At 41.5% G+C, this 72,089-nt stretch overlaps 2 pseudogenes; both read left to right on the forward strand.

The window, feature by feature from the left end:
* Positions 1–38,083: 38,083 nt before the first annotated feature.
* LOC147459146 (uncharacterized) lies at positions 38,084–39,008 on the forward strand (annotated as a pseudogene).
* Positions 39,009–39,411: 403 nt separating this feature from the next.
* LOC147459147 (mitochondrial adenine nucleotide transporter ADNT1-like) lies at positions 39,412–40,751 on the forward strand (annotated as a pseudogene).
* Positions 40,752–72,089: the final 31,338 nt, after the last annotated feature.

A 72,089-nucleotide genomic window follows, 5' to 3' on the forward strand; every position in this document is an offset into this window, starting at 1 on the left:
CCAACGACCCAAGACATCAAGAGCTCCAATCTGGAAGGAGACTCCTTATTGGATGAGATTCTTTTGGGAAGCCAACGACCCAGCAATTCAAGAGCTCCAATTTGGAATGAGAGTAGATTGTCCCTCAAAATGTCCCTCAAAAAAAAAAATTTGAGCTAACTTGAGTTGTTTTGCAGATATGTTGTAATTGCAGACGATTGCTTTCTTTCAAGAAGGAGGGATGTCACAAGCAGTTAACGATTCAAGCCACTGAAGAATGGAGTAGATCCCAGCGGAGGGGCCTAAACCATAAGAAGCAGCAACAAAAGAGCAACATCAGAAGAAGTCTTACCAGCTTATGGGACCCTGTTTGATGGGGGCCAAGTGACATAAAGATAATAAATAAAGCAAAAAAATACTCAAAGGAATGCGCAAAAGCTGATGACATGGCAACAATACAAAATTCTCAAAATTTATGTTAAATTGCTGACATAATAACTTGTACAAAACTTTCAAATTTTTCGTTGGCATGCTGACATGGCACTTTACCAACGTCCGCGTTTTGCGATGTAGGCTACTAACGTGGCAGAGGTGTACAAATCTCTGCTTTTGCGCTAGCAGCATTTTGGGTATCTGCTTTTGGGCCAGATGCTTTGAAGTTTAAAAGATTTTCATGTAACCGATTTTCATGGCCAACGGCCTTTAAATCTGAGTCAAGGACTCATTCTCTGGTATGCTTCGCATGTGCTACAGAGGATGTAGTATTGGTGTTGTACAGAGCTCAAGTAATATAAAGAAATACCAAAAGGGACGCCAAGGTTTGGGGCGAGTGTTCACTTGGGACGGAACTCCACCACTCCCCGTCTCCTGTCGTGCATCTCTTTCAATTCAGTTGTTATTTGAAATGCTTAAAGTTGTTCAATTTGTTCTTTTCCGTTGGCACGTGGTGCCCGTCTCCCGTGATAGCAGGAGAAGAGTTTCCACCAACTTATGGGGCCTAGGGGACCTACAAATAAAATAAAGCAGGATCCACTCTCTCTCTCTCTCTCTCTCTCTCTCTCACACACACACACACACGCACAAGATTTTCATGTAGGACTGGTGATGTGGCAACAGCTTTATGGACAACCCGCAATTTGCGTTGGACTACTACCGTGGCAAATGTACGGGATTCTTCTTTCTACGCTGAAGTGGCACCTGTACGGATTTCCAAATTTGATGTTGGCAGATTTTGGGGAGTCTGGACGCTTTTAGGACTTGAAGCTTTTCATGTATCTGCTTTTCATGGCCAAGGGCCTTTAAATATATGCCATAAGCTCAGTATCTGGCATGTCTCCGCTTGGGAGTGCACTAGACAGAGTACTGGCTTGTACTGAGTTGAAGCAATATTAAGAAATACCAAAAGGGGCGCCAAGGTTTGGGGCTAGTGCTCTCTTGAGGTGAAATTCTACCACTCTCCATCTCATGCATTGTGCATCTCTTTCAGTTCAATGTTATTTGAAGTGCTTAAAGTTGTTCAATTGGTTCTTTTTCGCTGGCACATGATGCCCGTCCCCATTACAGAGACTGCCTAGGTATGTAATTTTAGTGCATCAATATATCTGTTACAGATTGGTGCAGTCAGAGAGGGATGTCACAAACTGCTCACGTGTAAGCTATTGAAGACTCAGTAGGTTAGGGCTCCATGAGCCTAATCCTAGCTAGCTTGCAAATCCCGACCGAGGGGCCTAAACCCTAGCAGAAGCAAAAGAAGAAGAAGTTCTCACCAACTTACACTTCCTCATCGAGTGGCCTTATTATTAAAGAAGGGTTAGGGTTAAAATCTTGACCCCCAACTACTTATGGTACCTCCATCCGATAGAGCTTAATGATAAGCGCGTGCGCATGCACGCACACACACAAAAGACTTGCGGAAAAAGATGCCGACATGGTGTTGTACGAATGACTAGCAAATTGCACTGGCAAACTGATGACGTGGAAATTGTACGGACGTCCACGTTCTATGCTGCTGACATGGCAAGTTGTATAGATTTTAAGATTTCAAGCTCGCAACTTTTGGACCAAATGATTTTGGATGTGATGATTTTCAAGTTAACTACTTTTAGATGCCCTGAGGATGTCACAAATTAATGATGCGGCACGTCTGCCCAAAATCTGATAAGATAGGATTATAAGTTGTTCCAACTTATAGGTTCCTTTTCATGGGGCCCTGGGGGACACAAGAATAACTTTTTAAAAAGGATAGCATGAAGGTTGCTGGCGTGGCAAGCTGTACAGACAGCCTTATGTTTTGCGTTGACATGCTAACGTGGCAGGTTGTATGGATTTCCCTGGCATCTTTTGGTGCCAAATTTTTGACCAAATGCTTTTGGGATTGATTGCTTTTGAACTAATTGCTTTTGGGGCATCCCTTGTAAGAATAAAAGAGCCCTTAGGGCCTCGTGGTGTAGAGCATCTGGACACAGAGTCTGAAAGTAGAGGTCCCTTGGGAGTTGTACTTTGCAATGATTAATGATAAAGAAATACCGAAAGGGGTGCCAGATTTGGGGCTAATACCCCGGACTTATTAGCCACCCCCAACCTTTGTACATTGCGCATTGGGGCACGCTCCTATCTTCCTCGCTCTGTCTTACACTGTATAAACCATAAAGAACCCCAGATTATACATTGGTTCTCGCGGAGAATTTGACAGAGATAACACTTGTCGGTGGGTAGGTAAAGAAAAGTTGAAATTTAGCGCGGGAACTGAAGAAAAGAATGAAGATTTGGACAAATTCTTCATAGAAAAGTTTGCCAAAATGGGTACAAGTGTCAGATGCACGTTGACATATGTGTGAAAAGATTGATCAAGTACTCCAAAGATGTGGGATTAGTGAAACACATAAAGAATTACCCGATTGATGAGATTTACTTGAGATGGCATGAGGCCATTGATCCTCCTAAAGGTCATTAGGAAACCTGAGAAGACAGACAAGTACAGACAAGCGAAACCTGTACTTGTAGAAAGACATGGATAGAACTCTTGAAAAGAAGATGAACCAAAGGACCACCAAAAGATAAGCCAGAGAGTTACAGAGCAGCAACCGAGCGCAGAAGAAAAGGAAAGATGAAAGCAAGACTGGTACCAGATTTTGTGGGGACCGCCAACCTTGATCAGATGAACGTACCGAACTTTGAATAGCATGGGGCAAAGTGTGAGACCAAGAAACCCTTATCTTTTTTGATGGAGAAGCCAAAGCCAATTTCAATTGAATTGGCCGCTTGATTTGGAAGTATGCCCAAGGAAATGGGGCCACATGCCATGGCTGTTCTAGAGGCACCTGGACGGGATGTTGCCATTATACCTATCATTGACAAACTACGTTTGCATTGTCAAGGGTATTTAGGGCACAGAGACTTTTTCATCATGCCTTTGGAAGGGTGTAGCATCCTCCGAGGAATCCCTTGGTTCTCCAAGAACAGCGTGGTGGGTCGATTTCAGGGCTGGGAAAGCTAGAATGAGAAGGGAAAAGATATTGACTTAAAACTGAAAGGAAAGTCCATCCCACTTGATGAAATCCAAATTCTTTTGTTTACCCGATTTTCTTGAAAGACCTATATGATGATTGAAGGTCAAATATGTCAGACCTTGAAAAAGAACGACAAAATTTTTTGCGAGCTCAGGCCGACTATTTCTCTGAGGGCTTACCAGACGAGTTGCCTCCTTCACGTCTTGAAGATCACACGATTGATTTGATTCTCGATAGAACACCACCAAACATCCACCTTACCAAGTTAGCTGAGCCCAAAATGAAGAAATAATGAACCAAGTAAAAGAACTTCTTGAAAAAGGTCTCATCCAACCTTAAAAAGAACTTCACTGTTCTATTCACCGATGTTGCTAGTACTAAAGAAAGTTGGATCTTGGAGAATGTGTATAGATTCTAGAGCTCTCAATAAAATCACCATTAAGAACAAAATCCCTATCCCAAGGGTTGATGATACAGTCAACAGTCTTCAGGCGTCCACTTGTTTTAACCAAATTGACCTAAAGATTGGATATCATTAGATCCAAATTGCTCTTGGAAACTTCTACAAGATAGCTTTTAGGACGACTTTTGGTTTGTACAAATATTTAGTAATGTCATTTGGCCTTACAAATACACCGGTTACATTCAACCGTATGATGGACATAATTTTTAGAGAGTACCGATCATTTGTAGACACTTCTTTGACGACATCATTGTCTTCTCCAAGAATGAAGTAGACCATAGACTACTGGACTCGTCTTGGCCTTAGAAGACTTGCAAAAGCCATTTGAACTTTACTATGAGGTGCAGTTTGAGAGCAGTCTTGATGCAAAGAAGGCCATGTGATTGCTTATGAAAGCAGGATGTTTTTACGTGCTGAAATGGTTGCACAAATTTATGAGAAAGAGCTTTTGGAAATTATCCATGCTGTTACGCAACCGCGACACTATCTTCTCAAAGCTAACCTTACAAGCTTTATAGATCACCAGAGTTTACGTTACTACTTGTCACAGAAGCAGCTTTCAAAAAACCAGATGCGATGGGCCAACATCTTGTCACAGTTCCACTTTCAGATAGTTCATGTTCAGGGACAGAAAAACTTAGTGGCAGATGCAATTTCTCACAATCCCTTGATTTTCGATATTTCCACGATACATCATTGAAGCTTCGAGGATATGGTAGATCAATAATACACTATAGATCCTGATTTTGTAGATATCTTTCACCAAATAGAGAGTGGAGAGACAGTTGCAAGCTATTCCATATGGGATGGCTATTTGATACAGAAAACGATGTTGTGTGTTACAGAGCCTTTGAGGCCAAATTTATTCCGATAAAGAGGACAATTAAGCCCAATCATTTGGCACAACTGTTTGTCTTACAGATTTTTTGATTCCATGGCATGCCTAAGTCCATTCTTTTTTACAAAGATTCTCCAATTCAACTAGTTAGTTTATAGGAAAATCTAAGAGAACATTTCCACGTGGTTGCAGTTCTCATCCTCGTTCCACCCACAAACAAACGGGAAATTTGAGATAGCCAATTCAATGGTTTTGGATTTGTTGCCCGTGGTGGAGTTTGCCTACAACATCACAATTCATTCTTTAACGGGGAAGGTGTCAATTGAGGTAGTGGAGGGTGCTAAGAAGGTCCCATCATTTCTGAGCACCAAAGATAAGATTTTTGTAGCCAAGAAAAAGTAAGAAAAGCAGATTTTTGGGAAAGTCTAGAAGGCATGGAAGGCATCTAGAAGTTCAGAGGAAGGAAGCTCGTTCTTTTCTTACAGTGACCAGATGGGCAAGAAGACCAAGGAGTTCAAGAGAGGGGGTCAGATCGTCAGGTTCAAGACATTTTTAGGCTACCAGGACACCCATCAAGCCCTTGAAATTCTACAACAGATTGACGTTGCCTTCTCTAGATATCGTTCACAAAACACTCCATGGTGTGAAGGGAGGCATCTTACTTGAAAGGAATTGTACAAACATGGTGGTCTACTGTTGCTACACAGAGAAACACCTGCGACGTGATTAAAATTCAAGACAATTTTCATGTCAACTTCAATATCACATGAATAAGCAAGAGATGTCATGAAGACTTGGCATCACTTGAAAATGACTGAGAAAAGATACATTAAATGATTATTGCCAAAGGTTTTGGGATACTTATTTCCCAATGTCTTTGTTTCGGAAGATTACATTGAAAGACTAGATTGAGCGGTTGTGTTGTGGTTTGCTAAAAGAGATTCGAGACTATTGTCTAAACCAAAAGTCTTACTTTATTCAAAGACTTATGCAATATGCTAAGGCACAATTTGGAACGCATGCTGGCTCATTCACTTATCCTATGGACAGAGAAGTATCTACCTCAATAGGGCAAGAGTTTGCTAGTAAAGAGAATCAATCAGGGGAGCCGGATGACAACTCATCGCAGGATTTTGGAGAATCAGATGGTAGCACATCCAAAGGTTTCGACCAAAAAAGGGAATCAGATGCAAGCTCATTAGAGGATTCCGGAGAAAGGGGATCAGATGATAGTGCGTCTCAGGGTTCGATGATTGAGACTGATGTACCAATGGATAGGGGAATCTAAAGAAGCTACCCACAAGTCCCATGGCACAAGAAAATAAAGGAAAAAGGAAATCAGCTCATAGATCAAAGAATTCCCTAGACCCAAGATAAGATTTTAAAGAAGATCAATACAATCTAGATCTGGATACTACTTTTGCTAAGGTGCACGAGGCTCTTGAGAACTCTCAAGCACGGCATAAGAAGGGAGCCGCAAGATTCGATGTGACTTGCAGCTTAAGGAAGAAGATCGGGTGGTTTGAGAAGGCACGCCTAAGAAAACGAAAGAGAAAGGAGAGGCTTTTTCCAAAGCTAAGAAGTCCTTTCCAGATTCAAGAGAAGATAAATGATATATCCTTTGCCAGATACTTGGAAGATTCACAATGCTTCTCATGTGCGTCTATTGAAACCTTTCAAGGGTGAGGTGCCAATAGACAGGGAGCCTGAGGAGCAACCTGAAGTGGAAGAGAGCGAGGAGATACTCATTTCAGAACAGATACTGGCTTACAAGGAAAGGAAATCAAAAAGGTAAAGTGAACGGGCATTCTTAGTCAAGAACTCTCTCCAGCATTGGATGCGAAGTGGATGGAGGAGGAGGACCTAGAAAATTCCTCAGATTGGAACTTTACCTTGAGATTTTGGTCTAGCTTTGACTATTCTGACAGATCATGGAGATCAGCAGGGTTGAATCTGGTGCAAACGGGACTACACAAGAGGGGAGTCACTCCGCTCCTATGTCATAGATTACCCACATGGAATAAAGTCATTGATTGTCCTTTGAGCTTCAGGGATACTAATGTGCTGACAGTATTTTGTTGGATGACTTTATAACAGAACTACTTCAAAATGGGAATTCCCAAAAATGAAACTGATTTTGGTATTCTCACTCATGTGATTGTGTTCGAGTGGAAGGTTGAAAGACAAAATGACTGCAGCATTTCAATCTTGAGATTCTATGGACATGATCGCAACAAGAATTAGTTAATCCAACATCAGTGAGGTTCGGTGAGGATCTAGATGCGATTGCTAAACACATTGCTAGGAATCATGGTCCTAGATCTCGACGGATTCTATTTGAATGTGATTTGATGTTCACTGACTGTCGTCTTTGTGCAAGTGTTGGATTTGTGTCATCTAGTGCGTCTGTACTTAAGAGTCAGTGTCTATTGAACTAGTTCAAGGCTTATGTCTATTTTTTGCAAGCGTAATCGAGGGCAATTACAATTATTTCAAGAGGGGGGTATGTCACAAAATAAAAACGTGGCATGTCCGCCCAAAATCTAATAAGATAAGATTATAAGTTGTTCCAACTTATAGGGTCCCATCCGATGGAGCCATGGGGCACACAAATAATTTATAAAAAAAAGATCACGTGAAGTAGGCTACTCACATGGTAAGCCGTACAGAGACAGCCCCGTGTTGTGTGTAGATGTAGAGAAGAGCCACAAAGTTGTACACTATTCAAGCAATATAAATAAATACCAAAGGGCTCCATCGTTTAGGGCCAATGCTCTCTTGGGGTGAAACTACGCCACTATGTGTCTCGTGTGTCATGCATCTCTTTCCATTCACTTTGTTTTGAAGCGTCTAACATTTGGGTTGTCTGTTCTTTTCCATTGGCACGTGGTGCCCTTGCATTACAATGTGATTGCTAAATGGTTACAATGATCATAATTTGTATTTGAGACCTTGACGAGAATGTGATAAATCAGTGATTGATGTCTTCCTAGAAGTACCGATTGGCGTCTGGTGCATGGGTACATAGAGTTAGTGTCTATTGAAGAAAGTTTTTGTCCTTTGTTGTTTTGGAGAGTAATAGTTATAGGATTGGACATTCCAAGCGAGAAATCAATACCAACACAAGAACAAAAACTGCAAAATCACTGAACTTAAAGAGAGAGAGAGAGAGAGAGAGAGAGAGAGAGAGAGAGAGAGGAGAGTCGACACAGCATGGCAGAGTTCCGAGCCAAGACGTACCAGCCCCAAAGTCTAGTGACCCTTTTGTTATTATGGTCGCAAAAGTACAACTCCCTGAGGGTTCAACTTGTAGACATGTAGTAGTGTTAGTGTGTATACGCGCTTCACCAGGGGCACTTTTCTCCCACTGAGTTTTTCCCCTTGGACATCTGGTGTGAAAGGACACCTTATCTCTTAGGGTTTCATATAAGCTTTGTAGCTTTGAGTTTGTATATACATTATTATTCCAATACAGAGAGATAGACTACAGAGATCTCGTACACAAGCTCTGTGTCTTCTCCTTCTCCATCTTCTTCCTACTCTGAGTTGCTGTCTTCCTTCTGTTTCCTGTTTCATCATCTTCAACAATTGGTATCAGAGCGAGGTGATTTCCAGAGCCTCTACTTGCGTTTTCGCGTCCGCGCGCGCAATCGCAGTTTTCAGGCAGTTTTCGGAAAATTTGTTCGTGGGAGCATCCTCGACGTTCCGGGAGTATTCTGATCAGGCGACCTGCGGTTTTACCCCCCTTTCGAAGCCGTTCGAGCCCTCAGAATTTTGTTCTGAGCAGCGTAGCAGAAGTTACTTTTCGGAGGCGTTTAGATCAAGAGGGTGTGCTTTTTGACATATTTTCTTCCGGTAAACAGTTCTTTTGGGAAGCAGCTTGTCTTAGCTTTGTGCTGAGATTTTGTGTAGAGTTTTGCTTGGATTGGAGAGGAGATTTGTGAATCTCTTGGAGGTTCTTTTGCTCTCTTGTGTGCATCTACAGTATGGCTCAATCTACGGAGAAAGAGATTTTTGGTGCGTTTACATCCGAAGACAAATTGGATGGTACCAACTATTCTCTTTGGTCTTTTATGGCCAAAAATGTTTTGGTTGATAAAGGATTGTGGGATTATGTATCTGGAGATGAAGTTCGTCCAGGTAGCATTGCACCTGCCACGCCTGGTCGTGGTGCAGCTGTTGGTGCAGGACCCTCACAAGTCACTCCAGAGCAAAAGAGATGGGATACTAAAGATGCACAGGCTATGGCTGTGATTGCCTTAACCATAAAGAGGACAATCACACCACATATCAGATCTTGCAGAACTTCTGAGGATGCTTGGAACACTCTGCAAGCTATGTTTGGAGGAAGAAATGATGCCAGAATAGAGTTTTTGAAGAAACAACTTGACAAAATACAGATGGACGAAAGTGACGATATTCTCGAGCATCTTACAAAAATCAGGGATCTTAAAGAGCAATTGCTTAGCATTGATGAAGTGATTCCAGAGAAGGACTTGGTTTCCAAAACACTCAATTCACTACCACCATCTTATTTGACTTTTCAGACTTCTTTGACTCTGTCTTTGCGAGCTAATCCTGACCCTCTTTATTTTGAAGAGTTAGTGGCTTTGCTATTGCAGGAGGATCAATCACGTAAGAACAATTCTTTACAGGTGGATGGTATGGATCATGCTCTTGTTGTACAGAACAAAAACAGGGGTAAAGAGAGTGCTCATCACTCCAAGTCTAGTGCAGGACAGTCTTCAGAGAAGTCTAAAGGTGATTCCGACAAGTCCAAGAAGAAAGGTAAATGTCACTACTGCAAGAAACCTGGTCACTACATTAGTGAGTGTAAAAAGCGAATTGCTAAAGAAAAGAAGAAAGATTCAAGTTTGGTTGTTTCAGCTTCTAGTGATTCTTCTACAGCTAAAGAAGAGTCTGCAAACTTTGTGCAGGATTCTTATGCTTTTGTAGTATGTTCAAATTTTTCTGCTTAGAGTGTTGACAAGACACAAATGATTTGGTACTTTGATAGTGGTGCATCCAGGCATATTACTTCAAGGAAGGATTTGTTTTGTTCATTGGATGCAGCTCCAGTAGGAAAGAAGGTGACATGTGCAAATAATGCTTCTTATCCAATCAAAGGCGTTGGTAAGATTTTGATTACCATTTCAGATGGTTCAGATTTATGCTTGCCAGATGTCTTATATGTTCCAGGGATCAAGAAGAATTTGTTGTCTGTATCCTCTCTTGCAAAAAATGGTCTTCGGGTCATTTTTGAGGATGACAGATGTGTTGTACGAGATCGAGAGAATGGTTATTCTCTTATCACTACAGGTACGCTGGAAAATGGACTATTTGTGCTAGATCGTTATGAAAAGCAGATTCAGGTATGTATTGCAGAAACACAAACTCAGGCCATGCAGGATGCTGAGTTGTGGCATGCTAGATTTGGGCATGTTGGTTATGGCAGTTTGATGACTTTACAACGTCATAATATGGTGCATGATTTGTCTTTATTGGAGATGCCACCAAGACATGTATGTGAAGGTTGCGTTCTTGGAAAGATGCACAAATTTGCATTTTCGCAGGATGGTTCAGTTAGAGCGACACGAAAGTTGCAACTTGTACACAGTGATGTATGTGGTCCTATGAGGACGCCATCTATAGGAAACAGCCTTTATTTTGTGACCTTCATTGATGACTTTTCCAGGTTTTGTTGGGTGTATCCACTCAAAGCAAAGTCAGATGTGTTTGCAGTTTTTCAACATTATGTCTCCATGGTTGAAAATGAAACAGGTTGCAAAGTACAGACTCTTCGTACCGATCGAGGAGGTGAATACATGTCAGGTGCATTTAAGGATTTTTTGGGAAAGAAAGGCATTAAACACCAATGCACTATGCCATACACACCACAACAGAATGGTGTTGCAGAAAGGAAGAACAGGTCTTTAATGGAGACAGCTAGATGTATGCTCAAGGCTAAGAGTTTGCCTCATAAGCTATGGATAGAGGCAGTTGCTTGTGCAGCACATGTTTTGAACAGGTGTCCTACTCGTGCCTTGAAGACCATTACTGCATATGAAGCTTGGTATGACAAAAAACCTTCAGTCAGTTATCTTCGTGTTTTTCGTTGTCTTGCTTATGCTCACATCCCTCAGCAGTTACGTGGGAAGCTTGATGATAAGGCAATCAAATGTATATTTGTGGGGTACAGTAGTGGAAGTAAAGGTTATAGACTTTACAATCTTGCTACAAACAAGATTTTTGAAAGTCGTGATGTAATTTTTGCAGAAACTACTGCTCAACCTATGGTTGCTTTTGATGTACCTCATATGCAGACACATGATGTATTTGAAGGTTTGCTTCCTTCTTTTGTGGAGAATCAAGAATCACAACAGGTTGATAATCTTGATCAATCTTTTGATCAGCATGTGACACCTCATGATGTAGAGGAAATTGTGCGTGAAGAGCAAGAAGTTCTCAGGGAAGAAAGAACCTTGCCTAAATGGGTTCAGAAAACTTTGCAGGATAGCAAGTTGGATGCACCGTTGCCACGAAAAACACGTGCTGGTACTACTTTTGGCAGAGAGCAAGTAGATTTGGCTTGCTTTAGCACTCTTTGTGATGCAGATGAGCCTGATTCATTTGATCAAGCTTTAGAGTGTGTTCAGTGGAAAGATGCTATGCAGCAAGAAATTGACTCTATTCATAAGAATCATACATGGGATCTAGTGGACTTGCCTACAAGTAAAAAGCCTATTGGTACAAAGTGGTTTTTTAAGGTAAAAAGGAAACAAGATGGTACTGTTGACAAGTACAAAGCAAGGCTTGTGGCAAAAGACTATGCGCAACAGAAAGGCATAGATTATGATGAAACCTTTGCTCCTACTTCTCGTGCGTCCACAGTTAGATCACTAGTTGCAATTGCTGCTCATCATGGTTGGAAAGTGCATCAGTTGGATATCAAAACTGCTTTTTTGAATGGTGATTTGCAGGAAGAAGTTTATGTAAGTCAACCAAGTGGTTTTGTTGTAAAAGGTCAAGAGCAAAAGGTATGTAGATTGCGTAAAGCTTTGTATGGTCTCAAACAGGCTCCAAGAGCATGGTATGAGAAGATACATACTTATTTGTTTGGCAAGGGATTTCAGAATAGTCCAACAGAAAGTACTTTGTATGTCAAAAAGAGAGATGGAGTTCTCATTATGCTAACACTTTATGTGGATGATATGCTTCTTACAGGCAATAGTGCAGATGAAATTGAAGCGTTTAAAGATGCTTTGAGAAAAACCTTTGAGATGTCTGATCTTGGTTTGCTACATTATTACTTGGGTATTCAGTTTGTGCAATCAGAGGATGGCATATACATGCTGCAGGCAAAATATTTGCATAAAATTTTGGACAAGTTTGGTATGCATTGTAAACCAATCTCTACACCCATAGAAACTGGATCAAAGTTGAGCATGCACGATGCTGGAGAACCTTTTGATGTACATACTTATGCAGCAGCGGTTGGTTGCTTGATATATTTGGCAGGCAACACTCGTCCAGACATTCAATTTGGGGTTTCACAAGCAAGCAGATTTATGCACAGCCCAGGTATGCATCATTGGCAGGCTGTGAAGCGCATACTTCGTTACCTTTTAGGTACCCCTAATCTTGCCATGTTCTTTCCAAGGGGGGATATGTATGGAAAGCACAGTTCTATGCAGCTTCTTGGTTACAACGATTCAGATTGGGCTGGTGATTTTGACACACGACATTCCACAAGTGGCAATTGTTTTTTCTTGGGAAATGCATGTATATCTTGGCTAAGCAAGAAGCAAACCACAGTGGCTACATCAACTTGTGAAGCTGAGTACAGGGCAGCTTTCACGGCAACAGTTGATTGTGTATGGATACGCAGGTTATTGGCAGATCTTTGTGAGTGTCAACAGGCACCCACTACCATTTTCACTGACAGTCAGAGTGCTATGGCAGTTGCAAGGAATCCAGTATTTCATGCAAGAACAAAGCACATAGAGGTTCACTACCACTATGTCAGGGAAAGGCTACATGCAGGGGAGATCACACTAACTTACTGTCCTACACAGGATAACATTGCAGATCTATTTACGAAGGCGTTATCACGAGAAAAGTTTGAAGCTTTCCGAAAATCTTTGGGCTTACTCTCATACACATGATGATCTGCTACCTTGTACGGATTCACACTATCACTACAGGGGGGATTTGTAGACATGTAGTAGTGTTAGTGTGTATACGCGCTTCACCAGGGGCACTTTTCTCCCACTGGGTTTTTCCCCCTGGACATCTGGTGTGAAAGGACACCTTATCTCTTAGGGTTTCATATAAGCTTTGTAGCTCTGAGTTTGTATATACATTATTATTCCAATACAGAGAGATAGACTACAGAGATCTCGTACACAAGCTCTGTGTCTTCTCCTTCTCCATCTTCTTCCTACTCTGAGTTGTTGTCTTCCTTCTGTTTCCTGTTTCATCATCTTCAACACAACTCTCTCCGAGACTCTGCGTCTAGATGCTCTCAAAGATTTGGTCCTAGAGGCACTTATAAACAATACAAGAGATGCCCAAAATCAATTAGTCCAAAAGTACAAATTCCCAAAAGCATCTGCTTTAAAAAGAATCTCAGACAGTGGCCCTAGAGGCACTTATAAACAATACAAGAGATGCCCAAAATCAATTAGTCCAAAAGTACAAATTCCCAAAAGCATCTACTTTAAAAAGCATCTCAGAGAGTGGCCCTAGAGGCACTTATAAATAGTACAAGGGATGCCCAAAAGCAGAGCTAAAAAGCACTTAGTCCAAAAGCACAAATACCCAAAAGCATCTGTCATAACAAGCTCACGCAAAACTTCCAAATTCAAGCAACGTAAAAAGAAAAAAATCCGTACAACCTGCCACGTAGCATTGTTTATGCAAAAATTGGAATTTTTGTACAGTCTACCACGACAGCATTCTGTACGACTCTGTCATGTCATCACTCAACACATTTTACGAAAATCTCTCTCAAATATCAAGCTTTTGACTTTTAGGATTTTAGGTCTCTCCACCAGTGCTCCATAAGTTGGATGGGACTTGGATTTTGAAAATCCCTCATTCTTTTCAATTTAGGCCCCTCGCCCATACTTTCTAGATTCAGAGCTTCTTTTGTTCTTCGGGTTCAATTTCTCTGGTACCCTTGGCCATTTCTTTCCAGTTGGGCATGCCACATCATCACTTTGTTGCATTCTCCACTTGTCAAAATAATTGTAATCGCCCTCGATTACGCCTGCCAAATAGCCATAGGATAGAAACTTTTTTCAATAGACAACGACTCTGTGTACCCATGCACCATACTCCACAAATCCAACACTTCTATAAAGACATCAATCATTGATCAATCACATTTATATTGAGGGTCTTAGATACAAATCATGATTATTATAACCAATTAGCAGTCACATCTAGACCGCGATGATCTTTTCATGCATGTCTTGATCTACTAAATCTTGTTACCATCAGACTTATATCCTTTTTTTCACATTTCAATCAAGCAAACCATGCCTATGACCATCCCCACAAGATAATACATCCACATAGCATGCAGATCACAAATCACATATTTAGTTCATGCTAAACACCATGTTTCAGTCATTCAATCTAGCCATCTCATTCCATCCAAAATTCTGGATGCAACCTAGATCGCTTTGCAATCATCTTATCCTTTGGAACTCTTGATGCACTCAACAGTATCCAATCATCTCGTCCAAATAGACACCTTCATGCACTAGAATCTCATTCAGTCACATTCAAATTTCATTCACTTAGCCATCACATCCAGTTCTGGTTGATATCTCTAAGAGATGTCTAGATACACTAAGTTCAAATCATTCATCAGACAAAATGCTACAGAGAAGACAGCCATAGGGACGTTGGACTAATGGTTATCTAAACCTAACCTAAGGATTGGCACTGGAAGAAGTAGATTGACAATGGGCTAGGACCGTATGCTTGGTCATTGGGAAAGGTGCAGGATAGAATGCCTGACCCGACATGAAATTGCACTCCTCTGAGTAGACACAGACTTGAAGTAATTGTATCTGTGCCACATTGCATTTTTAGATACGGTCACAATGTTGAAAGATGGTCAAAAGACCAGAGGGAATGCAATGGAATTGATCTCTAAAATTTAGGGAGTTACTATTTTTGGACTTTGAGATATGTTCGCATCATAAGCTCCGAAATGACAAGAGAAACATTTTATTACTCTGTCGCTAAGTCAATTGAGAACCTGATGTACAATGTGGTTTCAATGCTAAAACGCCAAGGCAAGAGCCTCATTGATCAGGAACAGGAGTAGCTAACTGCTACTCCAAAGCAAGAACGCGAGAGGGTAATAACCTCTCTGATTAGGCACTAATTTTTGTGAGAGTGGGCAATGGAAAGTGTGTGAGCCACGCATCCGAAAATGCTGGAGAGAGAGAGAGAGAGAGAGAGAGAGAGAGAGAGAGAGAGAGAGAGAGAGAGAGAGAGAGAGAGAGAGAGAGAGAGAGAGAGAGAGAGAGAGAGAGAGAGAGAGAGAGAGAGAAAGAGAGAGAGAGAGAGAGAGAGAAAACACAAGTGCTCTGCAAATGATGCTCTCAATACACATTGTTAATTTGAATGACTACAAGTACCTAAGCATTCTATTTATAGAATCTTAGGTTCAGGTAGGGCAAAAATGTGTAGCTGGTGCAAAAAGCGTAAAAGCCCAAAATGGCTAAAAATATGTGCACCTAGGCAGGCTCAAAAAATGACCAGCCAGACTCGTGTTAAACGTGTCTGCCCATGCAATCTACATGATGTGTGATGGGTGGCCAACCCAGAACAATCACTAGCCGTACAAAATTGTGAAGCAACGGTGGTGTAACTCTAACACCCCCTCTCAGCACCGGATGCTGAGACAACACAGAGGAGTCGAAGGTGAGAAGCCAAAATCTGCTGAGGTACAGCCTTCGTGAAGATTTTTGCTGCATTGTCCGCTATAAAAACATACTCCAAATGAAGATCTCCAGCCAAAACACGCTCCCAAACATACTGGTATTGCACCTCAATGTGCTTTTTTCGAGCATGAAAGATAGGGTTCTTGGCAATAGCAATGCAACTCTGATTGTCACATAAAAGATAGGTCATAGCAATCTGGGGAAAACACAACTCTCCTAGTAATCTCCGTAGCCATATGGCCTCACAAGCAGCATAGCAAGCTGCTCTATATTCCACCTCTGTAAAAGATAGAGCAGCGGTGTGTTGCCGCTTATTGCTCTATGTTATGGGTCTCGAGCCGAGTGTGAAACGTACTCCTGTAGTAGAGTGCCGAGTATCTGGATTTCTTGCCCAATCTGAATCACACTAAGTAAGGTGCAACCCTTGGAGCGACCATAGAACACACCATGGTCCAAGGAGTCGCTGATGTACCACAAAGTATGTTGGGCACACTGTCAATGTTGCTGACGAGGTCGGGTGTTGAAGGATGTATGGTCGGGAATAAGTCAGCCATACAGGGTAGCCAACAACATTCATGTACTGCTCCAAGTCAATCCGTGGGGAACGATCGTGAAGCGATACGTTCTCTCCCGACTCAAGAGGAGTGTCAATCGAATTGCAGCCTATCTAGAATCTCTCCAAGATAGCATTCGCATAGTTACGCTTAGAAAAGAAGATGCCATCTGGTGTCTCAAAAATCTGGAATCCAAGAAAATAATGAAGAAGCCCAAGATCAGTCATCTCGAAATGCGTCTCCATAGCTTTCATGATTGACTTGATCTTGTTGGTCCATGAGCCTGTGAAAATGAGATTGTCCACATAGACAATCACTATCACAACCAAAGAGCCATCAAAGACAACATAACAATTGGAATCTGATGAGGTACGTCGTAACCCCAGCTTCACAAGAAACTGGTCAAGTGTGAGGTACCATTGTTGTTCATCCTACTTTAGTCCATACAATGCTTTCCACAATTGATAGACCCAATCCTCCTTGCCTGGTATGCAAAAACAAGGAGGTTGCTCCACATAAACTTCTTCATCCAATCTCCATTCAGAAATGCACTTTTGACATCCATTTGTAAGATAGACCAACCAAAGTTGGCTACGAGAGCAAACACTCTGCGTATGGTAGTCATGTGAGTGGTGGGAGCAAAGGTCTTGTCAAAGTCTACGCCTACTCGTTGTGTGAAACGTCGAGCAACAAGTCTCGCCTTGTGTTTGTTAAGGGAGCCACTGGCCTTGTACTTTGTCTTGAAAATCCATTTCGTAGAAACCACCTTCCACTTGTTGGGCCTAGGAACCAAAGTCCAAGTTTTATTTCGCTCGATAGCATCCATCTGTGTCTGCATGGCACGCTTCCAGCAATCATGATGAAGTGCTTCCTCCACCGAGGAAGACTCAACTAGTGAACCTAAATGTAAGACATGAGGGCAAAGTTCCCAAACTCTATGCCATCATAAACTTGCATTTCCTTGAGGCGTGCAGAATGTCGAGGTTGTCCAGGGTCTGGCGGGTCTGGTAACTTTGTGACTCCAGAGGAAGACACCGTAGAGTAGAGCTCACCAGGTACTAACTTCTCCTTGCAAGGTGGGACCGCCTCCACCCAAGGAGAACCATCATCCACATCATAATCGAAATCTGACATGGCATGATCAGGTGAAGTAACTGGCTGCTGTGTAGAGGGAACATGAATAGGAACAAGGATAGGATCAAGTGCAGGAGGTGGACGAGGAGGAGGTAGGGAAGGTATAGGCTTGGATGCTGCCCCTTTTGCAGGTGTGCTGAAAAGCTCCATGAAAGTCACATCACGGCTAACTGTGGTTGCCTTGGCGTAAGGATCATAAAGCAGGTATCCATCAGACTCTCGTGAATAGCCCAGAAAGATGAGCTTCTTCGCCTTGAATTATAACTTCTGTCGCTTCTTCCTTGGCACATGGACAAAAGCCGGACACCCAAAAACTCAAAAGTGTGAGATCGAGGGCTTGCGCCCGTAGTAAGCCTGATAAGGAGTCATGTCTTGCAAAGAAGAATGGTTCTAGATGTAGACCGCCATGTTGCACACCTCTGCCCAGTAAACCCGGGGCAAAGAAGCATGTGCAAGCATCGCACAAGCCATCTCCATGATAGTCTGATTCTTCAGCTTAACAACTCCGTTCTGGGAAGGAGTGTAAGGAGTAGTCAATTGGTGTTGGATGCCCTCTGACTTGCACCACTGTGCAAAAGTCCTTTGAGATGAACTCCCTCCTTAGTCTGAGCAAATACATTTGACGTGCAATTCCTTCTCCTTTTCAACCATCATCTTCCAATTTCGAACGAAACTGAAAGCCTCCGACTTGAGCTTTGGGAACCAAGCCCAAGTGTACCTACTGAAATCATCCACAAGCACAAGCAAAAGCTGTGAGCCAGAAAATGAAGGAGTGCTCATTGGGCCACATAGATCAATGTGAATCATTGCAAGTGGTGTAGAAGCTCTGTTGGATGCCTGCTTTGGAAAGGCAACCCTGTGTTGCTTACCCATCTGGCAAGCCTCGCATACGCGTGATGAGGAGTGTATCGCTCGTAAACCCTACCATAGAGATCCTAGGAGCCTGCTAAAGCTGATGATCACCTAAATGTCCAAATCGTGCATGCCATAGAGAAGAAGACTCCATGGTCCTAGACAGAAGAGCGGTGAGGCGGTATAGGGAACCATCGTACTCACCGCATGCAAGGATAGTACCTATCGTAGAATAAAAAATGGTGACTGTGCTACTCCCAAAGTGTATGTCAGCTCTGTGAGAGTTCAAACTCGACACAGAGAGAAGGTTGAAGGCCATGTCTGAAACGTAAAGCGCCTCCACTGAGCTGAACTTTGGGTCTGAGGTAGAACAAAAAAAGGTTATCTGGCTTGTGCCAGACACTGGAATCTCATGGTTGTCACCCATAGTGACGGTCTACCCGTGAGTCTCCCTAAGAGAGCTAAACCATGACTGTTGGGGAGTCATGTGAGTGGTGGCTCCAATGTCAACAACCCAAGTACCTGACTACAATGTAGCAAGAGCGGTCCCTACCATCTTGCGAGAGGCTACAATTGCAGTCATGGCTGTCTATTTCTCCTTGTTGGCCTCGTCTCGCTTCTTCTTTTTGCATTCTGATTCTCTGTGCCCTTTCTTGTGGAAATGGTAACATTTGATGTCCTTGTTCTTCTTCTTCTTCTTCTTACCTTTACCTTTCTTGTTACCTCCTTGAGCTATCAAAGCTCCTTCTGCATCAACAGCACCTCCGGCTCAAAATGCGGAGTGCCCCTCAATATGTCTAAGGGAAGGGAGAATCTTGTCCCAAGTGGGGAAAGAGATATGTCCAGATGTGAGAAAACTTTGAAAGTAGGGATCAAAGCATGGGGAATCTTGAATAGTAAGAGGCCATCCATGCGTGCCAAGGTGATGTCACCTCTGGTAGAGACAAGGTCATCCCAGAGTTCCCACATGCGGCGGGTCAACCCATCAAGTGAGTTGAAATCCTTGAACTAGAGGTCGTACAACTCCCCTTCAAGTGTGATCTGTCTGGCAAATGAGGTCTCCTTAAACTGGTCAAGAATCTGTCTCCACAAATGGATGTGCATGCTCCTCTATGGAAACTTCCTTCGTGATGCAGTCTGAGAGGTTCATCATATGAAAGGTGAAGACTTGTATGTCCCGATCCATCCACTCATCGATATGGGCCTGAGTGGCAGTGGGAAGGGAAGATTTGGTAGCGGAATGGGTGAAATCATTCTACCATTTCTAGAGCCGATGGTAGGCAATAATTGTGCGGACTCATGTCCTCCACACAGAATAATTGTGTAAATCAACCTTCTTCTCCTTAGCAAACTGGGTGAGGCCATAATTGTGGGATGTAGCGTTGGCAGATGCAGACGTAGTCATAGAAGCCGAAGTGGTCGTAGTTGCAGAAGACATAGGTAGGGCAAATTGCTAAGAAATTAACAACATTTTTTATTTATTTGTTAATAAGTGAATTTTTTTGGAAAAGTAGGTAGAGAAAATTGCTAGAAAACTATAAAAGAATCCCATTGGGCACTTGGTAGAAGCAAAGGAGGTAGCAGAAGGTGGTGCACCAAGTGTTGCACCTGACAGGTCATCAATCATCAAGACCCCAAATTCAACTAACTTTTTTGGTTTTGAGCCATCAACAGTTTGTAGATTCAGCCTTTAGTTGCAACGATACCGTTCCATAGTAGCAGATTGCCAGCGTTTACAGTTTTCAGTCCAGGTCTGCCAGTGTTCGGTTTTTCAGCCATTAGCCTCGCCAATCCCGCACCCCTTTGGTTAGAGATCCTCACCGTTTCTTCCCAGTTTCCAGCAGTTGCATCAACACTCGGTTCTCAACCAAAAACAGCCAGCGTTTTACATTTTCAGCATCAGACAGCCAGTGTTTTTGCATTCCCAACCTTGCACGCATTGCTGGTTGCAAATCAGCCTTGGCTCGCGGCCTAGCGGTTGCAGACCAACTGTAGATAAACCTAGCGTTTTTAGAATTCAGGCCTAGTCTCCCATTGTCGTTGTCATGGCGACATCGTCATGTTCGTGACGGTCGTCATTGTTGTTGACATAGTACCTCTAGTACCTAGCATCAGTAGCATTAGTACACAATAGCATCAGCATCATTGTAGTAGAATTTGTGCAAGAATAAAGAAAGTACTTGCTTTGGCAACAGAGCAAGGGGGACCTTGAGGGTTGGGACCCGACATCCCTATGTCGTCTCTTTTCTCTCTCTTGTGTCTCTCTTTCTTTCAATTCATTTCAGTTCTTTCAAGTGAACTAAAGTGTCCCTTGTGTTTGTGTGCGGAGTACCTTATTCTATTCCATTGCACCTGACATTGGTATCAGAGGTCTGTGCATACTTAGGCTTTGCAAACTCAAGCGAAGAACCAAAGAACCCAAAGAACCTCTCTCAGGTTTTTTTTTCTTGAAGAATCTTTGATTCCTGACCATGGACTTACTAGATCTTATCTTCATTGCCATGTCTGTGAGGGAAGATAGACATCGGATACAGGAAAAATCTCGATCTTGAGTACCAAGATCTCCTAGCTTTGTATGCGGATATGGAAGGAGTTGGAGACAGGATCCCTAACCTCTTTTGCATTCCCATTCGCATTCGCATTTGCATGTAGTGTGCATCCATGTCCCTTGTCATTGAACCTTTGAAAAGGATTTCGGAACCAAACCTCAGTCCATCAGCAACCGAAAATGTTTTCACCGCACTCAGTGTTCAGGGAACAACTCTTGCTACAGTAGACAAAGTTAGCACTATTTGGTATAGAGCCCAGGCTGATATTTGGCAATCGTAGTAAGGCTGGACAGTGACCTTACACGTTGTTTGCATCGCATGAACTATCCACAACACCCGTAGTGCCATCAGTCCCTGGTTTCGGAGGAATCTGCATTGGTTTGTGCATCCACAACATCAGAAGCATTCATCAGTCAGCATCACAAGTAGAGATAAAATTTTGGTAGTTGTGCCTCACTTTTAAAAGCCAACGTTGTCACATGCGCACTTCACTTGCGCCACCTGGACATGCTTCTGTCATAGTCTAGGACCCAGTCATAGCCTAGCTTAGGATTGAGCCTGGCACTTTGTGGGCCTCTAGCAGGACGTGCATAACCAAGCCTATCATAGTTGCATACCCTCTCTTGCACAAAACAATTATCCCATCATGAGAATTTTCCAGAGCATAGAACCCTGTTTTCCAAAGTACACCTTTTTCACTTATTTATTAATAACTGACTTTTGTTGGAAAAGTAGTGAGGAAAGCTTTTCCATGCATGGGAACCCCCCCATATATTTTTGCCCTTTTATCAAAATATTTGCCATTATATAAGTTACTTTTGATTTTTTTCTTCCTTTTTCACAAGCGTTTTAGTCTTTATTAAATAAATAATACTTATGCTAATCAATCACGATGTAGCATAATAAGTAAGCTTTCTTTGTTGATCTCTCTTTTGACCTTAAATATTAAATATATATATATTCTATTATTTTCTAATATATTTTTAACATGTATATATATTATTCCACTCTACCAAATATTTTATTCACTAGTTTTCATTTTCAAACCTCAGCCCCACTTTCAAATTTCAATAATACCTCCATCTAGATGATTGCCAATCTTTTCAACACGTACTCTAGGTCATGTTTTCATACACATGAAGGAGCTTACACTTGAAGGCAAGAGAGAAGTCCACTCAAAGGGGACCACCAAAAGACTTTTGCAGCCACAAATAATACATTATTTGGCTGAATTTTTTAAGTAAAGAAGAACCCCGAATCTGAAGGAGCGTTCAACATGAAAGATGTAGCTTGTGATCTCAACTTTTAGCTCAATTTTTTTCAGAATTTTTGGAGTTATGAACACGGAGATATGATTTTTGTAGTGGACCCCAGTTTTCTCGTGTAATGGTGACACAGGCCATCCCCACTTTTCTTCCTTCTAGAATGGCTATGGTTCTACAAGTCTTCAAGAATGATTACAAGAGACAAGGCTCTTTTAATGAGGTCTTGGCTAGTCTAGAGTAATTCTATCACCATTTTTGGAGGATCCATCCTTATCAACAAATATCCACCTTCGACAACCTCTCTTATAATTTTCTTACCTCTCTCTTCTCTCCCTAATAATCTTATGTCTATCCAAAGCTAGACTATTGTAAATATTTCCTATCCTCTACATCCTACCCACATTCTCTCTTCTTGTCTCTCTATTGACTCTGGTATTTTAAATAATGAGGAGACAAGATGGGAGCCACATTCACATGCACCCCATTTTCCTAGTCACCAAAGTGGGACACTCACCTCAAATAGAAATATTGCTAAATCCTTCCCTATATAAGGAGGCCATGAGAGCTCACTAGAGGAGTGAACACACACACACACACCTATCCATACACACTCTTGTGCTACATGCTTGTAGCATGAACCCTAATCACATAATCACAATACCATCACCATGCACAAAAGATGAGCACCACACCTCCACACCACTTGTAATTAAGGGTTGAAGGCACAATTTCAAGAAGAAGAAGGGTGGACACACTCATGATATTCCTCGCCATCAACTCCCATCTCTCCATTATGCCTCCTACGATCTTGTTCCCTTCTCATTTTCCTGCCATACGCTACCTATTGTATTCATCTTTTGCAAGCAATCAACACACTCCATCTTGGTGCCATACTTTGTGTCGCTTTGGATACATCTCATTGTGAGTATGGTATATGCTTGTTCCTTGCCATTTTTTTTCTGCTTATGTTAAGGTGTTCGGATTCGCCACCACACACACACACACTCTCTCCCTCTCATATTCCTATCATCTTGCTACTTCCATCTTAAGGTGTGCGGATTCGCGACCTTTTGTATGAGAAGTGAGCATACTTGCATGTATCCCTGACCTCGTTATCTTCCTTACTACATGCACGCGTAGCGAGCCCATTCTCACTCACTCACCACTCCTCTCACCTTATTCTCCGACCATCCCATTCCACATTTGGGCATGGATCTTGAAATTGTTTTCCATGCATGCTTCATTGTGTATATGTATGCGTCCTAGCCGCATATCTTGCTAGGTGGTGCCCCTATTGTGTATTCCCCATGATGAGGCCATTGTGCATAGTCTTGGTGTAGAGGCCACCGGGTCTATTTTTTCACTTCCGCCTCTCATTTGGTGCCCCCACTGAGGAGGGCTCTTGAAACCCTTCAGTTTACAAGACTGAAAACCCTTAACTATTGTGAATGGATGAATGAGTATGAAGGATTTTCTAACTGGACGACAGAAGAAGAAGAGCTCCAAGCACAACTAGACGAACTCCATATCTCCATCGAAGCTCGAGTGCCAGGCGTAACGGTAATCGATTTGAAGTGGGAGAGTCAACCAACGCGCCGAACCCAGTGGATATACATAGGCCAAGTGCCAAGAAGAAGAAGGAGAAGGTGGAAACCATGTCCGCAACCTACAACCAACCAACAACAACATAATGGAAGGAGCTCTGCACAATAGAGAATCAACACTATTCTACTTTGAGAATCGGGTAACTCAAGTCACCGAGGTAATTATCATAGTCAGTTTTCAAGTCGCACCTGATGCTGCAGCACAGATAACAGAAGCATTGGCTCACACTCTCACTAGAGAAACTAGGGATCTACTGAGTTTGTTTCAGGAAAGAACACCATCCTCTCCTACAAGCTTGGACAGTGACTAAGCACCTCTAAGCTTCACATGAATCAGTACAACCTACCTCAAGACAGATCACACATACCAACACGTGTACGCTCAATCAAGGTAATATTCGACTTGAAGATTCACTACCAGCACGTCATTGACACCATGCCGGGTGGGGAGCGGTTTTTTGAGGTTCTGGCATCAGAACAGCCATTTGTTTTACCTTTGGTACAAGGCAATGTACCGTTTGAAGTTTTAATCTATGTCCTAGTATAATAGGGTATACACGCCTCCTTGTAAAGAAGAAAAATTTTGCAAGTTAAGAAGTGTGTCTTTCTAGCTCTCTCTCAGTAATCATGGCAAGTGTAGCATTTCCAACCTTTACTAGTAAGGTGGGCGAGGATGCTGCAGACTTTCTAGACAACTTGGAAATAGCATGTGTCATCTCTGCGAGAGATGATGATGCTTCGCGCTTGCGCATCTTCCCACTTCTAATGAAGGTGGAGGCAAGATCATGGTACAATGCCTTGGCATAAGAAACCAAGGAACGGTGGGACTTATTAAGGGCAGCCTTTGTCAAGCGTTTTGGAGAGGGCACAACATCAGAGAAGCTATGGCAATTGTTGACAGAGTTGAAGCAGGGCAGTATGCTGGAATACGCATCATATGAGTCAAAGTTTGTAGATTTATGGGGGCGATGGGTTGCATCGCTAAGAGAGGATGAGGGGGCACCTGATTTCCTAAAGAAGGATCGGTTTGTGATTGGGTTATGGCCAACTCTTAAAGAGAAGGTGAAGGGAAGGTTTCCTGCTACGTATGAGCTAGCAGTTGAAGTGGCCCGCCTTAAAGACAAGAAGTTGCGCCTACAAGCCAGGAATATCGATGGAGAGGAAGCCGTTAGGACCCCACCACCTCTAGCACCACCTACAACAGTCGCCCAGAGGATTCAACCACAAGAACCAATTGAAGATCAGCAAGACCTGCTCAACCGAATCACCAATCAACTTGAGAATCTCTCAGTCCATTTGATACAACAAGGGCATGCACACAATCGCAACCAAGAGCAAGGGAGAGGACAACGAAGGCAAAACCAAGAATACCACTGCTACAATTGTGGGGAGGATGGTCATGGCATGTACTACTGTCCACAACCAAGGAGGCAGAATTTCAACAGAGGAGCCAGACAAAAGCAGGTTTCACCACCAAGAGCAAGACCACCACCACCGAGGGCACCACGACAAGCACCACCCGTGCAAATCTTACAACCACCGATTCAACCACAACCACCACCACAACCTCTCATTCCACCCTTACCCCCACCACCAGTTGGCAATCAAACAGTAAGCGTCATCAGTCTTGAAGCTAAGGGAAAGGAGAAAGTGGAGGAGGATAAGACCAAGGTTAAAGGAGTAGATGCCATTGGGGTAAAACGCGCTAGGCATGGTGAATCTTCCCAAAAGGAAGAAAAGATGAAGACTAAAGGGGAATCTAGCAAAAAGACGTCCAAGTCACGACGTAAAATTGACATTGTAGATTTCTCTTTGGGTGAATGTTCTAAACCATATGATTTGGTTCAAGATGTTTCTGTGCAAGGCCCAAAAATCACCTGGCCCCAGTTACTCCACCTAGCACCTAGGGTGAGGAGACAATGGAAAAAGATGGTTAACACGAGGCGACCAAAGCCAAAGATAGCTGGGGCTATCTCCGGGAGGAATCTAGACGACATACTACCAGTGATGGATGCTTACATCAAAGGGCAACACATCTCCAATATCTACATCGATGGTGGCACACAAATATGCGTCATGAGTGAAAAAATGATGCACCGTTTGGGTTTAGAGGTGAGTCGTCCGGCACCATGCTGAGCCAAAATGGCAAATAATTTAAAAGTTCAATGTGTTGGTGTCATAAATGCAGTTAGGATAAAGGCATTCAACACCGAGGTAGATGTGGACATCTTTGTCATGCCACACAAAGGGGAGGGCTATCCTATCATTCTAGGGAGGCCTTGGCTTATGGCTATGAGAGCTAAGCAGGACTGGGACACTGGCATAATCCAGATGAAGGATGCAAAAGGGAGGCCAATACTTTACGACATGAAGATAGGTCAACAACGCGACATGGATCTAGAAACCTCCGAGGATGAGTTTTCTAGTGGTGAATCTTCAACCGCTTCAGAGGAGGAGTCAACAGTGAGTGAAGAAAGTGACGGTAGCATTGAGGTGATGGGGATCATTCTCAAGGACCCTAAGAAGATGGAGCAAACTGATGCCTCATCATCAAGCCAAGGGGAGACACCAGGTATACAACCTCTGGTAGAAGCAAGTAAGCTACATCAAATGCTCTCTAGTGAGTTGTGTGGGAAGGAGCGTGAAGATTATATTTTGATGCTAAGTAATTTTACCACATTGTTCATTGATGAATATGATAAAATCACTGGCATCACAGTAGTTCAACACATCACATTAAGCTCAAGGAGGGAAGTAAACCTGTAGTGCAGAAGCTCAGGCGGCTAGGAGTAATTCAACAAGATGCCCTACTCAAAGAGGTGAGGAAATTGCTAGAAGCCGGTTTTATCTATCCTGTTGAAGACTCAGAGTGGGTTTCTCCAGTGGTAGTCACACCAAAGAAGAATGGTAAGTGGAGGGTTTGTGTTGATTACAAGCCTCTTAATGCAGCCACAAAGAGGGACCATTTTCCTCTTCCTTTTCAAGACGAAATACTCAATGAGGTAGCAGGAAATGAGCGCTACACAGTATGTGATGGCTACTCAGGCTACTTCCAAATTAGCATCGCTGAAGAAGATCAAAAGAAGACAACCTTCATCACACCATGGGGATGTTTTGCTTACAGAGTTATGCCTTTTGGTCTCACTAATGCTCCAGCCACTTTTCAGCGATATGTGACATTTGTTTTTCAGCCATTCTTTGGAAAATCAATCCGTGTTTTTATTGATGATTTTTGTATCTATAGCTCTCGCTCTCTTCATTTGGAGAAAGTTTATGAAGGTCTAGCTAGGCTACAAGCTTTGGGTGGCCAACTCAATGTGGAGAAATGCCACATTGGTGAAAGCAAGGTTACTCTTCTTGGCCATGTGATCTCGGCCAATGGCATTGAAGCTGACCCAAGCAAGATTCAAGCCTTGGTGGCTTTGACCTCTCCCACCCAACAAAGCAATTGGTCTCTTTTCTTCAAAAGGTGAGGTATTTGAGTAGGTTCATTCACTTGCTCTCCCAAGTGGTTCTCCGTTTACAACAAGTTACCCATCAAGAGATCTTCACTTGGAGTGAAGAAAATGAACAACAATTCAATGAGGTAAAACAAATTCTAGATTCACTTCCCACCATAGCACCTCCAAAGTGGGACGAGCCATTTTATGTAAACCCTAGTGTGGGCAATGACACACTTGGGACTGTATTGATGCAAAAGGATCCTCAAACTTCTTTCATGCGTCCTATCTACTTCTCTAGTCGAATGATGACTCCATCAGAAAAGGGGTACACGGCAGTGGAGCACATGGTGCTTGCATTAATGTTTGCTACCACCAAATTTCACTCTTATTTATTGTCTAGAACATTCATAATCTTAACAATGGAATAAGTATTTCCTTATGTAATGCAGCACATGGATGTTTCTTCTAGGATTTCCAAATGGCTCACAAGGCTACAAGAGTTTGACTACACAATGCAAGTGGAGAACTCCACAAGGGCCAGTCTAGGAGGTATTCTCACTCATCGCCACTATGAAAAGAAGCTAAAGATAAAGCCAAATGATCAAGATATTACACCTGTGCTGGAAGTCCCTAAGGTAGAGGAGGCTCACTCTCTTTTCTTTGATGGAGCCTACAAGAGGAAAGTGGACAAAGCTGCAGCAGGCATTGTCATCTTCAACGAGTAAGGGGACAAGGTTTTCTCCATTGGGAATCTCTTGGATTCTCACTCTAACAATGAGGCAGAATATGCAGCTTTAACTCTTGGGTTAGAGTGGTGTGTGACATAGGGCATTCAACGGTTAAATGTATTTGGTGATGCCATGCTTTTAATAAAACAAATACAAGGAACTTGGGCTTGTAAAAATCATATCTTGCTAGGCCATTTGCGCAAAGTCAAGGAACTTTTAGGGAAATTTCAAGTTGTACAATTACATCATGTCCCTCGAGCAGAAAATCAAGAAGCAGATGCTCTAGCTAGAGAGAAGTTGCAAGATGTTTCAGTGGTGGGTGCTATCAAGTTGAAGCTGCCTCTCTTCCAAGGTAGCGATGCTATGCCTGACATCATGAGTTTCTTGGACACAGGAGAGTGTCCTAAGGATCTTACTAAGGGCCAAAAGCAGTGGCTTGTGCGCAAGGCAACAAAATACCGCCTTATCAATGACGACCTCTACTGCAAGGGTAAGGATCAAATTCTTAGGCGTGTACCTCTCTCTAGAGAGATCACTGAAATCATTTCAAGTTGCCATGATGGTGTTTGCGGAGGACACTTTGCACTTGACATCACTAGTAGAAAGATTCTACAAGCCGGGTTTGTATGGCCTAGTCTACATAGGGATGTGCATCATTGGTGTAAAACATGCAAGGAATGTCAAAAGGCAGGGGATAGGAGGCTCACATATGAGCCACAGACTCCTATAATCTCATATGGACCATTTGAGAAATGGGGAATTGATGTTATTGGGCCTTTGCCAAGGAGCCAATCAAGTAAATTTTATATCATCATGGGTGTGGACTACATGACCAGGTGGGCTGAAGCAGTTGCCACCACCCGGATTACAGCTAAGGAAGTGGCTAAGTTCGTATTTGAAAACATTTGTTGCCGTTTTGGCACTCCTCTTGAAATAATTTCTGACAGGGGACCAGGTTTTAGAGGAGACCTTGTAGGAGAGCTAATGGAAAAGTTAGGTATCTCACGACGACACTCAACTCCCTACTACCCACAATGCAATGGTTTGGTGGAAAAGGTAAATGGTATGATCTGCAAGATCATCACTAAGCATGTAAACAATCACAAAAGTGATTGGGACAAGCATCTTATGGCTGCACTTTGGGCTTATCGCACTTCATTTCGCACATCCCTTGGGTTCACACCATATCACTTGGTGTTTGGTAAGGAAGCCATTTTACCCATTGAAGTACAATTGGCTAGTCTCAGGGTGCTAGCTGGGCAGGTGGAACGTCCTAATGCTCATCTCCACAACCACATTCTTGATCTAGAGAGGCTTCAACTAGACAGAGAAGATGCGATCAACTATTATGCAGCACAGACAGAGCAACGTCGACTTACCTTCAACAAGGGACTTAGGGCAAAAGGTCTCAAGAAAGGTATGCTGGTCCTACGGTATGATAACAGGTTTGACACTAGGAAGGATAAAAAGTTTTCACCCAGATGGGAAGGGCCATTTGTCATTAGAAAGCGCTACGCCAATGGCAGTTACCGATTGATGGATGCAGATGGTAGGCTCCACAAAACACGTGTCAATGGATGGAGGTTGAAGCATTACTTTTTGAGATTTGATCAAACACCTATGATGGAAATCCCCAAGGAGGGAGACTCCTCCACCTAAATTGAAGAAGAATCAGGTACAACGCTAGAGGCATGAATACCTCTAGCCTTAGGGGGAGGGCTAATGAGGAAAGCTTTTCCATGCATGGGAACCCCCCCATATATTTTTGCCCTTTTATCAAAATATTTTCCATTATATAAGTTACTTTTGATTTTTTTCTTCCTTTTTCACAAACGTTTTAGCCTTTATTAAATAAATAATACTTATGATAATCAATCACGATGTAGCATAATAAGTAAGCTTTCTTTGTTGATCTCTCTTTTGACCTTAAATATTAAATATATATATATTCTAGTATTTTCTAATATATTTTTTTCATGTATATATATTATTCCACTCTACCAAATATTTTATTCACTAGTTTTCATTTTCAAACCTCAACCCCACTTTCAAATTTCAATAATACCTCCATCTAGATGATTGCCAATCTTTTCAACACGTACTCTAGGTCATGTTTTCATACACATGAAGGAGCTTACACTTGAAGGCAAGAGAGAAGTCCACTCAAAGGGGACCACCAAAAGACTTTTGCAGCCACAAATAATACATTATTTGGCTGAATTTTTTAAGTAAAGAAGAACCCCGAATCTGAAGGAGCGTTCAACATGAAAGATGTAGCTTGTGATCTCAACTTTTAGCTCAATTTTTTTCAGAATTTTTGGAGTTATGAACACGGAGATATGATTTTTGTAGTGGACCCTAGTTTTCTCGTGTAATGGTGACACAGGCCATCCCCACTTTTCTTCCTTCTAGAAATGCTATGGTTCTACAAGTCTTCAAGAATGATTACAAGAGGCAAGGCTCTTTTAATGAGGTCTTGGCTAGTCTAGAGTAATTCTATCACCATTTTTGGAGGATCCATCCTTATCAACAAATATCCACCTTCGACAACCTCTCTTATAATTTTCTTACCTCTCTCTTCTCTCCCTAATAAGCTTATGTCTATCCAAAGCTAGACTATTGTAAATATTTCCTATCCTCTACATCCTACCCACATTCTTTCTTCTTCTCTCTCTATTGACTCTGGTATTTTAAATAATGAGGAGACAGGATGGGAGCCACATTCACATGCACCCCATTTTCCTAGTCACCAAAGTGGGACACTCACCTCAAATAGAAATATTGCTAAATCCTTCCCTATATAAGGAGGCCATGAGAGCTCACTAGAGGAGTGAACACACACACACACACCTATCCATACACACTCTTGTGCTACATGCTTGTAGCATGAACCCTAATCACATAATCACAATACCATCATCATCACCATCACCATGCACAAAAGATGAGCACCACACCTCCACACCACTTGTAATTAAGGGTTGAAGGCACAATTTCAAGAAGAAGAAGGGTGGACACACTCATGATATTCCTCGCCATCAACTCCCATCTCTCCATTATGCCTCCTACGATCTTGTTCCCTTCTCATTTTCCTGCCATACGCTACCTATTGTATTCATCTTTTGCAAGCAATCAACACACTCCATCTTGGTGCCATACTTTGTGTCGCTTTGGATACATCTCATTGTGAGTATGGTATATGCTTGTTCCTTGCCATTTTTTTTCTGCTTATGTTAAGGTGTGCAGATTCGCCACCACACACACACACACTCTCTCCCTCTCATATTCCTATCATCTTGCTACTTCCATCTTAAGGTGTGCGGATTCGCGACCTTTTGTATGAGAAGTGAGCATACTTGCATGTATCCCTGACCTCGTTATCTTCCTTACTACATGCACGCGTAGCGAGCCCATTCTCGCTCACTCACCACTCCTCTCACCTTATTCTCCGACCACCCCATTCCACATTTGGGCGTGGATCTTGAAATTGTTTTCCATGCATGCTTCATTGTGTATATGTATGTGTCCTAGCCGCATATCTTGCTAGGTGGTGCCCCTATTGTGTATTCCCCATGATGAGGCCATTGTGCATAGTCTTGGTGTAGAGGCCACCGGGTCTATTTTTTCACTTCCGCCTCTCATTAGATAGGACAAATTGCTAAGAAACTATAAAAGAAACCCATTGGGCACTCAGTAGAAGTAGAGCAGGAGAAGGTGGTGCACCAAGTGTTGCACCCAGCAGGTGGTCTCTCTCTCTCTCGGCAGTACCCTCAACACTAGCAACATCACCTTAGCGTTTTTTATCATTAGCCATTCAAGACACCAAACTCAGCCAGCGTTTTTGGTTTCTAGCCATCAACAGGTTGCAGATTCAGCCTTTAGCTTCAACGATCCCATTTCATAGTAGCAGATTGCTAGCATCTGTAGTTTTCAGGCCAGATCTATTATCGCTCACTTTTTCAGCCATTAGCCTCACCAATCCTACGCCCCTTTGGTTACAGATCCTTGCCGTTTATTTCCACTTTTCAGCAGTTGCATCAACACTCAGTCCTCAGCCAGAAATAGCCATCGTTTTGCATTGTCGGTCTCAGACAGCCAGCCTTTTTGCATTCCCAGTCTTGCCCGCATCGGTGGTCACAGATCAGCCCCGTCGTGGCCTAGCCGTTGTAGAGCAACATCAGTTAAACCTAGCGTTTTTAGATTTCAGCCCTAGTCTCGCATTGTCATCGTCACGGCAAGATTGTCGTGTCCGTGACAATTGTCGTCGTCATCGACATAGTACCTTCAATCCCGAGCATCAGTAGCATCAGCATCATTGTAGTAGCATTTGTGCAAGAATAAAGAAAGTACTTGCTCTAGCAACAAAGCAAGGGGCCCCTTGAGGGTTGCGACCCGACATCCCTGTGTCGTCTCTTTTCTCTCTCTTGTCTCTCTCTTTCTTTTAGTTCAGTTCAGTTCTTTCAAGTGAAGTGTTTGTGTGCGTAGTACTAGATCTAAGAAAATCCTTATTCTCTTCTGTTGCACCTAACATTGGTATAAGATCTTTGTGCGTACTTCGGCTTTGTGAACTCAAGGGAAGAACCAAAAAACCCAAAGAACCTCTCTCAGTTTTTTTTTCTTGAAGAATCTTTGATTCCCAACCATGGACTTTCTACTCCCTTCTCGATTGTCACATTGCAGTGTCGTCAGTTGCGTAGCAAGCGTAGGTTACGACCAGTCATAGCCTAGCTTAGAGACTGAGCCTGGCACTTTGGGAGCCTCTAGTAGGACGTGCATGCCCACGCCGGTCATAGTTTCATACCCTCTCTTGCACATAACAATTATCCCATCATGAGCATTTTCCAGAGCATAGAACCCTGTTTTCAAAAGAGCACATTTTTCACTTATTTATTAATAATTGACTTTTGTTGGAAAAGTAGGTAGGGCAAATTGCTAAGAAACTATAAAAGAATCCCATTGGGCACTCGGTAGAAGCAGCAGAGGTAGCAGAAGGTGGTGCACCAAGTGCTGCACGCGGCAGGGGGTCTCTCTCTGTCGGCAGTACCCTTAGGACCAGCAACATCACCTAGCAATTTTTATCATCAGCCATCACGACCGCAAATTCAGCCATCGTTTTTGGTTTCCAGCCATCAACCGTTTGCAGATTCACCCTTTAGCTTCAACGGTCCCATTCCATAGTGTAGCAGATAGCCAACATTTGCATCTTTCAATCGAGATCTACCAGCGTTTGGTTTTTTAGGCCGTAGCCTCGCCGATCTCGCACCCCTTTGGTTACAGATCCTTGCCGTTTGTTCCCAATTTCTAGCAGTTGCATCAGCACTTGGTTATTAGCCAGAAACAGCCAGCGTTTTGCATTGTCAGCCTCAGACATCCAGCATTTTTGCATTCCTAGCCTTGTCCATGTCGGTGGTTGCAAGCGTGTGTCCTAGTGATTGCAGACCAACAGCAGTTAAATCTAGTGTTTTCAGGATCAGCCCTAGCCTCACGTCGTCGTTGTCACGGCAACATTGTCATGTTCGTGACGGTTGTCGTCGTTGTCGACATAGTACCTCCAATCCCCAGCATCAGATACATCAGTACCATTAGCATCAACATCATGCATTGTACTAGTATTTGTGCAAGAATAAAGAAAGTACTTGCTCTAGCAATAGAGCAAGGGGGCCCTTGAGGGTTGGGACCCGATATCCCTCTGTCGTCTCTTTTCTCTCTCTCGTCTCTCTCTTTCTTTCAGTTCTATTCAGTTCTTTCAAGTGAAGTAAAGTGTTCCTTGTGTTTGTGTGCGGAGTACTAGATCCGAGCAAATCCTTATTCTCTTCCGCTACACCTGGCATTGGTATCAGAGCTCTGTGCGTACTTTGCCTTCCTGAACTCAAGGGAAGAACCAAAGAACCCCGAGAACCCAAAGAACCTCTCTTTGGGTTTTTTTTTCCTGAAGAATCTTTGATTCCCGACCATGGACTTACTAGATCTCATCTTCATTGCCATGTTTGTGAAGGAAGATTGACATCTGATACATGAAAAACCCAGATCTTGAGTACCAAGATCTCTTAGCTTTGTATGCGTATATGGAAGGAGTTGGAGAGAGGATCCCTACCCTCTTCTGCATTCGCATACGTATTCTCATGTAGCGTGCATCCATGTCCCTCATCATTCACCCTTTAGCAAGGATTCCGAAACCAAACCCCAATCCATCAGCACCCGAAATGTTTTTACAGCAGTCAGTATTTAGGGAACAGCTCTTGCTATAGCAAAGAGGGTCAACACTATCTGGTATAGAGCCCAAGCTGATATTTGGAAATTATAGTAAGACTGGACAGTGACCCTTACATGGTGTTTGGATCGCTAGAGGTACCCACAACACCCGCAGTACCATCAATCCCTGGTTTTGGAGGAATCTACATTGGTTTGTGCATCCACAACATCAGAAGCATTCATCAGTCAGCATCAGAAGTAGAGATAGAAGTTCGACACTTGTGCCTCACTTTTAAAAGCCAATCTTGTCACGCGTCTTACCACGCACCGAGCGAGTTTTTCCAAGAAAAGACAAACCCGAGCAAGTGTTTGTACGCAATATAGTAAATTTTATCACCAACAAAATATTTATTTTTTTCTATAAATTGATGCACTACAACAAAAAGATTTTTCAATGGATATACTACCTCCTAAATTCCAAAATATCAAAGTTTCCTTTTAAAAAAAGTAACACGATATTTGAAAATAATATCTTTTGCCTCAATCTCTATTTATCTAACTGTAATCTCCTCTACTTCTACTCTTCTTTTGCTTGGATTTTCCTCGCTCGGGCTTCACGTGTTTGAGCATGAAGTAAGATTGATAGACTAATAAGAGCTCTATACCTTTACTTAATGCTCAAGTCATCCTATGTTTCTTTTTGTCAGGTAACTTGTGTTCACTTGTGTAGTACTTTGATTCTTGATTTTCATTTATACTTGAGAGCACGTGCATCCTTCCTACTCTTAGCCACATCAATTTGATAGCAATTTATTGCACCTCATTAGTTCATCTATACACCAATCGTCCCTTCCATGTCGTTTTGCCCTCCCTATCATTGGCAAAAACTTCAGTAAAAAACAGGCCTTAAGTGTATTTTAAAGGGCCAAAAAATAATAATTACAGCCTAGTTTTGAGGGTGGCAAAATTTGAAGGAAACTGGCAAAATTTGGAGGATTCTAGTGTAAAACTCGGAAAAAATCCATTTTTTTTTTGTTGAGATATTCAATGTTCTTTTTTCCATTGGTTCCTACAAAAGGTTTTGGTGAATGCTTCCTCGCAAGATCCTCTCAGTGTCTCTCTTTTTTAGTCAAGAGGATAGAGGATCCTTGGAGCACCATTACTTTTCAAGTCATAACCAAAACTCCTATTAACTATTTTAGTATTCAAACCTCCACTCACAATTTTAATTGGTCTGGATCTTCCAATCATTCAAATTCTCTTGCTAGAAAGTGGATATTTACAGCATGACTCCATCAATGTTGATCAATAGCCTGTCGTACTAATATGGCACATAAAAAAGAAGCTAAACTATAAACTATCAGATAATGGCTCGACCTAAAGCACCAATCAGCACGCAACATGGGCATGTTTTTTCCCCCAACGCAGTAGTTTAAGTCTTCTGGAAAAAAAATGGCTTAGACAAAGCAAAAAACCCCATCAAACCAAACTTTTAGCATGGTTAATATCAAGCCACTTGCAAGATAGTTAGAAAATCCCTATAATTTTCCATTGCATGTGCATCATTCCTCACAATTTTATTGGTATGATCAACAAACTTTTGGAGGCACATTTGCTTCATAGAGCCAGGTACTCAATGACAGTGAGTTTTCCCTACTACATAACATCTTTCGCAATCCAATCCAAGGCATCAGATGAGATAGCATAGCGAAAAGGAGAAAGTGGACACCCTTGTCTTATGGATTTATGCAATGGAATAACAATCGTAAGAGTACCATTAACTAAAAGTATAGTTGATGAATTCCCAAAAAGAATGTGAAAAAGAATCTATCCAAACCCATATCATACAGACTTTGAAGTATGAACCCCCATTCAATTCTATCATAGGCCTTATCATACGCTCTGTGGCCGATTGTTTTTGAGGAGATCTTTTAGAAGAGAGTTTTTTGCAATTTGCAATGGAGTGATCAACATCATATCTAATAATCAATGAATTATTATGCTCTTTGAATGATGTACGTTGGTGCTAGTACTACTACTTGTAGTCAACTAATATTGGCGGCTGCAGGAGTCGTATCATAGTAGTGCAAGCTGAAGCCCATGCCTCTTTCTTCTTCCGAATATCAGATGGCCAATTAGCTCTCGCTTCCTAATTACACTTACATGATTTACTACTTGACTTCCACTGCAATGTTGCTACATCTCCTTGGAGCTACGTCACATTAACCAACTCTTGCGGCGGACACCATATTCTGCGTTGAATCGGTCATGAGAGATATTTGTTCTTGTCTGGAGATCGTTCTGAAATGCTTGACTCATCAAATTTTCAAATAGATTATCAACAGAGATGGACGAGGAGTATGACTAAATCGAAAGGCTCATCAGACCATGACTTGAACTAATGGCAATATTCCCTAATGCCTTTCCCTCGATATTGAGTTGTCTGCCACTAATCCTCTCACACACTCTGCTAAAAGCACAATCAACTAGCTGCATTGAATCCACTGGCTTATTTATTTCAAGATTATAAACATCATAAGATTTTCTACCCTCATGTCCACTTTGACGTTTACTCGTTCTATTTCTTTGCCCTCTGCCGTCTGCATCGCCAACAACCTGATAGCATCAACAGAAAAATGTGCTGACAAGTGGGGACTCAAGTAATTGATCACTTCTGACACCTTAACATTGTCTCGTCCAAATGCCTTCTTAAGGGGATGATCACATAAGATCTACAATTTTTGAGTACTACTCTGGAGCTTGTGAGCCTTGATGTAGTCCCATGCTCTCTTGAGGGCATCAAGCCTCGTGGTCTCTGAGGTTTGCAAGATGGGAGCCAGGCTGGAGGAGACTCTATAGAGGATCTGAGTGTCACCTCTGGGCTCGGGCTTGAGGGCGGGCTCAAGAGTGGTTTTGAGTTTGGCCTTGGGCACTTTCTTGCTCATCTATTCATCAACTCATGCAAAACGTAGAGCATTCACACACTACACCAGGGGCAAGATCCCGATCGATGGCAAGACGAAGGATCGCGATCAATGGCAAGAAGACGGATTGGGATTGGCTGGGGTTGAGCGATCAAAGCTAGTACTTTCACATGCAATACCCCATACTATAGCAACAAGTCTGCATGATACAACCAAGCATTGGACGGCCTGTACTGAAAAGCACCTGCATGGACCATAAGAGAGAGGTAGAGGTGATGGTGAGGCAACTTTACACAGCTTGCCGACGAGAGAGGAAATGGCAACGAGATGGGATGGTTGCAACAACACACACTGAAACCCTCACTTCTCCGCTCTCTCTCTCTCTCTCTCTCTCTCTCTCTCTCTCTCTCTCTCTCTCTCTCTCTCTCTCTCTCTCTCTCTCTCTCTCTCTCTCTCTCTCTCTCTCTCTCTCTCTCTCTCTCTCTCTCTCTCTCACTCAAAACAAAGCACAAAATTTCTCCTCTTCAAGTATCATTCTCCTAACATACCATTCAGAAAACTACTAGATCAAGTACTATAATAAGTCTCACAAAAATACCAACAAAAATCGCTTAAAATGAGCGGACTACACAAAAAATTGACCCTCTTAACCAAACCCACTTCTCCAAAGTCGCTATATTGAAACTCTATTAGTTCACAAGAGGTTCATTCAAAGATAAGCTTTACAGGTCAATTGCATTACTTGGCCCAGTACCAGCTTGGGCCATTTGTAATACCTCCATCGCCTCTGCCACTTTGCCTTTTATCGTCTCAGGAGATTCAATTAAATGTAAAACTTCTGGATGATCCATCTCTAGTAACATGCCGGTAACTTTTCCTGCGTGATCATGTTCCAATTGTTCTACAAGTGGATAGTACAACTACTTGCCCAACATCAATCTTTGTTGTTCAGGAGGAGCCGCTGCTAAGGCTCATATTGCCAAAGCAGGAATCTCCTCTCTCTCTCTCTCTCTCTCTCTCTCTCTCTCTCTCTCTCTCTCTCTCTCTCCACGCCTAGAGAGAGAGAGAGAGGAGATTGCTTGTTAGAACCCAGCATGGCCGCCGTCCTGCAAGAAGTATCCATCAACTTCATGCAAGCAAGCTCCATCAGCATTGCCGTAGGAAATGGAGCTCTGACCTCTCTCTCCACGCCTAGCACAACTTGTAAGGTTTTCCGGATTTCTTGTCAGTGGCCCATTTCTGCATGCTTCGGGGCTTCCCGTGGAACTTTCTTCTTGAGGAGAGCAACCGGAGATGGCAATGAAAGCACCGAATCCCCCATCGTCCTCCCATCTGGCGAGTGACCTGAGAACGTTTCCTTCTTTATATCTAAGCACTATGAGTCTGTTCTTTTCAAAGAAGAGGCATAGCCATCGACATTTCTTGCTGATGTTATGTCAACCACTATTGACACAGCGCAACCAAGTCAACGCCTAGAGGAGATTGATCACTATTTTATTCATACCTCACTTTGGGAAAAATCATTTTCACAAACATACAAAAATCCCTCCAAGACAAATCTCAATCAAAAATTTTACAATTCTAGGCAGTATTTTTGCAAATTTACACTATTTTCCATGTATTTTAAGCGGAATTTTCTCCTTCTTCTCCTCCCCTCAACCGGCTACTTTGATTTTGCAACCGGCTCAAGGCTAACGGCTCAAGGCTAAGCTGAGGCACATTTTTCCCGAACACTGTATAATAATCTCAGGATTGTCTGCCCGTGATAAATGAGAATCTGGAGTGTATTGAAGTCTTATCTAATTAGAAAGACAAATCCAAAGCGACCAATGGGTTGAATTCAAAAGTTCAAGAGATCATGAGAGTAGCCCTCCCATAACCTTACCTGCAGACAAGACGGTGTCAGATGCTACAATCTTGATGTTGAAGCACAAGATATATCGAATTCCTATTGTCAATCATTCAAGACAAGTTGTTGGTATTGTCACCAGGACGGACATATATATTTAGCGCATTGGAGGGGAATCGTCTTCATGAGTGATGGGTGATTTAGATGGGCTAAAGCAAGCAACACAAACTGTGTAGTGTGATGGGATACATACTTTAGTCTTAGGTCACATACAAAGTCATTTGGTTTATTAGGATAAATTTGATGCGGTCTTGTGAGTCAAAGTGTGGCTTTTACTATTTTCAAATTTTGTAAGATCCATGTGTCATGTAAACACTTATGATTGTACTTGTATTGTGTGGACTTGCCTTTAGAGAAACTGATTGATGAGAAGCTTATTTTAAGGGTAAGAGAGAGAGAGAGAGAGAGAGAGAGAGAGAGAGAGAGAGAGAGAGAGAGAGAGAGAGAGAGAGATCTTTGTTGTGCCCTAAATCATCGGCAACCACCATCCATCCTGCTGCCTACATGTTGCTCATTGCAGCAGCAGGTGTGGTAGTGGCCCCAACTGAAGGTGCCTTTGTCCTTTTTCTCAACTCGCTCGCCCCACCCAAGTGGCTCTTCCTCTCCTTCCCTTTCATGACTCGACTTGCCTCCATTAACTTCCTGAACTGTTGCTTTGCCCTAGTTCTCCATGGTTTCTTAGACAAAGGCCACAACTTCCATGATGTAGAAGGAGCATGCATGATGTCATAGTAGCACGGAAGAGGAGATTGCCTCTCATGGGAACGTTGCCTTTTGCCAGAGATCTCCTCTTTATGCTTTTGGGGAAGAATCGGCTACCTCCACACTTGCAACTCTTGCTGAAGAAGCAAAACTTGCAACTGCTGAAGTCAAGCCTCTAGGAGATAAAGCAATGGCCGTTTGCAAGTATCTCATTGTTGGAGGTGTGGCTGGTGGAGTTTCACGAAGTGTTATGGCTCTGAACAGTTAAAGATTCTTCTTCAAGTTCAAAATCCACTGAAGCCTAAATATAATGGCATGGTGCAAGGCTTGAAGTACATTTGGTCAATGAAGGCTTAGCTAGATTTTTCAAAGGGAATGGAACAAACTGTGCTTGAATAATTCCTAACTCTGCTGTGAAGTTTTACAGTTATGAACAAGCTTCAAGTGAAATTTTGTGGTTGTACAGGAGAGAGACTGGGCGAGACGATGCTGAGCTTTCAACATTACTAAGACTTGGAGCTGGTGCATGTGCCATATTTATTGTAATATCTACCACATATCCTATGGAAATGGTTCAGGGTAGGCTTACAGTGCAGACAGAGGATTCACCAATGCGCTATCGAGGAATGTTCCATGGAGCGTCAACGATAATGAAAGAGGAAGGACCATTAGTGGTCTACAAAGGCTGGTTTCCATTTGTTATTGGTGTGATCTCGTACGTGGGTTTGAATTTTGCAGTATATGAATCACTCAAAGACTGGCTGGTGAAGAGGAACATAGCAACCAAGCCAGAAGAGTATGTTGATTTGAGCGTCCTTACAAAACTTGGATGTGGAGCAGCAGTAGGTACAGTGGACCAGACCATAGCATATCCACTTGATGTGGTACGGAGGAGGATGCAGATGGTGGGATGGAAGGGTGCCTTCTCTGTCATCACTGTGGATAGTCAGATGAAGGCACCGATTCAATACACTGGGATGATTGATGCTTTTTTGAAGACTATTTGAAATGAAGGCTTTGGAGCCTTGTACAAAGGCCTTATTACCAAATCTAGCAAGGTTGTTCCTTCTATTTCTTTAACGTTTGTGACATACGAGGTGATGAAGGATCTTCTTGGAGTTTAATTCCAAATATCAGATTAAGTGAATCTGCAATCTGCAATAGCAATAAGGTAGAAGAGATTGTAAATGGACGAACGATTTGAAAGCACATCGGCCGTAGTACTGATTTGTAAGAGTCTCTAATTTTTTAAAGAAGGGAAATTTAAATGATAAGTGCGGGTGAGCGCTAGTCTGGTGCTTTCATATAATAAAAAAAAAGAGAGAGGGAGAGAGAGAGAAGTGCGATTTAGCAGTTGCACCTCTCCGAAGGTCTCCTTTTGCTACCTCTACCCATCCCCCACAGAAGTTATGGAATCTTTCCTCGTAGGAGCGGGTGCTCTCCCTCCCATACCTCGCTTAGTCCAACAACCAACACGATTCTTCACACTGGATACTTAATTGGGTTGGGAAAAACCTACTCAATCCGCAACACCAAAAATGATGGTGCGACAAGAGATTAGATCGGGCTGCATCAACATCCAGAAGCTCTCCTTGTGATAGAGTACAAGGTCGTGTGATGCACATCAGTACAGATATGTGGATCCTACAGCATGCACAATCTCAGCCTTCTTAGCCTCTTCCCTTACAACCTTCCCTCACCCATATACGATCCCCTCCTCCTCCTCTGTCTCTCCCCTCTATCTCTCTCAATCTCTCTAAAAAAAAGTCTACACCGGCGCAGGCTCTTTCAGAGACTTTGCATTTTAAAAGAGATTGACAGAGAGCGAGTAGAGAGAAAGATAGGGGGAGGTGTTGAAAAAAACCTAGAGTTGGTGTAATCCCACCTGCAAAATTTGAGATTTACCTCTAAATTTTAAATTTGAAAGTGAGAAAACCTACAAAATTTAGAGAAATTTAGCATCATTTGGTGTAGAAACCTTCAAATTTAGTCAGTGTACCACTAAAATTCTCATAGATAGGTTTGCCAAGTTTTCAAAACAAAGTTTTTTTCGAGCTTTGGTCCCTGCCCGTACGTGAAAGAGTCCGTGTCTCTTTCAAAGAGATTTTTTGAAGGGTTTTGTTTATACTATATTATTGTTGAAAATGACGATGATTGAACTTGAGAACCTTCTTGCCTCATCTATTGTGAGTTTCCTTGCCCAACTCCTTCAAAACCAAATTTGTCAATGATTAGGGACCTTGAGATTTACCTTTCCTAGCCAAAACATTTTTCTGAACGTGGCACAATGGTGTTTGTTTCCTTGCCTTACTCTTTTAGTGTAAGTCTCATGGTCCTACATGTAGGGAGGTAGGAATAGGAGATTTATATCCATTGGAATCATGGTGCCACTATTCCCAACAAGGATCAATGGTGGTAGAAATGAGCTTCCAATATGTGACGGGAAACTAATTCCAAGAAGAGGAATATCAACATGCCATTGTATGGGTTCCAATTGTTCTAGCCCATCAAAGGAAACATTCTACCAAACCCTTGTTCAAGGGGGTTTTTTTGTCAAAAATATGCGGTCGTTTTACCATTAAAATTAGGTGTAATCTTGTTTTAGTTTTTTTTGGTTGTGCTTGAATTTGCCTTAAGAATCCTATTTGGTTTTTGTTTTGTATTGTGTGTCATGTCTAGTCTTGCTCAGTTTAGGGATTGCTCGTAAAATCTCGCTCGAGATTTGAGATTCCTCTCTTGTCACGTGCACACTTCACTTGTGCCACATGGACATGCTTCTGCCAAAGTCTAGGACCAGTCTCACAGCCTATCTGTAATGGAAATGGCCTATGAACTTTGAGAGTAACGGAATTAGGAAATTAGATGAAGCACTTTTGTGAGATTACTTGTGAGCATAGCCGGTGAACTTCATTGATGGTAGCAACATATTCATGGTACTTAGTTAACTTGGCATGAACAATACTTTGCAAGAGAGAGAGTTTAGAGAACATGACAACAATTGAGGACCGAATTCATACGGAGCCGGTGGTCCCCCCTCCAATAGGCATTTGTATTATAGTTTCTTTCATCAAGAGAGACTTGGTACAATACAATCTTTGTGTTCCTTGTGACCTTGGTGATGCAATGAAGATGGAAAGATTCATGCATCACAAACATAACATAAACTTTGTAGAAAGCATTAACTATCCCAAGCCTCAGTCCCAAGGCCTCAAACACCTTCGAAGGTGGAGAGAGCTAGCGGGGAATAAGGGTAGGGAAGAGAAAGAAGAAACATTCCGTAGGAGAAATAAATAGTTCCTCACTTATCATCACTCTTCTTGCTAGCATACATAATAGCATAGTAATGAAGATGGAGAAGATGGAAAGCTTAAGCATTGAAGCATGGCTCTTGGTTGGATTTGCATTCCATAGCCAAGAGTGTTGGTGTAGGATCTTAGTTCTCACAAGCTTGGAGAAGGAGGTGGAGCTCCTCTACTTTCACCAAGTGAGAATGAATCCACAAAATGAGTGTGTGTGTGTGTGTGTGTGTGTGTGTGTGTGTGTGTGTGTGTGTGTGTGTGTGTGTGTGTGTGTGTGTGAGTGTGTGTATCCCCCCAGCACCCCCCTTGCTTGCTTGGGGTGAGTTGTAGCTTTTACACATGTTTCAAGCTCATTGGACCCCTCTTCCCCTAGCCAATCACATGTAGCATGCAGTCAAGTACATGGGTAGTCTTTTGACAAGTGTCCTCCTTACCCCTTAGAGAGAGAGAGAGCTTGAAAATATCTAGATATTTCTTGGATGGAACTAGAATCTCATTGGACCCCTCTTTAGCCCAACCAATAGCATTCAAGCACACCATGTGGTTAAGCTTAGTGAGAGTCTGAATGACATGTGTCCCATGTGCCCTTTTAGAAAAGGAAAAGGGGTGCCCTTTGGGTGAGTGGAAGGTTAGGTCAAAGATTCCCCTAACTTTGGGACTTTCATGCATAGGAATCTTCTCAAGAAACTTCCTCGTTAAGTTTGTAGGGTCTCTTTTTGACTCAAGCACCTTACCCCCCATGCATAGGAAGCTTCTCAAGGAACTTCCTCATTAAGTTTGTAGGGTCTCTTTTTGACTCAAGCGCCTTACCCCCCATGCATAGGAAGCTTCTAAAGAAACTTCCTCATTAAGTTTGTAGGATCTCTTTTTGACTCAAGCACCTTCCTCATTAAGTATGACAAGCACCTCAAGTACCTTAGTCATCAAGAATGACAAGCACCTTAGGTGGAGTTCCCACCTCAAGCTCAGCCCTAGCTTGCCTAAGGTCAAAGGCAAGTTTAGGTTGAGTTCCCACCTCAAGCTCAGCCCTAGCTTGCCTAAGGTCAAAGGTAAGTTTAGGTTGGGTTACCACCTCAAGCTCAGCCCTAGCTTGCCTAAGGTCAAAGGACTTTTAGCACTAACCATTGGAGGTCTTTAATGAAGCTAACCCTAAGGTCTTTTAAGTTCCATTAGATGCACATTGCTCTTTGATAGACTACCTCCTTTTGGACCCCTATTGAGATGTAAACATCTCTCCTCTTGGTCCCTTGCTGAGGTAAGTCTAGAAGCGCTTATTGCACATTGCTCTTTGATAAACCATCTCCTTTTGGACCCCTATTGAGATGTAACCATATCTCCTTTTGGTACCGTGTTGAGATAGTTCTAGAAGCACATGTCTCTATTCTAACTCTTGTTCCCGTTTATTCTAAATGATCAGTTTAATATGAGAAAATCATTTGGTAAAGTTAGATATTATATTTTATGACACTAGCTTAGGACTGAGCCTAACACTTTGTGAGCCTCTAGCAGGACGTGCATTCCCAGGCCGGTCATAGTTGCACACCCTCTCTTGCACAGAATAGTTATCCCATCATGAGCATTTTCTAGAGCATACTTTTCCAAAGTACACATTTTTCACTTATTTATTAATAAGTGAATTTTGTTGGAAAAGTAGGTTAGAAACTATAAAAGAAACCCATTGGGCACCCAGTAGAAGCAGAGGAGGCAACAAAAGGTGGTGCACCAAGTGTTGCACCCAGCAATGGTCTCTCTCTCTCTCTCTCTCTCTCTCTCTCTCTCTCTCTCTCTCTCTCTCTCTCTGCAGTACCCTCAGCACGAGCAACATCACCTAGCAATTTTTATCATCAGCCATCAAGACCCCAAATTCACCCATCGTTTTTGGTTTCGAGCCATCAACAATTTGCAGATTCAGCCTTTAGCTTCAACAATCCCATTCCACAGTAGGAGATTGCCAGTGTTTGTAGTTTTCAGACCAGATCTGCCAACGTTTGGTTTTTCAACCGTTAGCCTCGCCGATCCCACACCCCTTTGGTTACAGATCCTTGCCGTTTGTTACCAATTTCCAGCAGTTGCATCAGCATGCGGTTCTCAACCAGAAACAGCCAGCATTTTGCATTGTCAGCCTCAGACAACCAACGTTTTTGCATTCCCAGCCTTGCCCGTGTCGGTGGTTGCAGATCAGCCCCGGCACGGCCTAGCGGTTGCAGACCAACAATAGTTAAACCTAGCATTTTCAGATTTCAGCTCTAGCCTCGCATCATTGTCGTCATAGCGACATTTTTGTGTACGTGACGGTCGTCATCATCGTCATCGACGTAGTACCTCCAATCCCCAGCATCAGTAGCATCAATATCCATTAGTATTAGCATCATTGTAGTAGCATTTGTGCAAGAATAAAAAAAGTACTCGCTCTAGCAACAAAGCAAGGGGGGGCCTTGAGGTTGGGACCCGACATCCTGTGTTGTCTCTTTTCTCTCTCTTGTCTCTCTCTTTCTTTCAGTTCAGTTCAGTTCTTTCAGGTGAAGTAAAGTGTCCCTTGTGTTTGTGTGTGGAGTACTAGGTCCGAGCAAATCCTTATTCTCTTTCATTGCACCTACAAATCTGGTGAGTGAGGAACTGAGATTTTGTTATGGAATTGACATTTTACTATTTATTGCAGCTGACAGGTGGAAAAGGCTTGACCGAGCTAGGCTATTGCAAAAGGATATTATATGTACATGTTATTCAAGTGCTCTTTTATGAGCTTTGGCCATTTATGACCGGCCGGCCAGTTTGTACTCACATTTGACCATTCAAGAAATCTATAAAACAAATACGTGCAAGAGGGAAATGGTCACTCTTGCACGGGGGGAGATTGCACCCAGTGCTTGTGTTGTCCTTCTTTCCTCTTCCCTCTTCTCTCTCGCCGTGCCGACGTAGCACTCCCTTCTAGGAGGTGCGTCCGCATGCGCCCTATTGCTCTCTCTCTCGCACTCTGTCTCCCTCTGTTTGTGTATCTCGCGATTATGCGTCTATGTGGTTGCCAGGTATGTCAATTAGTCGGTTTATGTCTTGCTATGTGCTATTTTCGAGTATTTTGCAGGGCAGCCAGGCTTCTGGCTGTAGCAGTGGTATCAAAGCTCTAGGAACGTTCCTTCAAATATAAGTAAAGCTACGGAGAGCTTTGAGTGCAAGAGCTTGCAAAAACGCTCCTGGTGGTGCTAGAAACATGCTCATGATGAGCAGTGATGAATCACATCCCATAGCTAAGTTTTCTTACTTTACTTATTTTATTAGCATGATGTTTAGCATGACTGTTTAAGCCCCATAGGTGCTTAGAATGGTTATGTAATCAATCAAAATAAGATTTTCTTGATTAGGAGTTTAATTAATACCAATTAGCATGAAGCAAAGAATAAGAAAAGTCTTAACATCAAAGGAAACAATCTCAATTGACGAAGAAGCAGAGAAGTTTTGACATCAGATGAAGATATGGAGAGAGGCATCCAAAATTTGTTTGATGAGTTTTGAATTCATGGCGTATTATTCAAAGAAGACCGAGGGAATAATAAGATTTGGGTGCCTCTAAAAGAGCTCGTAGACCTGCACACTAATTCTCAACTCCAACCCCAATGGATAACCCATTTACCATAATTGAGTGAACTCCATCGTGGGAAAGAGGTAGGAAACACGAGTTGAAAACTTTAAAATATATATATATACATATATATATTCTCTGTTGCAATCTCAGTGGCGTGAGAAGCTTGGCAACAAAGAAGCTTAGTGTGAAAGCACGAAGAAGGGGGCGTGTTGAAGAAGCTCATGAGACAAGAGCTATGGCAGCTGACAAACAGCGCGCCATATGAAGGGCATGAGCGCAAACCACAATGCAGATCAAGGCAGGGGAAAATAATGCGAGAATACTGCATGGCTGCCTGTGCATCAATGCATTCAGCTGCCGCCCACTGTTCGTCTCTACAGCCAGTAAGAATTGCCATGCAAATTACGAACCACTTAGCTACCATGCAGAGGGTGGCTGCCTACTCTCTCTCCCTTCCTCGTCCACAGACAGCTACACACCCACAAGTCTCTCTCTCTCGTCGCTCGGCGGCGCCCAGCACACCTTTTCTCTCTTTGCTTTGCATGGCACCACTATTTACTATTAATTTTTTTAATTTTTTTTATCGTCACTTTCTGCGCATACTTTCTCTCTCTCTCTTCACCAGTCAATCAATCGGTCACTCTCCCTACCTCTATCTCTTGCATGGCGGTTCCACTCGGCTCTCAATCTCTGCCAACCACTAGCATTTTGAGCTCTATCTCACTCACACACCCGCCGCCCAAAAGAAGCCGTCAGCCATTCCCCTCTACAGTCCACCAACTCTCTCTCTCTCTCCCTCATCTGTGGCTGACCGCGCATGAGCTGTAGCAACCACCCAATCTTTTTCTTTCATTCTGTGTCTCCCACTGGCCATCAACTAACGCCCACACACAAGCTGTCATTAGCTACCACTCCTCTCACTGTTTTCCGCTGCATGCACACTGCGAAGTGTTTGTAAACCTCCACACACACACACATCCTATTCCATGCAAGCAGCGTTTTCTCTCCCCCTCTCGCTCAGAAGCCGAGATGCACTGCTCTCTCTCTCTCACACACACACAAACACATCCAGACATGGTGCTCTCTGCTTCTAATGAGAGGGCAAGGATGCATGACCCCCACTACGGGCTGGATCTTCTAGGATTCTAGTGTGGAAGCAGCAGTCCATTGTCAATGGCACCCAACACTGAATCCCGCGGACGCAGCAGAGGCGGTGCTCAATACGATGATTTCAGCGTCTCTGCATATTTCCATGTGCTCCGACCCCAGGTCCTTGCACTCAACTTGACACCCGAGTCTTCAATTCAGCGAACAGTGCAAAGCAGGACAACACTACTTTTATGCTTTGTGCAAGTTTGGTCAAAGATTTTCCAATCTTTGCTTCATAGTATCAAGTTTACTCTCCAGGTCGTTGATGCTCTCAAGGGAAAGAGTATTGTCGGCAACAGGCAAGGCCGATCTTGCAATTGATGGAGCACCATCCTCCCATTAATGTGCATCTATTGAAAATTCTCACTTTCAAGCCGTGTTGTCTTTGCATGGCGTTGGCCCCAGTTGCAACATAGACCTCGTCAAAGTGCGGGGCCGACCCAAGTATGTGGTAATCGGATGGTATGTGGCAGGTCGGAGGAAGTTGTCTCCAACCCAAGTTAAGCATTTTTTCTATTTTTATTTATATAAAAAAAGAAAAAAGAAAATAAAATAAAATTACTAATAACAAGTTCAAAGGTGACGTCGAAGCAATGCGTGTAAAATGCACTCTAATATTAAAAGCTGTCGAGTTGATTTTAATGCTCTTGCTTGCATGCATGGTGCACAAGACTCGAGGATTTTTCGTGGGGGTACCGTGATAATACTCCCTACAGTCCTTACTGTAATTTTTGGCATTTAAGCCCACCAAAATTGTGTTACTCTAATTCTACTAAAATTTCTAATCTCTTAAGAGCCCCCGAACTTAGCGTGATCAATCTTGACTCCACACGCATTGGGGATTCTCCTTGAAGCACTCATTATTCTTGGTGCACATATGTTGTTATTCTTACCGATCTTTTTTTCCTATCAACAATAGTTTGCAGCCGAACATAGTAAATTTATAACCAACTCTATGCTAACATGGAGCAAAACCTTCCATGTACATTACTCATAGGTCGTTTTTTAAAACAAAATATTTTGTCCATTTCCCTTTTTATTACGAGATAACAGTGTGGCGTGCTTTGCCCACATCGACTTGATTACCCAAATATGTCACATCTCTCACATTTGACAAGCATGGACGACTCTTTTAGCTCCTTCTCACGTAGATCTATCAAGGCAAGTGTCGTTGGCACCAAGTAGTCCGCAACACAGTGCACTACAGCTCTCCAATATGGCACTCTTAGCAGTTCATTAGAGGCTTTTAAAACTTGAGTCCCTTTCATGGGGCAGTATTAACGTCTAGTGAGACAAGTAAACAATTCTCTACTCTCTCCGATAGCCTCTGTAGCATTTCTGGTAGGCTCTTATTGATCCTTTTCCATTTTCATTTTCATTATGATTTTTATCCCATGCTTTTAATGATGTTTTTTTTCACTGAGCATGCAGTGGTGTGTGACTTCCCGGCATCTACACAAGATACATTTTGTACATTTCAGTAGTAAAAAGTAGTTTTACTTGACTTTCCACAAGAGTAAGGTTTCTAATTTTAAACTTCGCATGCACACTGTGTCTTTGTGAACTCATTTCATATCTTAAACCCATGCATAAGCGATTCCATGAGGATGTGCTACCATAGACAAAAGTTCTTTTTCGTTTGCTCAAACCCTACTCTAAGTCAAGTATAATTAGAATATGTACAACTCACTCACATTAATTAGAATCAACTTCTACGTAGTTTTTCAACTAAAAGACTCAACTTACATTTAGGTTGAACCTCTTTGACGTAACTACCTTTGAAAGCATACTTTAAATGACCTTGGCATTGTTGTTCCACAGGTGTTTGCATTTTATTCCCATGTTCATATTCATCATTGTTGGCATTTTAACTAATAAACAAGGTACATAAGGGTCATGCTCTGTATTAATCGCTAGCAACCTATTGTCATTTAACCTCTAGAATCTATATACAACTCCTTCATAAATTAATGTTCGTTGATCAATTGTTGTTAGTAACTGTTATACACACATATACATAGTTGAAAACTGCATAAAGTATAAAATTTTGGGGATTTTTTTATTCAAGTTGTCCTCTTTAACGGGCTCATTGTTATATTCTCCGCTTACTACTTGCACGGTATGATTTTTTATTTTTATTTTTTTTGACATGATTCTTTAGTAGCTATGCAGCTCCTCATTTGAGCTAGGGTACTCTCGAATATCGAGCCATAGTTTGTAAGTGCCTAGTTAGTGGAACATACTCTAATTTGGTGTCAAATAGGTGGAAAATGTTTTCTTTTTATGTCTTGCTTGGTCCATTGGTCACACGCACACAGATTCGTTGATTTAGGCAGTGTGTACATACTCATCTTGGTGCAGATCCGTCGATTTAGGCAACACATTGTTAAATTGAATATTCATGATTTTTAAACTTCTATCGAACGCAGATTCGCCGATTTAGGTAGCATTAGTGCAGATTCTCCGATTTAGGCAACACACTTTATTGGTGTAGACTCACCGGATGAGGCAACACCGATCACAAAATCATGCTCCTGTGGCTGGCCACCACTGCAACTAGTATGATTTTGTTACCCGGGTACATAATGAAAGTGATTTTGATTTGGACTTATATTGTGAAATTGGAATTTGATTGGGATTTGGTATCTGATGATTATTTTATCACGGCAGTGTTCATGTGATGAGACTTGACATTATGAGATTGATGATGAGCGTGACCAATGATATCTTGATTCATCAGGGTATGACATATACTGCTTATTCTAGTGGTATGGGACACTAGAATAGGTAGTATGTGGATGATGGCAGGCATAAGCAATATTGTCTAATTTTATGAATTTTGTTACTATTTGATACAGATTTCTAATCATTGTTTTTGACAAGTATTGTTTGCAGATTTTTATCTTTGCAACTGAGGACAGTTGCTTTCCAACGGAGAGGTATGTTATGGAATTGACATTTTACTATTTATTGCAGCTGACAGGTGGAAAAGGCTTGACCGAGCTAGGCTATTGCAAAAGGATATTATATGTACATGTTATTCAAGTGCTCTTTTATGAGCTTTGGCCATTTATGACCGGCCGGCCAGTTTGTACTCACATTTGACCATTCAAGAAATCTATAAAACAAATACGTGCCAGAGGGAAATGGTCACTCTTGCACGGGGGGAGATTGCACCGAGTGCTTTCATTGTTCTTCTCTCCTCTTCCCTCTTCTCTCTCGCCGTGTCGGCGTAGCACTCCCTTCTAGGAGGTGCGTCTGCATGCGCCCTATTGCTCTCTCTCGCACTCTGTCTCCCTCTGTTCGTGTATCTCGTGATTATGCATCTATGTGGTTGCCAGGGATGTCAATTAGTCGGTTTATGTCTTGCTATGTGCTATTTTTGAGTATTTTGCAGGGCAGCCAGGCTTCTGGCTGTAGCAGATTTGAATTCTGTGTGTGAACGAAAAGTCCAGGTATTTCATTGATAGAATCACCTCTTTATGTGACCATGGACCGGTTTTATGGTCCCATCGATAGGATTTGAAGTATTTTCTTAAAGAGTTCGACACAGATAGTTTTGGGTGAATAGGATATACACATGGACAATTTACAGGTGAGAAGGAGTACACTAATCTTTCTTTGGATACCTTAGACTTGCTTGAGCCAGAGTTGTAGCTATGGCAAATAAAGGCAAAGACAAGCTTCCTTCTGAAGAGAGTTCCTCTTCAACTCGCAGATATCGTACAGACACGGCAGGTGCACAGGGGTGTCAGCATCTTCCAGGATAGAGTGTGTGCCACAGCCTAATATGACTCTTAAGAGCAGGAACAAGAAGATTTGTTCACTGCACAAATCATGAGTATGGTTGGCACATTTGAATAGCTTGTCAAGAATCCCATAATGAAGAAGTTTATGAAATCCCGCAAAGTGGATTCAGAGGCTGAAGCATCTCATCATGCCACAGACAGATTGAAGGAAAAGGTTCCTCCTATTGTAGAGCATGTTGAGAAGACACTAGTAGTGGCAACAAGTCCAGTGCAACAAGCTACACTGGCATAGGACCCAGCATTGAATGGCCAAGGGAATAATGCACAGTTGCTGATGCCGACCATTTCCACTCAGATTGTTGCCCAGCCTGGATACATTGGTGGTGGTTCAATTTTTCAAGCCATGGCAAGGCAGCCCACTAGTTTTCCAGGATTCATGCCAAGAGGGTTACCATGAATGTTGCCTACTGAGGCAGTGAACCCTCTTTATGCCAACATTGGTATATAGCCAAGACATCAAACCTTGTCCAATCCAGCTCTAATTCCTACACCACCTGTTAGCATGGCTGAAATTCCTTAGCCCAGTGAGCATTTGGTAGCAAAGATTGGTGAGGTCAATGCAGAGAAGAAGATTCCTAAGGATTTTCCATTCTTACTGCCACCACTCTATGATCACTTGACATCTTAGAGCGTAAAGGCAAAGGACTATAAAGAAGGTGGTCAAGTAGCGAAGTTTGAAACTTTCAATGGTATGCAAGAAAAGTTGAAAGCTTTGACTTTTATCCAACAGTTTGATGCCGCATACCTTGGAGGTAACCCAAGGAGGTCACCTAATAAAAATGTAACCTATCACGTGAGTTCAACAGAAGGGTATTTAAAGTTCTTGAAACTTACATAAATATATATACAGAAGGGCATTATTTTTTCAACTTTGAAAAAAAAACTTACAAATTTTAAAAGAAAAGGGTACATTATATTCCTAACAAAATTCACAGATAAGGGGTTTTACAAACATGTCTTGAATGCACGTGATATGGTAGTTTTACACATAGTGAAACCCCTGAGGGAGGTAATTCACAGAGTCTTCTAAGGTGCGGAAGGCAACAACATTTTTAAAGCATGATGCTTTACAATGGTGGACCTCACTATTAATGGAAGGATTAGCACCTGCTAGTTGGGTCGAGTTTAAACAGCAGTTCTCATTTTCTTGGTTGACAAACACATTCAAAGTAGATGTCATGATAGCATGGCATAAGCTGGATGTAGCAAATTGTGCCAATCTAGAAGAGTACAAAAGAAATTTTGGGATACACTCTTACCAGTTACTTCATACAGAACAATGCTACTATCAGAGAAAATTGAGAAATATTATTGTGGTTTGCCCAAAGAAATCAGAGACTAAAGCATTAAGACCAATTTTGCAAATATGACTCAGATGATTGAGAATGCAAACATGGCTAACGCACTATTGCAAGGAGGTTCACGTGGATTCAAGAGTACTACGAAGAAGGAACCACAGGGCAAACAAGATACAGGTTCAAAGAAGGATATTCCAGCAAAGACCTTTTATGGAAAGAAGCCATTTGGAAGGAAGACTTTTCAAGAATAATCTTAGAAACCCTTCAGACAAGGCAAAGGACAGAAGAGGCCATTATTGGGAAAGTCATTTGAAGAAACAAAAGCCTTAATGCAAGCTTGGAAATGCTTCATTTGTGAAGAAAAAGGGCAGGGCATATTGAAAGTGTCCACAGTAAACAGCATAAGGATGAGGAGGATGAAGATGCGCCGCCAAAGAAGAAGACAATGTAGAGTACAGGTTTAGTGCCTCACATGGTTGGTGGTGAGCCATGTACTGATGCTTCAGAGTTATGCAGAGCTTGGGGAAAGATCAGAGATTCTACAGTGCTTATTTTCTTTGATCTTGGAGCTTGTGCCAATTTTATTACACCGGCATTGGCAGCCAAGCTGGAAATACATCCTGAAGAAACGGGACCAATTGGACAGGCTGATTTGGCATGCCCTGGGCATTCTGAACCTGTCACTCCCATACTTGGAAAACTCCATATACACATTCAAAGTTATGTGGACACAGAGGAGTTTCATATTATGCCTTTGGAAGGCTGTGATGTTCTATTAGGCATTCCTTGGTGCCACAAGAAGCATGTTATTTTGGATGTCTTCAACAGAACAACCACTCTTGTACATAAGGACAAGACTCAAACCTTGGATGTAAAGCTAAAAGGGGTGTTTGTACCAGTAGTCTCTGCTTCTACTATTACTTCAGTAATAAAATGTCATCTTTTTGTGTACTTGGTTTTTGCAAAGCAAGTTAATGAAGTTGAAAACAATTTGTCTACACCAGATGAAAGTAGAAGGCATTTTTTTGATAAATTCAATGATTGTTTTCAAATTCTTTACTAGGAGAGTTACCCCTGAGAGGCCTGAAGATCATACCATAGATCTTGTTCCACGGTCTAGTCCACCCAATAGGCCACCGTAAAGGGTTAGTGCAGCACAACAGAAAGAGATAATGATGCAAGTTATTGAGCTATTAGAGAAGGGTTTAATTCAGCCCAGTAGTTCACCGTTTTGTTCACATGTGTTCTTAGTTCAAAAGGACGACAATTCTTGGCGAATGTGTATAGACTACAGAGCCTTGAACAAGAATACAATCAAGAATAGGTTTTCAATTCCTCAAATAGATGTCATTCTTGATCGAGCAAGGAGTAGGAATATTTAGCATGATAGATTTGAAAAGCGGATACCATCAGATTAGAACAAGAGCGGAGTAACTCCCCTCTCGTGCATACCCGCTGCACCAGATTTCCAGCCAAGCTGAGTTCGGGGTTCCATTTGGAATAGATTATGCTAAACCAAAAGCTTCAAGGTAAAGATTCACATTCCAAGGAGTATCTTCCAGGTCCTCCTCCTCCATTCACTTCGCATCCAATGCGGAGTAGGTCTTGAATTTAACCAAGAACCGTCATTTCGCTGTACCTTCTTTCTTTTTGTGCCAATTTCTGTTTTGGAATGAGTATCTACTCGTTTTCATCCACTTTGGGCTGCTCATCTGGATTCCCATCATCGGGCACATCGCCTTCAAAAGGCTTCAAGGCACTCACATGAAAAACATTGTGATTATTCAAGTATCGGGCAACTTCAGTCCAAAGGAGACATCATTTATCTTTTCAAAAAATATGGAAAGGTCCACACTATCTCATGCCAAGCTTTCAAGAAAGCCGCTCCTTTCCCTTTTTCTTTCTCAGGCATGCCTTCCTAAAATGTAGGAGCACCCAATCGTTCTCCTTCAATTTCAGATCACAACGAAGTCGATCTGCTGTCTTTTTTTGAGATTTCTTGAAAGCCTTCTAGACCAAATCCCTCGTGAACTTGTCGGCTTCAAAGAAAAATCTTATCTTTTGTGCTAAGGAAGGGTGAAACCGTTTTTCTCCACACCTTTCAAGGTGGTAACAATTCGATGGTGACCCGTAAAAGGTGGACAGGCTTCGGTTAGAACCTTTTCCCTCAATGGTTGTGTAACGCACAACATCCTGTTCTTCATCAAGTAGTCATCCCAAAAGAATATTCTACTACTACCTCCCCATTCTGTATTCAACCGAATACATCTGCAACATTTGTATCTCTGGCGAATTGACCAACCATATCCTCGAAGCTTCTAGGATGTATTGAGGAAGTAGCCAAAACCAACGGCTTTCGGGACAAAGTATTTTCCACCAATTTCTTCTATCCCTACACATGGACAATCCGGAAGTAAAACTGTGATAAGATGTTTGTCCACTACATCTGCTTTTTTGATAGCTGCTTCTATGACAAGAAGTAGCGTAAACTCCAACCATCTGTGAAAACCGTAAAATCAGCTCTGAGTAGGTAACGTCGCCATTGAGTAAGAGCATGGATAGCCAAAAGCTCTTTTTCACATATCTATAATGTCCATTCCGGCCTTGAAAACAATCGGCTTTTGTAGGCAATGACATGGCCTTCTTGCATTAAGACCTCATCCAGACTACGACCACAAGTATCATAATATACTACAAACATCTTCTGCAAATCCGGCAAAGTCAAAAATTGGTCTTGTAGTCAAATTTTGTTTCAATTCCTGAAAGGAAGTCACTTCTGTGGATCCTCACGAGAAAAGGACTCCTTTCTATGTCAATCAAAGGGGTAAGCAACCTTTGCAAATTTTCTGATGAACCACCGGTGGTAAGAACATAAGCCCAAGAAGCTTTCAACTTCATGGACATTCTTCAAGTCGGGCCAATCACGAGCAGTCTCTATCTTGGCCGGGTTCATCTGCACTCATGTTGTTGAGACAGTATGTCTTGAAGAAGTGTATCTTTGGGCTCGGTGCACAAAAAAAGGTGGCTGGTTCGGTGGTGTGGTTCCACGTATCAAACAATGGTATGACTCTCAGGACGAGCTGGTGGCAACTCGCCTGGCATGCCCTCTGAAAAGAAATCGGCATGAGTGTGCAAAAAATCTTGGCGTTCTTTGTTCAGGTCAAAACATATTCGACCTTCAATCATCGTCCAGTTCTCTCCATAACGTGAGGAAAGAAACTGACGTTCATCAAGTACAATCTTGAGCCCTTCATTTGCCAAAGTCGCTTTCTCGGCCCAGTAGTCAACCACGGCGTTGTTCTTATGGTACCAAGGGATTTCAAGTAGGACATCACAACCTCCCAAGGGAATTACGTAGAAATCCTCGTGTCCTAAACACCCATGTCATTGCAAACGAATTTTGCAAATGATTGGTGTAATGGCAAGGCTAGGATTTTGATCTTGGCTCAAGATGTAAGGGTGAAGGTGATGGGCATTGAGTGCCTAATCAATTTCTTCGTGATGAAAGCAGGTGATAATGCATACCCTATCATCGAGTAGGTCATGGTTTCTTGCGATAGGTTCTAAGTAGGATTGGTAGAGCAGGGTGTTTACATTGCCTGAAAAAGAGAGAGTAAGATAGGTTGTGCTTGATTTGAGGACCAAAGAGAGCCATTTCCACTCTATGGCGGCAAAAGATGAAGATGCCATGACAAGCTATGAGTATGAGACCGAGACAGCCTATGATGAGGGCTACACAAATACCGAGAAAGAGAAAAGTGAGGATGATATGATTAAGATAGATGCCGGTTTGTTTGATGTCACTATTGAAGGCTCCCATGCAAAATAACAGGTGCAACCACAAATTCAAGGCATAGGTGCGGAGGGGGTAATTGTTATGCTAAGTGAAGATTTGACCAAGCAAGAGTTGAAGACAACATTTATCTCTCCATGGGGATGCTTTGCCTATCACAGGATGCCATTTGGTTTGATGAATGCCTATGCCACCTTCCAAGACTGGATGAACAGGGTGTTTGGTCCCTACTTGGACAGGTTTATTAGGGTTTTCATGGATGACATCGGGTGCTATAGTTCAAGGACGGACCATTTGTCAAAGCTATGACTATGCTTTCTGACGCTTGACAAAGAAGGAGGTCAATTGAACCCTAAGAAGTCCAAGCTAGCGTAGAATTGAGCACAATTGTTGGGTCATGTAGTGTTGCAAACTAGAATTGGGCTAGAATTGAAGCCGACCAGGAGAAGTTCAAGGCGCTAGTCTTGATGGAGCCTCCCTCTAGTATGCAAGGTTTGGCCTCCTTTGTACATAAGCTAAAGTATTTGTCACACTTTTTGGATGTTGTCACAGTATGCGTATCCTGTTGTTAGCCGAGTCAATGTCAGTTACAGAAGCTACTAAAGACCAGAGACGTACGAATGCACATCGAAGATCAAAGTGAAGAAGCAGTAAAGATTGGAGTTGCACATTTTTCACATTTTCCTAAAATGGTTATGTATTGGAGTTACGGGCTCAATAAGAGTTCCAAGATGTAAAGCATAGGTCACTTAGTGTACCTAGATTGTAGATACAATAAGTGTGGAGCCTCAAAGGTCTTGGGCGCCGAACATTACTCATTTTAGACCTTGGTTAAGGTATAAAAGCCAACTTTGTAAAGTTTATTATTAAGTTTTTGGATAATAGAAACACAGTGTGAGCTAATGGCGCTCACTTCTCTCCTTCTTGTGCTTCCTACTCCCTTCCCGGTTGTCACATTGCAGTGCCGTCTATTGTATTGCAACCGCAGGTAAGAGCTCTACGCATTGACGTAAGCATTTCATGGTAATCCATAGCTTTTGGCATCATCGACCTGCAACCTAATTTCATCATAAGTAGGAATTTAAGCTTTAAAATCATAATCTAAGTATAGCTGGGGTATTGGGACACCATTGCTAAGCATTTTGATGCATTCTGGGTCAAAAATGATAGGTCAAAAACTCACTGCTGCTAATAATCGTAATTTTTGCACTTGACCTAAAGTGAGATTTGAGACCATAAGCATGTGTTCTTAGGTCTTATAATCATGTCCTAAAAGTTTCGTAACATTTGGATGTTGTTTGATGCTGTAACGAATGTGATTTGTTTGTCGATGAGCGATTAGCTTTTGGTGATTTCTGTCATTTGAGTGTAGCTTGAATTAGATGCGAGTTGTTTGTTGTTTTCCAAGAGATTGACAGTCTTTTATAGCCTCTATGCACTAGTCGAGTCAGCTTCATCCCATGGATTGACAATTATATTCGTGGTTCTTGTTATGTCTGCAATAAGGTAGGAGTGAGGTTAGACACCTGTCCCACATTTGGCGCCGCTGTCGAAGATCGAAGAGACCTAAACTAGGAAAAACACAAGAGTCTTGTGTAGTTGTCCATTAACTTCCTTTAGGTTCACCTAGAGTTAAAATTTCTCTTAAAACCACATAGCTTAAGAGTGTCGTCTTTTGTTGTGTAGAGGTAGCTTGGGAGTAGATTTTACTTGCTAAGTGCCTTATAGGATTATAGGATTGTAGGATTATATTAGGATTTTGAGAATGATTGAGGGACTAGACAAGTCTTAAGATCAAGGCTCAGAAATCCATAAAAAACAAGAAAACAAGTGTTTGTTGACACTTTCCACAACCCGAGAACCTAGCAGTAGGGTAAATAGAATCCGAAGTGAGATCTCAATTTATTGCTCACTCCAAAGGAATCATCTCTGACTTGTTTATGTGAAGTTGCAGAATTTTAGGTCTACAGCTTGAAACAACACCAAAAGACTGTCAACCACTAAACCGGTTGGAGATTATGCTCAAAAAAGTTGTATGAACCACTGGGTAAGCTTAAGGATGCATTTGAGGTAAATTTTCAAGAGTTTGCAATAACTCAGATTATTTACTTTTTCTTGAGATTTTTGACCAAATGAAGTTTTGACTTGACTCAAAGGCTTAAAATAGGTCATAAAAAGAATATCCAGTGAAAAAATTACAAAAAGTGTTTAGGTCAAAAGTAAATAATGGCATTGTTTGCATTTGGTTCAAAATGGATCAAGGTTAATACCACAGACTCTATGCATGATTACAAACATCTTTTGTGAAGGCTCATATAATTTGGATCACAAAACATACCAAAAATTTGGCAAAAATTGAAATCCATACTAATTGTCGAGAAATTGTGTCTGACTTGATGAATCTTGTCCAAATTAAGTTTTGACTTGTCACTTGACTCAAAGGCTTAAAACAGATCATAAAAAGACTGTCCAACGAAAAAATTGCAAAAAGTGTTCATTTTAGGTCAAAAATAAATAATCGTATTTTTTGCATTTGGCTCAAAATGGATCAAGGTTGATACCACAGACTCTGTGCATGATTACAAACATCTTTTGTGAAGGCTCATAGAGTTTGGATCACAAAACATGCCAAAAACTTGGTAAAAACTGAAATCTGTACTGATTGTCGAGAACTTGAGTGTGACTTGGTAAATCTTGCTCAAATTTAGTGAAACATGACTCAGAGGCTTAGATTGAAGTATTAAACAAGTGTATATGCTCAGATGACCAAAAATTTGTCAAAAGTAAATAATCATGATTATTTACTTTTGTCATATTTTTCAACTTTTTTGACCAACTAAGCATACCACAAGTTTTAGCATGTTATATTAAGCCCACAAATCAAATTTGGTAAGATTTGGATCATTGGAGTGAAAATTGTGGCCAAATTTGTAAAGTCAGTCTGCAGACATAAAACTGTTGACCATTTGAATAGGGATTATCCAAACTTGGTGAAACTCTGCTAGGGAGCTTAAGTTGAGTTGCTTAACCAATTGGTATCAACAATTTGATAAAAAGTTGTTAAAAAATGCAAAAGTAAATAATTGTGATTATTTACATTTGCTCCAGAATTGAGAAATTTTGCACAACTGAGTATACCACAGGGCCAAGCATATCAAGTAGACTACACAAATCAAATTTGGTGAAATTTGGATCACAAAATTGAGACTTAAGCCAGATTCTTGGAATCAGAGTCTGCGGACACTAAACAGTATTAACTTGGACAAATCTTGTTCAAACTCAACCAAACTTATCCAAAGACCACAATAAGGTGATTACTTGGCAAAACAAGCCTAAAAAGTGTAAAAACTGAGAAAAGTAAATAATCATGATTATTTACTTTTGAGCCTCAGAAACAAGATTTTGGACTTGTGAGCTTGTACAGTGTTAGAACAAGATAATACAAGGCCACTGGTCAAGTTTGGGATCCATCGGATCAAAATTTATAATGATAACTCAGTTTTCAAGTTGCAAATTAGTCCTTTAGCTCCTTGCAAGGATAGAATTTGGAAATCTCATTTGCTGAATCACTTAGCTCAAATTGAAGAACCAGGTTACAGGAAAAGAATTGGGAGCTTGATAGGAGCTGAATTCAAGTCAAGTGGAAAAAACGGATAACAATCTGTTCTGCACGTTAGGTTATTCAAGGCCTAGATTTTCATCATTTCAAAGGCTGCAATCAATTCTGACACTTTCGAGCTAGAGTTAATCAACTCTTGTGAGTCTAAGAGCAATCAACTACCAAAAGTACTTTGGTAAATGCAATCTTATCAAAGTCGAGCAGGAAAATTTTTTGCTAATCAATACCAAAATCTATGAGGAGATAATTTTTAGAGAACCAGTCGACATGGACTCATCTTGAGATGAGAGTTCAAGCACAGCAGAGCAAGCTAGTAGCAGTTGTAACACAGGTACAAGTGCAACAGAGCAGATTTTACAACTATATGGCTACAATGGAGATAAATTCTTATACACAGATTCAGAAGGCCATAGATACTTTATAGGCAACAAAAGCAGCACAGGAGCAAAGATCCTATTGATCTGAGTAAATCCAGATTCAGAGAACTCCCAGATGTTCACAGACTTCAGTGGAGCCAGGTATTGCAAGCTCAAAGATAAATTGCACATAGAAGTTCAAAAAGCCAATCCAAATGTTTATCTAGAAATCTGCACAAGCCAGCAAAGCATCCATTTAGTGCATATGCAATCAGGGTCATTGTACATGGATTACATTGGTCAGATCTATTATCGAGAGCCAGGATTGCAAGATCCAACATATCAACCAATAGAAGAAATTTTAATTGTGGAACCAAGCCAAAGACAGTACAAACGTCTAGATGGAGTAATCTACAGCTTGATGCTCAGTGTTCTAAAAGAAAATGCCGACAACTTGGCCAGCATAGAAGCAAAAAATTCTCAGCTAGAGCTTGACATGATAGGACCAAATGAAATACCACCAGTCATGGTGTATTGCTCAGATTGTGGACGAAAAGGTGGACATTTTTCTAAAGATTTTGCAAGAAATCTAGACAACAGGGACGCATCAACTACCAACAAGCAAGGAACATAGCAAATTGGAAATGCGAATCTCGATGTAAGTGCATCTAACTCGTCGCTTTCAATGCAATCAAATGATTTTGCATTACCGTTAGAAGCACCAGTAAAAGCACTGCAAGTTCAAAATCAGCATAAAGATGCACATGCACCTGAAAAGCTTAAAATTGATTCTTTGAACAACAAATTCCTGCATGAATTTGGTCAAGATGTCCAGACATCACCGAAGGTTGAAAAGACTGTTAGGTTTGCAAATGATTCTGCATCCACTACCACAAGTGTACAATCATTTACGAGTCTAAGGGACACATCAAATGAAATGTTGTTAGCATTGTAGGGTACACATAATTCATATGCACACTAAGACCAAAAAGGGAAACTGTACAAAAAGGATCAACTAGTGTTTGAACGGCCCACATACCAGCTTATAGAAGTGCATCCAGTGATAGATCAGAAGGATTGTTCATTTCAAAGGAAAGAATCTATTATAGCCATCCTCTCTAGAGATGAAGGATATTAACAAAGTGAACCCAAAAATCTGTTCAGAGCCAAACTCTCCTCCATCAAAAATCAGACTTTGACATTGTGACCAAACGAACATATACGTTGACCAAAACAGTCGTAGATATAGATGAGAGTCTAGCATCTATAATGTCTTTGGTCCTGAAACCACAGAAGCCCATGTCATAGGAGACCCATGGGATAGACAATATTAGGGCAAAGGTAATGCTATCTATAGCTTGACTTGGGGAATAATTTGTCATGTTTCACGAAGATACATAGGAAACTATGCATAAGGTTTACAGATGCCAAACATCAACATTGCTATCAAAAGTGTACCTTCACAATCCCAAAAGGTGAGACTCCACCAGAGCCAAACAGTTTTGAGCTCTCACAATGAAGCAGGCTATAGTGATCACCCTAGGAAGGGGGGAGATACAAATTCATCAAGCTCAGCTCTAGTACTAGGAAATGCTACACCAGATAGAAGCCCAAGAACTTCTAGCTAGGAGACCCCTTCAAAGCAAAAACCATTGGAAGATCATATGGTTGTTGAAAGTTTTCCACTAACCAAGAAACCATCAAAATCTACAGAAAAATTTGTCTATGAAGATCATCATGGACAAAAGTTTCAGTTGATCTCCACGAGTCAAAGTCAAAAGACAACAAATCCTATAGTGTTCAAACATTGCATGAGACCAAGCTCGCATATTCATATCGAGATGAAAATGGCATCAGGGAGAAGATCATCAGGGACAAAAGTTTCGATTGATCTCCATGAGTCAAAGTCAAAAGCCAATAAATCTTATAGTGTTCAAACAGCTGCATGAGACCAAGCTCGCATATGTATATCCAGATGCAAATGGCAACGATTCTCAGCAGGTTCATGACCTTGTACAAGCCCCTAGGGATGCTAAACCTGAAGTCAAGGACTATCTGAAGATGATGCAAAGCCTCAAGCTGCCAGAACAGGTGACAAAAAGGTCATAATCAATGAAAGCTAAAGTCCAAAAGGCTACGCAAAGGTCACCACCAAAATCTCCTCTGAAGAGACAGATTCTGCCAAAAAGTATAGTGGATCTTCTAAGATCAATAGTTACTCAAATGTAGGCACACAATGCTCAACAATTGCAAGAAAAAGGTGCAGTATTACAACAAAACGAGCCAACAACAACGGAAGCAGGTGATCAAGACAAAGCCAATGTAGAAAAAGTTCAACCCACGAACACCGCCACCACAAATGCACTCAATACAAAAAGAAATCTTAAGAAGATCAAGTGCAACATTGTTGGTGAAAACGAAGAAAAGCTGTCAGGAGAAGTAAAGCTAGATTTTCAACTAGATAAAAACCTCATGTCCTTTCGCACTTGGAAAAGATGTGGCCACCCACAACTAGAAGATGCTCATGAATTTGTGAGCATATCCGGAGACAAACGAGCAAAATGCTAGGGAATCATTTCCACCACCATTGAAGTAAGTTCACAGATCATCATAGCTCAATTCCACGTGATCACAGCAAAAGATATGCCAGAAGACATCATAATGGGAATGCCAATGGCCCAGAAGATGTTAGAGATATAGAATTCAAACATGACGGAGTTATCATAGACATCAAAGATTGAAGACCAAGACCGGTCACTTGGGGACGACAGCACAAAGTCCTCAAGCACAATTCAAATGGAAGATCTTATTGAAGATGATTCATCTCCATCAATCAAAATTACAAAAGAGCTTAAATCAAATCAGGCATCAAGAATTGCAGATCAAACAAAGCAAAGAGTAACCACAAAATCTATTGAGCAGATGATGCCACCAGAGCCAGAAGTTAAGAAGAATGAGGTTGCAAGTCAAAAAGCAATAGGAAGTCCAAAGATCAATTACTCCTTGCCAGCTGAATCAGCTGATGTAAATCAGATTGGAAAGCAGAGTCTCAAGCCACCTTCCATAAAGACACAGCTAGATCAAGATGAGACCATGGCAAAAGTAGGACAAAGATCTTCAATAGAACCAGCAATGAGAATAGCTATAGTTCTCAATAGTACAAAAGGAGCAAGTGTCAGAAGTAATGCTCTACTACTATACAAAGAAGCAAATTACAATATGATTGCAGAGAACATCCAAAGGATCCTCGAGATCACTCCATGCAAGCATGATAGCAAAACAATGCTAGGTATGCCTGCATGTCAAGAAGAAATGGTTGCTACCCTTAGCATCCAAAATCATGAAGAACAGGTGAAATTTGAGGTGAAGCTTTCAATGAAAATGCTTGCAGATGTCATACTTAGACACCAATGGGTAGACCAACACAAGGCCTACAAAGAAGATAAAATGTTAATACTCTCTTTTCCAAGAGGTAGCCAACAACAATTACAGGTGCCGTTAATGCTAGATTCAGAGTTACAGAAGTCACGAGAATCAAAGACAAATCTTGCAGACAAAAGTAAATCTAAAGTGGAACCTCCATCAATTAGCACAAAAGGAGTGACATCATATGCCTCTACATCAAATAACCCTCATGGATCAGCTTCTTCAAGCAAGTCAGGTTTTCAAAACTTCAAGTTAATTGTTGACCCGATTAAAACCTCTAAGGAGACACCCAGAAAAGCAAAGATATTTTAGCCAAAGTACTCACAAAATCAAAAGAAAGTAAAGCAAGTGTTTGTTCTGAGAAATTTAGTCAAAGTCAATGATTCTAATTGGATTAAAGACAAGAAATCAACACAGAAAAACAAACACATGGGATGGATAGCATTACAATGGAGCTTAAAAGAACGAGAATACTATGGAGGTAACAGATAGATATGGGTGCCAAAATCGCAAGAGGTTAGAGCATATGAAGTAACTTCAAGTCCCTCCCAAGAAAGAAGGCCCACAAGGTATTAACCTTGACAATATCCTAGGATACCTAAGAAGCAGTATACAATAGAACATCATTGAAAGATGCTAAAGTCTACCACAACTCACAAGAGAATATAGAACAAAGACGAATCTCAAAGAATATTCCTCTTAAACAAGGATTCTACACAGGTTATACAAAGATTTGGCTGCCAGTCAACCACAAGCCAACTGTAACTACACCAAACCTGCATGCAGATCTCAAGAACTCAACAAGACCTAGAGCAAAGCAAAGACAGGAGCTACAAAGGTCCTCAAGAGATTTGGATTCCTAAGTCTTCCAATGCTCCTAGTCAAAAGTCAAATGTCAACGATCAAAAGAGGCCTACAACAACATCAAAGACTTTGTACAACATGCCTAATTGGAGAATCAAACAGATAATGGAGTCTTCAAAGTCAAAGAAGGACAACCCAACCAACATGAATGCAGATTCAAAGTATGGCAAAAGAAACCTTCAATGCCAACTTGGTCATTCACTAATCCTCTTTTTGAGGATTGAAGCTTACTTTTACACGAAGAAATGTTTGTAGTAATTAAGCAGAAGAATATAAAAAGTCAAGTCACCAGGGTGCAAAAAACACTCTTTGGCATAGTCAGAGTCAGGCTGCTGAGCCATAAAATGAGCAAAGCATTAGTCTCAAAGCTTCAAGTCATATTAAACTCTTTGCTAAGAGTCGTAGTTATTAGGCTTACGCTCAAGCTGGAAGAGTTGAGCATATCTAAGTAGTGTTGCTCACGCTGGATGAGGTGAGCATAAGAGTCAAAGTCTACTAACTTACAATTGGTGGAGTGTCCTAGAGTCTAACACTCACGCATAGTGCACAGTAAGATGAGAGCACATATCCTCGACAACAAAAACCATTCTTAAAGGGGTGCCAGCTTGCAAAGCCATGTCAAATACTTTTATAGATACACCATCTTTCTGAATAACCCCTCAAAATCCTTCTTGCACAGCATATTGTTTCCCATGATTTTTGTGTATGCATAAATAGGATGTCCCATTATTGGAAATATGCATTAGCCACTCTTTTTTGCTTCCACCTATGCACCTTGAGTGGACTACAACAGGAAAACCAATGTTCTATCATGATACCCTCTCATATTTGCTGCCTTTTTAATTCCATATCTATCAACAAATAATTCCTTGAGTACTATATTATTTCTAATGCTAAGAAGTACTCCAATAATGTGCTTATCCCAAAGGCACTTTTTTTCCATTGGATTTTTTCCCTTTGGTCATCCACGTATTAGACCCTAATTCAGAACCTCATCATTCTACTTCCCTTGTATATACTTTTCAGAAATAAACAGCAGTTTCATCATTATGCTATTACAACGAAAAAATGCAACATCATCTCTCACATCAGACATATTCGGACCATTGAAGATGTTGCAGCAAATTGAACCTCATCAACAAATTCAACGACAAATGAAGAGTGCGATTTTAGTGCCCGAGGACGCACACTAAAATCGGAAGCGGGGAATGTTAACTGAGTCAATGTTAGTTAACAAAAGCTGCTAAAGACTAGAGATATATGAATTCACATCGAAGATCAAAATGATGAAGCAATAAAGATTGGAGTTACACATTTTCCTAAAATGGTCATGTATTGTAAATTCTCAATTTATTTCAAGCCATTGTAATATTGTTAATGTGTTACGGGCTCAATAAGAGCTCCAAGATGTAAAGCATAGGTTACATAGTGTACCTGGGTTGCAGATACAATAGGTGTGGAGCCTCAAAGGTCTTAGGCACCAGACATTACTCATTTTAGACCTTGGCTAAGGTATAAAAGCCAGTTTTGTAAAGTTTATTAATAAGTTTTTGGATAATAGAAACACAAAACATGAGCTAACGGTGCTCACTTCTCTCCTTCTTGTGCTTCCTACTCCCTTCCCAATTGTCACATTGCAGTGTCATATGTTGCGTTGTTGCAACCACAAGTAAGAGCTTTATGCATTAACGTAAGCATTTCATGATAATCCATAGCTTTTGGCATCGTCGACCCGTAGCCTAATTTCATCATAAGTAGTAATTTAAGCTTCAAAATCATAAACTAAGTATAGGTGGATATTGGGCACCATTGCTAAGCATTTGGATGCATTCTGTGTCGAAAACGACTAGGTCAAAAACTCACTGTTGTTGATAATCGTGATTTTTGCACTTGACCTAAAGTGAGATTTGAGACCATAAGCATGTGTACTTAGGTCTTATAAACATGTTTGGATGTCGTTTGATGCTGTAACAGATGTGATTTGTTTGCCGATGAGCAATTAGCTTTTTGTGATTTCTGTCATTTGAGTGTAGCTTGAGTTAGATGCGAGTTGTTTGTTGTTTTCCAAGAGATTGACAACCTCTTTATAGCCTCTATGCACTAGTCGAGTTAGCTTCGTCCCATGGATTGACAATTATATTCGTGGTTTTTTCTATGTTTGCAATAAGATAGGAGTGAGGTTAGACACCCGTCCCACACCTCTCCAAAAGAGGTCTCAATAGGTGCATGGTTTTGAGTGGGGTGGAGAAGCTCAAAAAGCTTTTGATAGGTTGAAAGAAATCTTGTGTCAGTTGTCAACGGTATGTCCTCCCAATCAAGAGGGCGATTTCTATGTGGCAATGACGGTAGGTACCATGGCTATTGGAGCGGTGTCGCTTCAAAAAGTAGGAAGGAGCTGTAAGCCTATCTACTTCAAAACCAGGTTAATAAGTCCTCGAGATGCGGCCTACACCGAAGTAGAACAGTGGGTCATGGCATTGGTTTTTGCTTGCAAGAAGTTCAAAGTGCACCTCATTGTGCGGAAGTTTTATGTGTTGATGGCTAACAATATGTTGCCTGAAGTGGTGTTGCACTGGGGAAACGGATCATGAAGTGGGTAATAGATCTACAGGAGTTTGAGTTCGACTTCAAGGTCGACCACACTAATCGATCTCATTTGGCATGGTCTTCCACTTTTTGCTCTTCAACGGGGCCTTCGTCTCTATCATCATCCCCATCTTCCAAAGGCTGCATTAATTTTGCTTTTGATCTTCTAATAGGGTGAGTCTGAACTTTTTTCTCTTCTTCTTCTTGTTCTTTGCTCTCAATTATGCATTTTGATAAGTTATAGGTTGTTGAGAGAGAGAGAGGAGAGATATTGAGCTCTTGCAAGCACACACATACTCACAAACGTGGAGGCAAAACCTTTTGTTCTTCTTCTTCTTCACTAACTCAAGATTAGAGGTCTACGAAACATAAGGGGAAATAACAACATAAAGGATAACTAGTACAAAGATCTAGTGTAAACCGCCAGTGGGTGAGATGAATGGATACATGTGCCATCACTCTGGTAGGTAGACCAACTCAGTGTAGTACAACTATAGTATCACTAGCGAAGATGTGTATACCCACCAAGGCACACCAGTGATGATGACTGTCAGTGATAACTCATCCAGGAGTCGTACATGTTGAGCTTGATATCTCAAGACATGCGGTAGGTTGTCCGCCAAGCCCATTGCATGGTAGAAAATCCTGGTGAGTACTTCTAGAGATCCCAAATATGTGATGCCACTACTCTTTTTGGTGATCTTTAGGGTGTGAAGTACATACAATGCATGGTCATTGGGCCTCCACAACTTGGTCTTCAAGGCATGGTCTTTAGGGTGTTTACATATAATGCATGGTCTATGGGCATCAACAGCTTGGTCTTCAAGGTAGTGGTGAAAGATAATGCCAATGCTACATGGTTGTGGCATGTATATCTTGGTGGTATTTTTGCTGAAAAATGAGTGTTCGTGGAAAAGTCGAGTGGAAATGAACATGGCACCTCTATAAAGAGGTTTTTTACATTTTAGATGGGCGTCTTTTTGTGGGGTGCCATTGAAGTTTGCGGTGGGGTTGTTTAGACAAAGGTGTTTGCTTGTGAAACCCATGTCGATAGTGGATGTATTTTCCCCTTGAGCCAATGTTTCTTGTGTGGAGAGAGTGAGGTAGAGTGGTTGTGTGTGTTGAAAGGTCGAGACGGACCGCAATGGTGTGTGGGTGTTGTGTGGAGATCTTGCCACGAGTGTGTATGTGGCGGTTTGCTAGTGTAATTTGTCTTTTTGGAACATGTTTTTTAGAGGACATGGGTGTTTCAAATGTCATGAACTATAGAGAGGAAACCTATGTGTGTTTCAGGTGTGTTCCCCTTTGTGTCATGGTTCTAGAGCATTTGAAAGGTGAATATATGGTCAAGGAGGTGGCAACACATACAAGTGAGTCCTATGTGACACATGGGGTGTGTTGATTGATGTAGTAAAAGAAATCATAGGAGGTTAGTGGTCATTATTTACGTTTGGAAATAGGTCTCATGTGCAACCTAACAATAGTTGCAATGAGCACTATGAAGAAAGATACAATAACAAAACGCAACGGAAAGGGTAGTGGCAAGGACACAAGGAGCCCTCATGGAAAGATGGGCAAGATTGGAAAGGATGCAACAAGGCCTCCATGAAAGTTAGGTGATAAGGGTACTCTCATAGAGCTTATGTAGAGTCCATATCAAAAGAGTAAGGTCCCAATGATAAGAAAAGAAGTAACACCTTGAAAGGCAAAGCATGGGAAAACAAAGAAAAATGACACTGCCACCAAAAAAGTTGAAGGGCAATAGTAGTCGAACACAAAGGAAAATGAAGATGAGGGTGTAGTGAAGGCTTTTGTGCCATTTCACCTTCTTGTACATGTCGACATGATGCATATTGTAGTTGATACATTAAATGGCCCCGAAAACTCAGATGCGTTAATGAAAAGACGGTTTATAGAAAAACTACAAGCCCCAAGGTGTGTTCTATGATGAAGCACTTATCTCACTAGTATGGGTGGATCTTCCCTTTGTCTTGCACCCATTGAAGTGGATGATGTAGCATCAGCTTGGAATGAATGGGATTCAGGAAGTTAAAGGCGTCAATTACCATTGCAAAAATTCGCAACGAACCCTCATATTTGACCACAAAGTCAAAAAATGCCCTTCAATTTCACCAAAATTCCCAGAATATTCCTTGTTAACCTTGCAAACATCTCTATAACCTTTTTTTTGCAACTCCTCATAGGAAGATTGGTTCTCCTTGATAGAAGATGCTAGATTTAGGATTTTAGATGGTATTGAGGCCTCTTCAGATGAAATCGTTCATCATCTTTGGACACAGATGCCTCTATTTGTGAGCTTATTAGTGAATAATGTTTTCTAAGACGCTAAAAGATAGATCTCCATTGTCATAGAAAATGTACTATGTAGAAATTGGGGCTTCCTTGACTCATGATCCTCTCTACAGTGATCAGTTCAATGTCTGTTATCAAAGATTTTGATGATTCAGATAATCATGTTGAGGAAAGTATGAAAGAGCATGGTATCCTTTGTGGAAATATATTAACAAAGAATATGAAAATGAGTTGGCCTTGCAATCACAGTTAGAGTTAGTGTCGTGAGTTCCTTGTTTCTTTTGTCTCTCAAAAAAACTCTCGCTATTTTGTAAGACTCGCCCATACAAATTGCATTCGTGAATTAAATTGGGAGCCTGCATTACTAAAAGTCATGAAGGGATCTTTTGACACCAAGTATGGTAAATTTGTGGAGCTACCAATAGGAAATATATGCCTTGCATGGTGCAATGAAGGGACACATGAACTTTTGTGGTTTCCTAGTTTAACTTTTCAAGAAGGGGAAATCGTTATAGACTATTTTGTCGAGGTGGTTGGGAATATGTCCAAAGTGTGTGAGGTCTTAGACCAGTATTACACCAGTATTGAGATTGATGGAGGTGCCATGAACATTCCCTTTCTGAGATAGGTGATATGTTAGAGGTTTAGATGGCTTGAGACATCAACTTCATTGACTTTACAAGATAAATTTAATTGTTTTTTGCTCATTTATTTCTTATGTAAGCATGTATCCTTGAATTGTGAATCATAAATATGTCCTTTTACTATGGAATTTCAATTTTCATATTTAGAGAGATTTTGAATACATTTTTTTCCCATTTTGTTTAATCTACTAGCCAGGCAAAGTGAAGAAATTGTGTATGTGTATGTGATGTAGGATGATTGGAGCCACGTGATCTCGGGGGGTGCACTATGTAATCATGTTAATGTATAACGTGAGTTCAAAAGAAAGGGTTTTAAAATACAAATTTTCTAGGCAATTTAATAGAGATACATTAAAATAAGGGGTTTTTATATTCAATTTTGGAAAAAAAATCCTAAAATAAGGGGTCATTTTATTCATTTAGACATGTTAAAAGAGGGGTTTTTTTAATACCCCACAAACGCACGTTATATAGGGAGGTACTAAATGGTGAACCCCCCAAGCACGTGATGAGGACAATGAGATCAAGGATTGGCATGCCCATCCTCGAAGAGAGGTCCCCTTTTGTGGGGTGAGCTTGAGAGCTGGGTGTTGATTCTACATTCCAATCTCGATAGTTTTTTTCCACCTTTGTTTGCACAAGATGTGATATTGAGAATGATATTATCCCCAAACAAAAAGGGGAAGGGGAAACAATCTATAAAAATTAGAAAGCTAGGTCACTCTTAGAAATTGTCCTAGATAAAGACTTTTTGAGAGTAGATAGCACCATGTTGCAGACTATTACGTAGGTGTTTGCTCGATACAAAGGAAAGGGCCATTTAAAAATTGCAAAGTGGAAACTCTGCATAGGCAAGGATAAGAAACAACACAAGCCCACTCTTTTCTCTCGAGATGCAAAAGGTACATACGTGGGAAATGTCTTGTTGTGGACGTTGCAACATCTGTGGTAAGGAGAGAAAAAACTTGGTGCAGTTTGAGTAAATCTCATTTATTGAGCAACTTCGTCTTATGGTAGAGCGAGGAGTTTTATAATGAGTTTCTTACAATGTGGTGGGCAAGGGGCATTTGGCAAGCGGATATCTCTACCAATGTTATCATAGATTACTAGGATATGGACAAGACTTTTGGAACCCTTGAAAAGAGTGAGAGATTCCAGTTAAATGCCCCAATAATCTTTTTTCCATGTATTATCAAATTCTTCTAGATGCCTTGCACAATCTACAGCTAAAAAAAATTTGGAATGAGATTACCAAGAAATATCGTTCTTATGCTCACATTGTGCAACAAATTTCAGAGTATCAAGAAGCATTACAATCAATCAGAACAAGCTTTATCTTAGCAATGTTTATCATGCCCGTAACTTCCATGTGTTGTTTTAGGGAGATCCTCAGAACTTCACACTAATGTGCCACTAGGACGGCTTTCAAAGGCCTTCAACCCTCCTCAACCAAGCCAAAAGATAGCAGGGTTGTTGAAGTGGTGGTCCTTAAAGGTGGCAAGAACTCAAGTATTGAACCTTAGCCAGTGTTATTTTTGCAACTAAGCTTATTGAAGTTAGAAAAGAAACATGGGGATATTCTTCCATACCAGTTAGACCCTCTAGTTTGTGAGCTTGAGTTGCCTTTTGATGATGGGTTCTCCATCAACTTTAACAATCCACCAATTTCCATATTTGATGAATCTTTGGGCATAGCATAACATTCTTACACTTTGAGGGCAACTCTCATGTCCGGACAAGCGAT

This window comes from Adiantum capillus-veneris, chromosome 4 (assembly GCF_014529385.1).
Source record: "Adiantum capillus-veneris isolate H3 chromosome 4, ASM1452938v2, whole genome shotgun sequence".
In the NCBI taxonomy this organism is placed as follows: Eukaryota; Viridiplantae; Streptophyta; class Polypodiopsida; order Polypodiales; family Pteridaceae; genus Adiantum; species Adiantum capillus-veneris.